Below are 72,089 nucleotides of genomic sequence, written 5' to 3'. Positions count from 1 at the left end.
ACACATAGCCTGTGTCTACATCCTCACTACACATAGCCTGTGCCTACATCCTCACTACACATAGCCTGTGTCTACATCCTTTCCTGCACATAGCCTGTGTCTACATCCTCACTACACGTAGCCTGTGTCTACATCCTCACTACACATAGCCTGTGTCTACATCCTCCCCTGCACATAGCCTGTGTCTACATCCTCACTACACATAGCCTGTGTCTACATCCTCCCCTACACATAGCCTGTGTCTACATCCTCCCCTACACATAGCCTGTGTCTACATCCTCACTACACATAGCCTGTGTCTACATCCTCCCCTACACATAGCCTGTGTCTACATCCCCCCCTACACATAGCCTGTGTCTACATCCTCCCCTGCACATAGCCTGTGTCTACATCCTCCCCTACACATAGCCTGTGTCTACATCCCCCCCCTGCACATAGCCTGTGTCTACATCCTCCCCTACACATAGCCTGTGTCTACATCCTCACTACACATAGCCTGTGTCTACATCCTCCTCTGCACATAGCCTGTGTCTACATCCTCCCCTACATATAGCCTGTGTCTACATCCCCCCCTACACATAGCCTGTGTCTACATCCTCACTACACATAGCCTGTGCCTACATCCTCCCCTACACATAGCCTGTGTCTACATCCTCCCCTGCACATAGCCTGTGTCTACATCCCCCCCTGCACATAGCCTGTGCCTACATCCTCCCCTACACATAGCCTGTGTCTACATCCTCTCCTACACATAGCCTGTGTCTACATCCTCACTACACATAGCCTGTGTCTACATCCTCCCCTACACATAGCCTGTGTCTACATCCTCCCCTACACATAGCCTGTGTCTACATCCTCCCCTACACATAGCCTGTGTCTACATCCTCACTACACATAGCCTGTGTCTACATCCTCCCCTACACATAGCCTTGTCTACATCCCCCCCTGCACATAGCCTGTGTCTACATCCTCCCCTACACATAGCCTGTGTCTACATCCTCACTACACATAGCCTGTGTCTACATCCTCTTCTGCACATAGCCTGTGTCTACATCCTCCCCTACATATAGCCTGTGTCTACATCCCCCCCTGCACATAGCCTGTGTCTACATCCCCCCCTGCACATAGCCTGTGCCTACATCCTCCCCTACACATAGCCTGTGTCTACATCCTCCCCTACACATAGCCTGTGTCTACATCCTCACTACACATAGCCTGTGTCTACATCCTCCCCTACACATAGCCTGTGCCTACATCCTCCCCTACATATAGCCTGTGTCTACATCCTCACTACACATAGCCTGTGTCTACATCCCCCCCTACACATAGCCTGTGTCTACATCCTCCCCTACATATAGCCTGTGTCTACATCCTCACTACACATAGCCTGTGTCTACATCCCCCCCTACACATAGCCTGTGTCTACATCCTCCCCTACATATAGCCTGTGTCTACATCCTCCCCTGCACATAGCCTGTGTCTACATCCTCACTACACATAGCCTGTGTCTACATCCTCACTACACATAGCCTGTGTCTACACCCTCACTACACATAGCCTGTGTCTACATCCTCCCCTACATATAGCCTGTGTCTACATCCTCACTACACATAGCCTGTGTCTACATCCTCCCCTACACATAGCCTGTGTCTACATTTTCCCCTACACATAGCCTGTGTCTACATCCTCCCCTGCACAAAGCCTGTGTCTACATCCTCACTACACATAGCCTGTGTCTACATCCTCACTACACATAGCCTGTGTCTACATCCTCACTACACATAGCCTGTGCCTACATCCTCCCCTACACATAGCCTGTGTCTACATCCTCCCCTACACATAGCCTGTGTCTACATCCTCCCCTACACATAGCCTGTGTCTACATCCTCACTACACATAGCCTGTGCCTACATCCTCCCCTACACATAGCCTGTGTCTACATCCTCACTACACATAGCCTGTGCCTACATCCTCCCCTACACATAGCCTGTGTCTACATCCTCCCCTACACATAGCCTGTGTCTACATCCTCCCCTACACATAGCCTGTGTCTACATCCTCCCCTGCACATAGCCTGTGTCTACATCCTCCCCTACACATAGCCTGTGTCTACATCCTCACTACACATAGCCTGTGCCTACATCCTCCCCTACACATAGCCTGTGTCTACATCCTCCCCTACACATAGCCTGTGTCTACATCCTCCCCTGCACAAAGCCTGTGTCTACATCCTCACTACACATAGCCTGTGCCTACATCCTCCCCTACACATAGCCTGTGTCTACATCCTCCCCTACACATAGCCTGTGTCTACATCCTCCCCTACACATAGCCTGTGTCTACATCCTCCCCTACACATAGCCTGTGTCTACATCCTCCCCTACACATAGCCTGTGCCTACATCCTCACTACACATAGCCTGTGTCTACATCCTCACTACACATAGCCTGTGTCTACATCCTCACTACACATAGCCTGTGTCTACATCCTCCCCTACACATAGCCTGTGCCTACATCCTCACTACACATAGCCTGTGTCTACATCCTCACTACACATAGCCTGTGCCTACATCCTCCCCTACACATAGCCTGTGTCTACATCCTCACTACACATAGCCTGTGTCTACATCCCCCCCTACACATAGCCTGTGTCTACATCCTCCCCTACATATAGCCTGTGTCTACATCCTCCCCTACACATAGCCTGTGCCTACATCCTCACTACACATAGCCTGTGTCTACATCCTCCCCTACACATAGCCTGTGTCTACATCCTCCCCTACACATAGCCTGTGTCTACATCCTCACTACACATAGCCTGTGTCTACATCCTCCCCTACACATAGCCTGTGCCTACATCCTCACTACACATAGCCTGTGTCTACATCCTCACTACACATAGCCTGTGTCTACATCCTCACTACACATAGCCTGTGTCTACATCCTCCCCTACACATAGCCTGTGCCTACATCCTCACTACACATAGCCTGTGTCTACATCCTCACTACACATAGCCTGTGCCTACATCCTTCCCTACACATAGCCTGTGTCTACATCCTCACTACACATAGCCTGTGTCTACATCCCCCCCTACACATAGCCTGTGTCTACATCCTCCCCTACATATAGCCTGTGTCTACATCCTCCCCTACACATAGCCTGTGCCTACATCCTCACTACACATAGCCTGTGTCTACATCCTCCCCTACACATAGCCTGTGTCTACATCCTCCCCTACACATAGCCTGTGTCTACATCCTCACTACACATAGCCTGTGTCTACATCCTCACTACACATAGCCTGTGTCTACATCCTCCCCTACACATAGCCTGTGTCTACATCCTCCCCTACACATAGCCTGTGCCTACATCCTCCCCTACACATAGCCTGTGTCTACATCCTCCCCTGCACAAAGCCTGTGTCTACATCCTCACTACACATAGCCTGTGTCTACATCCTCACTACACATAGCCTGTGTCTACATCCTCCCCTACACATAGCCTGTGTCTACATCCTCACTACACATAGCCTGTGTCTACATCCTCCCCTACACATAGCCTGTGTCTACATCCTCCCCTGCACAAAGCCTGTGTCTACATCCTCACTACACATAGCCTGTGTCTACATCCTCCCCTACACATAGCCTGTGTCTACATCCTCACTACACATAGCCTGTGTCTACATCCTCACTACACATAGCCTGTGTCTACATCCTCCCCTACACATAGCCTGTGTCTACTTCCTCACTACACATAGCCTGTGCCTACATCCTCACTACACATAGCCTGTGTCTACATCCTCCCCTACACATAGCCTGTGTCTACATCCTCACTACACATAGCCTGTGCCTACATCCTCCCCTACACATAGCCTGTGTCTACATCCTCCCCTGCACATAGCCTGTGTCTACATGCTCACCTGCACATAGCCTGTGTCTACATCCCCCTCTACACATAGCCTGTGTCTACATCCTCCCCTACACATAGCCTGTGTCTACATCCTCCCCTGCACAAAGCCTGTGGCTACATTCTCACCTGCATGTAACCAGCTGGATATTTATGGGTAAAATTTAAAAGCAACCTGACCAGCCTCCCTCCTTCCCTAATAGACCCTTGAGAAAGTGAACAACTTCTTATTTTCAGGGTCTACTCCAGTCGTCTGATGCACCCCCCCCACCACACTCCCTCCCAGCGTCCCACACCCTGTTTCCTCTCAAATAGTTGTTGGCTCTTAGATTGTGACTTCCCTTCTAAGTGTGGGAATGCTATGGGCTCTATCAATTACCAGTGTTACACTTATCTTTGATTTATTTACTCACTATGATCTCTCTCTTGTTCCAATTATTAACAGTGTTCTAAAGATATGGAATGAAAAAAATGCAAGAAGCCAGCAATCGTTGCTGTGAGACTTTCCTATCTATCCCGTCCCACATGTGTGGAAACCCCAGTGCTCTGCTCTGTTCTGCCCAGCACTTGAGTCACACCCTTCTGCAGTGTTTCCACACTGTGCTCACCATACACTTCCTAGTCACTGAGACCTTGTCGGTATCTGCGTGCTCATGTGACAGTATTTAGCTTTTAGTTATTTTAGGGTACTGAAGTGAATCATGATCCTGTCTTATTACCAGTCACCGATTTCTTCCCGTGCTGCCCTCATGAATTAAACTTTGCCAAGGGAATACATATTGGGAAAGGCACAGTGTCTGTGGGATTCGGTACACTAGCTGTGGTTTCCATCTGCTAAGGAGCCATCAGAACTAGAACAAACAGAACATAGCATGTGAATTCTAACCAGGCATGGACTCAGCACACTTCACTGTGCTCTCACATTCTAATTCAGAGCACTTACTTGTTAACTGTGAGGCATGGCAGTCTCTTCAAATCTCCCAGCAGCTCCTCTAAGAGCTTCCAAACATCAGGAAATAAGAATCAAGGATGCCACCTTCCAAGCCTGGCTACCTGAGTTCAAAACCAGGATGCACATGATGTAAGGAGAAAATGGACTCCAACCAGTTGTCCTGTTGGAGCACACATGACCATGTGCACACAAACACACTCATGTTCCTGCCTGCAATAGGCAGGACAGCTCTTCAGGGCTCAAATACTCAGGCCTTTGTCACCAGCAATCAATATAATTCATATCATTGTTTAAGCTTTGAAGAAATCAGGAAGGACCCTCATCTGGCTTTGCTCTGTCACGGTTATTTCTGACATGGTCCTATGGTGATTACTGGCCAGCAGAGTGTTCATTCCGAGGCAGCAGGCTCCTCCCTAGCTTGTTGACTGATCAGGTAGGTCAGTGCCTCCCCAACTTCCTCAGCAGCTGCATACTGCCCACTACTCTAGGCTTCCTGCCCAGATCTGAGTGCATAGAAGGCCTCAGCTCCTACAGGAAATGTGCTATTGTCAAGGATAAGGCTTATTCTGTTCCCTGCTGGTCATTATCATGCTCTTCCTTTTCTGACCTCTCTGAGGCATTCATCAGTACTCCTGTTTCGTTTTCAGTTGCTCTGTTCCCTCTTAATCCCTCCCTTCGTGTTGATTTTCCTTCCGTGGCTTCTGTCTAGTTCTGGTGATAGTTGTTGACTGTAGAGTCTTAAGCACCAAGAGGCTGAATGGAAAGGCTGAGATCAAGGTCGATCATATAGCTAGTTGAGCAAACCTGGCTGTTTCTTGGAGGCCTGCATAATGGCTTATGTGAGCATTTCCTTTGGCTTCAGAGAGGAATCCTGCTGACTCTTTCCTAGGGGATCATTATGTCAGACAGAAATAAGGGCACTCGCTTCAAAAGGGGTGGGTTGATAGTGATGGATTAGTAGGTGGCACCTGTAACACCTGTACTTCGGAGGCTATGGCAGGAGCCATCTTCTTATTGGTTATCACTGACTGTTAGCTCTGAGGTCAACCAGTGGCCTCATGCATATTAGAACAAAGCACTTCGTGGGGTCACATCCCAGCCTTTCAGTTCTGCTCTGGTTGTCAAAGTGCTGAGTTCCCAGTTCATCCTCTCTAAGCTGCTCGTCTCCTTCTCACCCTCTGACCATTCAAGTCCAAATGGCTAACTGCCGAGTCTCAGGGCCTCTAGAGAGGATCCAGGAGCTCATCTGCCCCACACGGAGCCTGCACAGTCTCCCCCCTCATGTTCTTCCGTGCAGTGCTTCCTCCCCTGACACCGGTGTCTTCCCTGTAGCAAAGCTCCACTGTGCAGACAGTTGGGCATCAGCTTCCTTATATCCTAAATTTCCATTCTTCTGCTCTCTGTTACAGAATTTAGTGGTTGTTTCTTGTCCATCCTCAGTTTGCCTTTTCATGTACTTGTTGCCTTACACCTAATTGGTTGGGAGGTGGGAAGAAATGCTCACTATATGCTCAGAGCATACTGTGCGTCATTGGCTCAAGTGAAATCTCACTTCAGCCTCCAAAGTATGTGATACTCAAAGCCTGAGCCAATAGTGCCCCTCCCCCATCTTGTGCATTAAAGCGTCTTTTGCTGACACTTCTATTACTTCCTCTTTTGTTATGTGATAAAAAAAAAATACCATAAATGAGGCAACTTAAAATAATCATAAAAGAGTCTATTAAGCTTGAATTCCCAAAAGATGAGCCTGTGTTAGTTAGGGTTTTGCTTGCTGTGGTGAAAAACCAACGAGAGGAGAATAGGGTTTATTTTTACTCTACCTACACGTTTCAGTGCAGCGTCAAGGACAGAAACAGCTAGAGCTCAAGCAGGTCAGGATCTAGTGACAGGAGCTGCTGCTGAGGCTGTGGAAAGGTGTTCTTACCAGATGGCTCCTCAAGACTTTCTCAGTCTGCTTTCTTCGAGCACCCACAATGGGCTGGGCCCTCTCATATCAATCGCTAATAAAGAAAAGTCCCCATCCCGTGGACAGAACAACTTGGCTGCCATCTGAACTCAGATCTAGTGCCTCAAGTTGACCTACCCCAATATCTGCTCCATCTCTGAGCTGCTGAAGCATATGGGGGAGCCATCAAGGATGAAAAACCTGGAGCATGGCCGGGATGGAAGCCAGCACTCTGCTATGAGACTGTGGTGAGGCTCCGAGGAGCCTGAGAAAAAACCCACGGAGCCTCCAAGGGCTAACAAGAAGAGGCAGGAAGTACTGGAGGAGTCTGTGGAGCCTGAAATATCCCCAGATAAATGAAGGGAAACATCCACTCACCACAACTCGGATTACACCCAGACCACCCTCTGCCTGCCACGATGAACAAGTAAGCGGTAGAGAGATGAGAAAGAAAGAGACAGAGAGTTGTGTGCACAGTGAGGGGAGGCAGAACTGGAGATGCGAGGGTGGAGAGGGACTGCCTGGTGTGAGTTGCCTGAGCTGCAGCCCATGCTGCCACCAGGAGTAACATCTGGGTCCCTGGCCCTGCAGCAGCGGGGGTCTGTGTTGACTTCTGTGGGCCATGTTACCTCCAAAGGCCATGCGGATATGCCTGGTCTGGGCTACTGCCTGGGACCATGTTTATAGCCAAGGGATACACAGAGCTGGCCTTGCCCGTCAGAAGAGAACAGGCCCCACACCTCACCCAGGCCACACAGTAGGACTGGCCCTGATGCCATGGGTGCAGGAAAGCCAACGCCTCTCCTCACAAGCCATGCAGTGGTGTATACATGCATGGGGTGTCCTTGGCCCTTGCCTAGGAAGCTTGGAAAAACTGGCCCCTAAGACAGAGTGGGAGAGCTGGCCCTGGTGACCTGAGTGCAGGATAGCTGACTGCAATGGCATGAGTGTGTAATAAAGTAAAAGAGTAAGACTCTCAAACAGCTGCCAGAAATAGCTTGTTCAAGGATGGAGGATGCCTGTGTCTATGGCAGAGTAAGGTATTTTTATTCTTAAAACATAAACCAAGTCTTGTGGAGCCTTCACAACACTCTGCACAGGGTATGGGTTGAGTGATGTCCTTCACAGCATAGCTGAAAGACAGGTGTGAGGACCAAAGAGGACTGCCAGAGAACTTGCACCCTCTTCAGATTTAGCCAGCTTTATTCTGTTAGGCTAAGAAGTAGCTACCATGAAAGTATTTCCCAAGAATGCACATGCTTGTGATTGTTATGAAATTGTTGTGGGAAACCTGTGTTCATCCTACCGTGCTGGACATGATAAGACACACACTTTAAAAAAATTGTTTATGTGTTCATTTGAACCATGTGTCTGTGTGGGAGTGTGTGCCTGAGTGTTGGTGCCCCCTGAAGCTCGGAGCATAGGATGACCATGCAGCTGAAGACACAGGCAGCTTCCAGCCACCCAATGGGGCGCCAAGTTTCCAACTCAGGACCTCTGAAAGGGCAGCGAGTGCACTCAACTGCTGAGCCATTTCTCCAGTCCCCAGTGCATTCTTTCTTACTTTAAATTAGTTGGAATCTCTAGAATTATTACTGAACATGGTGGAATTCTCTTTTTGCACTCAATGCTAGAAAGTAAAACATGCCTGGTGGGTTTTTCCTTTTTTTTTTTTTAAATTAAACGTTTTTATTTTTTACATATACATTTACATTACTGTCCATAGCAAGAAGAACCATGACACAAACAGGAATTATGTAAATGTTACCTTTTTAGTGTTTTTGCTATTTGTATTTGACAGCCTTGAAAAAAACATCTTTCCAATCTTGGTGCATCAAAAAAAAAATTCTGAATGTAAATAAATCTCCACCCCTGGAGTTTTCCTCTGGCGTCCACATGCACCCTCACACTTGCATCCCAATACTCAAACACATGCATGCACACACATGCACATGCACCATGCAAACCTATATACACCACACACATATGAGGTGCTTTGGTATGTTGGCAACACATAAAGTGTGTACATTTCAGTTAATTTGAATGGGGTTACTTATAGGAGCTGTGTAAGAGGTAATTCATAAGATCATGGAGAAGCACCTTACCTGTAGCTATACCACTGAGGAACTTGTCTCTTCCTCTCCTAATAGCATTAACTCTCAGTGGATCAGCAGGGAGGGGTGGGCCTTGGGATGGTCACTCTTGTTCATCAACTTGACTACATCTGCTGTAAACTAAAGCCCAGGCAGCTGGATACACCAGTGAGGGCTATTTCTTAATTAAATCATTTGAAGTGGGAAGATTCACCTTTAATCCAGATCTTATGGAGTTGAAAGAGCCACCTTTAATGTGGACCACACCTTCTAGTGGCAGCCTATATAAAGGACTCAGTACAAGGAAGCTTTTGCTCTCTGTCTGCTTGCCCCACCCTCACTGGCCGTGCTGCTCGCTGCTGTGTGCAGCAGCCTAGCTGGCTCTACTCCCCGACCCCAAGCTCCCAGGCTTCTTGCATCACTACTTCCCACCTTGCAGAAGGAACACTTGGATTACAGTTGCTCACTACTGTACCTGCCTTTGCTTGAGTTCTGTGGATTCACAATCAGGGCCCCACTCTAGTGTTAAGCACCTTGCCAACTAAGCCATGTGCCCATTGCTAATATTCCCATTTCAAAGGATAGAATGGGGGCATGGCTAGGAAATAGCAGACCTAAGGGAGACCTAAAAACAGCCATGCAAGCAGCAAGTCCTGCAGCTCTCTGTGCCCCCAGGGCACATCCACCTCTGAAGCCCCTGGACAGCTGGCCCCTCCAGCTCTGAAACTCAGAGCATACACAGGCCCTCTCTTGGACCAGTCCATTCTATGCCTGCATTCTCCAAGAGGCATCATCAACATCTTTGGGCCACCACCAGAATGTAGGCTTCACACTATGGCCTCTCAGGGCTTCTGAGAAGGAACTCTGACCCTAGCAATCCTTGCCTGGGTTAGCTGCTCTCTCACATCATGGTGCAAGATTCATAACCCCTCAATCTTCCTTATTTCCTGCCTCCAGAACCAGTAATTCATGGATACTACTTTATCAGGTCTGGCTACCAGCCTGGGATGTAGGCTGGTCTCTTAGACCACTGTCCTCTTAGACCACAGTTGCACTGGACTCTTAGATCAAAGTTGACTGTCCTCTTGGACCACAGTTGCACTGGCCTCTTAGACCACAGTTACACTGGCCTCTTAGACCACAGTTGCATTGGCCTCTTAGACTATAGTTGCATTGGTGTTCTTTTGCTGGTCCCAGGCAACATTTTCCTGGTCACTTCCTTATGATCAGGAAACAGCTCTAAGTAGCATTTCACTCTCTACTCTCTGCTTTCACATTATTTGAATCCTATCCAGGTAGAGCACACTCCTGCCCTTTGGGCTCTTTCCTGTTGCTCCTGTGAACACTGCAGGTCTCTCTCTATGGATGTTAGTCTTTTAGCAGCTGCAGCTATTTCTTCAGCCGTGTGAAACCTTGAATTTCCTCCTTTCCCTTACAAACTACACATATTTTTTCATAATGTTTTCTTCTGCTTCACTCTGTCTCACTTCTGGACCTGGATAAAATCAGTGACCACAATTCATCCTGAGTGCTATCAAGTCTTGAGATTTCGTCTGTTAAACAAGTTAGTCCATTACTTTAATTTTTATATGGCTTTTAGGTTTTTATTTTATGATATAAGTATTTGAAGGGGAAATCAAGGAAGTAGGTATGAGCCTTGCCATGACTATCTTACAGTAAGAAAGAGACAGTGTGAACTGAAGTGCAGCACAGCAGTTAGACTTCACAGTCCTGAATATACGGAGACAGATCTCCTCTGTGACACTTGGTTTTCCATGGCTCCCTGTGGAGAAAAGAGAGACGTGGGGATCAATGGTTACATCTGTGTCACACACATACTCAACCCTTGAGGAGAGGGAGGGGAACCATGGCACTAATGGAGTTTCACTCCAGGGCCAAGGTCTAGTGTGAAACACAGTCTGCAGATGCAGCCAGAAACGCTACAGACTGATGGAGCCATGTCTACATGGCAGTTTGGTCCACTCCAATCCCACAGGAGAGCACAGCATGCTGCAGGTCAGGGCTGCATCACATGTGTTGTACAGGTCACGGGTCCCTTGTCTGGAGGCCTGACAAGGAAGCAGTCATGGGTGGGAATCTCACAATCTGTGGAAATTCCCTGAAAATTATGATGCAGGGAAAGCCCCCAACTGAACCCACAGTTCTCAGAATGACACTTGGGCCTTAGAGAGACTTATTCCATATATCACCAGAAGCAAAGTTCCAACATACCATACTTTGATGGTCTGTGGATCCCTCACAACCTTCTTTGCACATTTTATGCTCTCAGTGATGTCATCCTGCAGCAGAGCTGAAAGACAAAGATGAGGAATGACAAGGACAGTTATAGAGATATTTTCAGTTCACATCCAGCCAGCTTTCTTCTGTGACACTGAGCAGTGAATTTAAAAAAAAAAATTCGCAAGTGTCCCTGCATCTGTGATTATTGGAGACAGCCATGATTCTGTCTACGTGACATTGTGTCACTCCGTTTCTCATCCATAAAGTCCCTGGAGGCCTGGCGTCCTTGAGCGGTAGGGGTGTTTCCACATGTGCATGTGTTTGTGTTTCTAGGATCCCAGCACTGATGCACAGCAAAGAAGCACTGCAGGAGGGAGGAGTCGCTGAGGGAGTGGGGCTGTCAGCTGTGGTGAGGGAAGCCCCTCTTCATCCTCACACGGGAACACAGAGCAAGCAGAGAACTCTCACCTGGGCCTCTACCTCTGAAAATCCATCCTACAGAAAAACCAGGGGCTGGAGACATGGCTCGGTGGCTCAGGGCACTGGATGCTCTAGCAGAGAATTTGTTTCCCAGCACCACATCCAGCTTTGGAGACCAGGCTGGCTTTGAACTCACAGATATCCACTTGTCTCTACCTCCCAGAGTGCTGGAATGACAGGCTTGTGGCATTCGCCTGGCTAGGTCTTTACTTTTTAATTATAACTTTGACATGTGTGTCTATATGTGTGCTGGTATTTACACCACTGAACCTCACATGTATGTATGTGTATGTAGAAGTCTGAGGTCTGCCCCAGGCGCTGTTCTACAAGAACACTCCACATTTTTTTGAGGCAGAGACTGCCACAGAGAACTAGCATGCAGACCAGGCTGTGCTGGGTGGCCAGTGAGCTTCATGGTCTGCCTGTCATAGACTCCTCAATGCTGTGGTTACAAATAACTGACACCGATGTCAGCTTTATGTGGCTGCTGAGGGTCAAACCTTGGCTTAGGTGACTCTTCTGTCTGAGCTATCTTCCCAGCCTCTGTCTATTTTATTTATTCATTCATTGATTTTTGTCAGCAGGACCAAGCGTCCTCTGATTTGTAGGCAGAGCATTCTATCACCACACTGCATCCTATCCTAATGTCTTGATGTCATTTTGATGTACTTAAGAATGATTTTTTAACAGTAAAGACAGTCTAACCAGGTTCCCAATGATTCCTTCACTGTTATGTCCCTACACAGAACCTTTGCTGTTAACATGAGAGCAGATGGGTTGTTTGCTGTCACTGTGAACCTGCCTTGTCTTACCGCTGCAGGGGATCCCACAGCCGTTCATTGATTTTGGGGTTTTGCCATCATCACACCAGTATCGGCTATTGATCTGAAATATCCCATAGTCTGTGCTTCGATCTCCAGGGTTGTAGTTTGTGGCTTCTGTGTCATAGCCACTTCCATGCCGAGGAAAACACACCCCTAAAAAGAAAAAGAGTATTTATCAATAAGCAGCAACAGCACATGATCTATATTTGATACCACAATCTGTTCTTTGAGCTGTCTTTTAGAAGGGATTTACTTTATGAGCACAATCATATGGTTAAATTGTACACTAAGCTACCACGAGTTCAGCCTGGGTCTGGCTGTGTTGCTCAGGGTGGTCTTCCACGTGATCCTCCTGCCTCTGCCTTTCAAGCAAGTGCAACTGATGTAACTAGTCAGCAAGCAGTTTTCAAGTGCTCCAAAGAGAATCATTTTGAGGACAAACCATTATGTACAAGAGTAAACAACAATAGATACTCAAAAGTTTAAAGTCCTGCACTAAGTACTTCCTTTTCCTTTGTGGAGAGGAGGATCACTTTCTCTCCCAGCATAGCATGTGCCTCTCTCCTCAACAGTATCCTCTGAGGAGGATTCTTCTGGAAAAAGACAAATACCTGTCATCCAGGATTGCCAAATTTGTTCATGGCTCCAGGAGGACAAGATGTTGTGATCTGTTCTCACCGACTTGTGCAAAAACAGCATTCAGCCCTTTGTTGTTATGAATTAGCAGGTCATCAGATCAGTGTCTTGACTGGTATTGGCAGAAACTTGGATAAAATTCCAGAGTTGGAGGTGGTTAGACTATCACTTGACCAGAGACAAATTTGAAAATTTGTGTCAGGCCTACAGACTGGGAAAAGATCTTCACCAACCCTTCATCTGACAAAGGTCTAACATCCAAAATATATAAAGAACTCAAGAAATTAAACTCCACCAAACCAAATAACCCAATAGAGAAATGGGGCGCAGAACTAAACAGAGAATTCTCAACAGAGGAATATCAAATGGCTGAGAAACACTTAAAGAAATGCTCGACCTCCTTAGTCATCAGAGAAATGCAAATCAAAACAACACTGAGATTCCATCTTACACCCATCAGAATGGCTAAGATCAATAACTCAACTGACACCACATGCTGGCGAGGATGTGGGGAGAGAGGAACACTCCTTCATTGCTGGTGGGAATGCAAACTAGTACAACCACTTTGGAAAGCTATCTGGCGCTTTCTCAGAAAAATGGGAATAAGGCTTCCTCAAGACCCAGCTATTCCACTCCTTGGAATATATCCAGAAGATGCTCTACCACACAACAGGGACATATGCTCAACCATGTTCATAGCTGCCTTATTCATAATAGCCAGAACATGGAAACAACCTACGTGTCCCTCAGTAGAAGAATGGATAAAGAAACTGTGGTACATCTACCCTATGGAATACTACTCAGCTACAAAAAACAAGGAATTTCCAAAATTTGTGGACAAATGGATTGAACTAGAAATTGTCATAATGAGTGAGTTCACACAGAAGCAAAAAGAGCTAAATGGTATATACTCACTTATATCGAGACACTAGTCCAAGGTGTACGTCCCCATGAAAAACTGTACCTACCAGGAAAGTGGGTAAGAGGGGAGGACATCCTATTGAGACGTTAGGTGTGAGAAGCCTGGGAGAATGAGGAAATAGAAGGATCCAGCAGGTCTTGGAAAACTACAGGCGAGTCTGGGCCCTGGGGTCCTCCGCAAACTATGGCAACAGCCGAGGAAAATATAGGCAGTAAACCTCGAACCCCTACCCAGACTAGCTGATGGACAGGACATTCTCCACTGTTGAGTGGAGAAGGAGATCTGACTTTCACACAAACTCTGGTGCCCCATATTTGACCATGTCCCTTGGATGGAGACGCCTGGGGGCACTCAGAGGAAGGATAATAGGTCACCAAGGAGAGACTTGATACCCTATGAGCATATACAGGGGGAAGAGGTCCCCCTCAGACACAGACATAGGGGAGAGGAGTAGGGGGGAAGTGGGAGGAAGGGAGGAATGGGAGGATACAAGGGATGGGCTAACAACTGAGATGTAATATGAATAAATTGATAAAAAGAACTGAAAAAAAAAAAAGAAAAGTTGTGTCAGGGAAGCCACGTGTTTACTCCAACAGCAACCGGGACCTTTGGCACCACCCAATGAACACAACCCCAAAGACACATGCCCTCTGTTTGGCCCTGGATGGCTGCCTCAGTCTCCACAGCTTGGGTGAGCTCAAAAGGTTATTGTATTAAGGAAGTCCCTGAACTACCTTTGGTGGTTGGAGATAAGGTTGAACTGTACAAGAAGACCAGGGATGTTGCTTTTCTGTTTAAGAAAGATAAGGCCTGAGATGGCATCAAAAAGTCTATGTCTCTCTGCCAGTGAGGACTGCAGATGGCAAGAAGCTGAAGAAGCCCAGAGAATGGCTGCAGCTACCAGGAAACCAGCAGAGGAAAGAAACTGCCACAGAAGAAAGGAAGCCTGCTGCACACACTATTGACGCCTGCTTCATTCTAGAAAGAACAACTGAGGCAACCTGTTTAATAAAAACACGGTTGAAGATTGAGACCCCAAACAACTGAGCACAGCATGCTGGCACACACCTTTAATCCCAGCCCTTGGAAGGCAGAGGCAGGTAGGTGGAGCTCTGTGAGTTGGAAACCATTGTTCTCTAGGAAAGAGGTTCTAAGCTAAACTGGGGCTACATATTGAAACCCTGACTTTAAAAGTATTAATATAGCTATTCCTTTCAGTGCTTTAACATTTCCCTGCTCTCATCCTTCTATTCAGACTAAAATAAAAAACACTTGTTTAGTAGATTTAATAAGTTAATAGGGAATATATATGAAGATGAAAAGTAATTTATTAAAAATTAACATTTTTTTCTCAGAGTAATGTTCTTATAGCAAGCTGAATTTTCATGCCACATTAAAATTGCTTTTCATTTTTACAAAACATGTCACTAAATATCATATGTTGAATAAGACTGGCAGTCTCTGCCTCAGTTTCCAGCTGTTGAGATTACACATGAATGCATCATAACCGGCTACTTAGAATCTTCTCTATAAGACAAATAGACTAAGACAGGCTATTCTATGATTATATTAATCAATCCATCCATCGGTCTGTCCATCCATCCATCCATCCATCCATCCATCCATCCATCCATCCATCCATATATTCACTTATTCTCTGAAAGTTAGTTACTATTTGGTAGCTGGTGGAAATGCATGTGAAAAGCACCCAGTAACAATTGAAGATTTTCCTCATCCACATGGGCCATTGTCTAAAACAAAAGGCCATCTCAGAGTGAAGAACAGAACTAAATCACGTTATATTCTATTTCAGAGGACTTCCTTTATGCAGCCACTAGAGACAAATAGAACCCCTCTACTCTGTGTAGAAAGTTTTTTAAAAAATTGAAAATTTTTATCTCAAAAGTTTCATACCACGGTAAGAGAAGTGAAGACCAATACTATGTCACCAAGGATCTCAGATCCTACATTTTGACTGACTGAGTCTTCCCATCCTTTCTCAGGCCCTTTCTCATGGGCTATTGAGTCTGAAGCAACTGGGAAACCTAGCAACAGGCCAAGAGCACCTCGGGTCCTATTGGCTTAGCCTGGCCCAGAATCTCCTTTAACATGGCCACACCTAGCACCTCTAATTCAAAAGACAAAAAGTGATGCTTTTAGTCAAATTACTCAAACCCCCAGGAAACATAAGAATGTATTGACTCCAGCTCCCTCCCTTGTCACTCATTGCCTCCCTGTCCTTGTTCTGGAAGCTTCTCTGACTTACAGCTGGCCAGGCTGACTCCATAGTAGTCATCCATCCCATGTGCTTTCAGAATTCTGGCAAGCTCACAGCGTTCATAGACCTTGGCCTGGACAGGGAGAGAAAGCAGCAGGAGTCCCAGGGCGAGGAGAGCCTTCATGCTGACCTGGAGGCTGGATCAGCTGCTGGCTGACTAGAGACAGCAAGCCTCCTATTTAAGCATCCTCTGAGTTTTTCCCTTCTCTGGCAGATTTTGGCCTCCAACTTTTGAGCTTTGCACGAAGCGGGAACTTCCTACAGTTCTACAGACTTCAGAATTTGACCTTTCCTTCCTATGCTTTGATAAGAGCTGTTCTGGCAGTGCAGGAATAAGTGCACAGTGCTTATTTTCAATATCTTAATGACATGGGTCATTAAGTGTGGAGTGGGGAGGCCACAAGCAAAACAGTCCCCAGGCATGTTCCACATAGCCCACACAGGCAGAGCAAACCTGAGATGACCCCCCTGTGAGGTGCCATGCAGGCCTGGACAGGGAGTCCACATCACCAGTGCCTGCACACTCTCCTAAACATAAGCATTGCTTTCATCCGCACCTACACATAACCATTACTCAAGGATAGGATGATATGTGCCTGGTTCCTCCCTTATCCCAGAGTCTGGGCACTGGGCATGCCTTGCTCAGTGGAGCTGATGGTTGAACACTTTTTTTTAATGCACTTTTTAAAAATTTGTCTCCTATGAGAAGATTGTTTTTTTATTTTGTTTTAATTAATTTATTCAGATTACCACTCAATTGTTATCCCATCACTTGTATCCTCCCGTTCCTCCCTCCCTCCCACTTTCACCCTATTCCTATCCCCTACGTCTATGACCAAGGAGGATCTCCTCCCCCACTCTATGGTCATAGGCTATCAAGTCTCATCTTGGTAGTCTGCTTATTCTTTCTTTGAGTAACACCAGGCCTCCCCACCAAGGGGAGGTGGTCAAATATGGGGCACTAGTTAGTCTCTGGGCCTAACTCTGACATGAACTCTGGTTGAACACTTTAGAACCTCTATTTCTATCTATGGATTGGGAGTCGTCTTGTCAATCTAGCCAGGTAAGAGAGCCGAAAAGCTAACTGACTGTGCTTTAAGAATCGGAATCAGTGATCATAATGAGTGAATTAACTCAGAAGCAGAAAGGCTCAAATGGTATATACTCACTTATATCTGCATATTAGCCCAAGGGGCATGTCCCACGAAAGCCTTCACTTACCAGGAAACTGGGTCAGAGGGGAGGACATTCTAGTGGGACTCTAGATGAGAGAAGCATGGGAGAAAGGCAAAGTAGAAGGACCCAGAGGGTCCTAGAAACCTACAAGTAGAACATTATGATAGGCAGATTTGGGCACAGGGGTCCCGCTCAAACTAAGGCACCAGCCAAGGACAATACAGGCGGTAAACCTTAAACCCCTACCCAGATTTAGCCAATGGTCAGAACAGTCTCCACACTTGAGTGGAGAGTGGGATATGACTTTCTCACATACTCTGGTGCCTCACCTTTGACCATGTCCCCTGGAGGGGGAGACCTGGTGGCACTCAGAGGAAGGGCAGCAGGTTACCGAGAAGATACTTGATACCCTATGAGCAAATACAGGGGGAGGTAATCCCCCTCAGGAACAGTCATAGGGGAGGGGAATAAGGGGAAAAGGGGAGGGAGGGAAGAATGGGAGGATACAAGGGATGGGACAACCATTGAGATGTAACAAGAATAAATTAATAATAATAAAAAAAGAATCAGAATCAGACAATAGATGTGATAGTCACGGCACAGTTGGCTTGAAAACCTTTCATGGATTTTCTGGCTTATATCTATGGCTGTTGCTCTAATAAGCATTTTGATTCTTATATCTGTCGGTGTTGCAGAATATTTGATCACACCATGAACCTGGAGATTGTGTACTGGAAAAACCTGTATCTAGCTATGTTGTGGCTGAGCCCTAGCATACACCTTTAATCCAAGCTTTATTTTTTTTAGATTTATTTATTTATTTTGTGTGTATGAGTACTCTGTTTTGATGCACACCAGAAGAGGCAATCAGATCTCACTATAGATAGTTATGAGCCACCCTGTGCTGGCTGGGTATTGAACTTGGGACCTCTGGAAGAGCAGTCAGTGCTCTTAACCACTGAGCCATCTCTCCAGCCCCAAGTTCTAATTTGTTCAGCTGCAACAACAATGAAAAATACATTTTCTTTCTTTCTTTCTTTCTTTCTTTCTTTCTTTCTTTCTTTCTTTCTTTGAGAGGCAGGGTTTCTCTGTTATCTTGGCTGTCCTGAACTTACTTTATACATCAGGCTGGTCTTGAACTCAAAGTGATCTGCCTGCCTCTGCCTCCTGAGTGCTGGGAATAAAAGAAAACACCACCATGCACAGCTTGAATATTCCTTCTTTATCTCTGTGTCTGTACCAGGCATAGCCCTGACGTCATCCACAAACTCCAATTATGGCCTTATTCTGACAGTAAAGCCATATATCCTAAAACATCCACTCCCTTTAAAATCTTGTAAAAATGAGGACTTTGGTTTGTTCCCTGCATCTTTCCTTCTATTGGGTCCTGAGATGGATTCCCCATTTTGCTGGCCTGCATTATCAGAAGAACCTGCTTACCTGAGACAGCCCTCAGCATTGGTCCTTATCAGCCGTTATCCCTACCTAACAGTTCTCACTATGGGCCATGGCTAGGTGCCAGCAAGAGAAAGATGGATACAAGACCCTCGCAGCCTAGAGTAAGAAAAGCAAACAGGGGATGAAAGGAAATAGGAATGGATAGTTCTTCCTGCTGGCCCTTGGGTGAACTGCAGAGCAGCAGTGGGCTTCTCATGCATGAAAGAGGTGCAGCAGAACAAAGGAGTGAGGAAACAGCAGAAGGGCATGCACAGAGAAAGTGGGTGCAGTCATCCTCTGGAACAGAGAATTCTCTCATGTGCCTGGGCAAATGCATACCTGAGCCCCCCGAGACTGCTGTTCCTTGTGCTGGGTCATCAGGGACGCGATTGCAACACTAACATGCTTTGTTGTGCTTTGCTTTTTACTAGAAACTATCACAGTATCAGCAGTGTGCTAGAAATAACACTGTTTACTTGGGCCTCTGGCATAGTTTGAAAAACTATTATTAAGCTGTTTCCTGCTACAAAGGGCAACAGGAGCCAGGGTATAACTCAGATTAAATGTAGGTGATGCCCAGAGATGGGATGGGGTCTGAAGACTGGAAGGAAATTTCCTACATCCCCTAATCTCACTTTCACTAAGTAAGAGTTTCAACTGCAGACACAGTAGTTACCAGAAGGCCAGAAAGTGGTCGTCATCTTCAAATGAGAATGTTCTGGTCTTGTGCTTGGCACACCCACATGTTGTGCTATTTCCCAGCAATCCAGGCACTACAAGGAATTCAAGGCCAGCCTGGTCAACAGAGCAGTTGCAGAACAGCCAGGGCTACACAGAGAAACCCTGTCTGGAAAAGAAAAAAAATTACTCTAGGACAGTCATCCATCACTTTGACTGCACACATCTGTTTATATCAGTTCTTCGAAAATGAAGTGACTCACATTAAGTTTCATTGTAATTAGTCTTGATGGCCCTTGAGTTGGATAAAAATACAAAATACATTTACAAGAGACCGAATGGTCTGAGTCAAAATGGTAGTTGTGTGGGCTCCAAGGCTTTGCGAGTGGGTTCAGCACCCAGACAGAACAGCCACTGTGGTGGGCAAGGTAGGTTTTTAAGAGGACAGAACTCTGAGTCAGTGTCAATTGAGATGGTCTGAACTCAGACATTGTTGTCAGATGTTTGACCTTTCAAAACGGTATGTTCTTGGACATGGCCCATGTACACTGCTTAAGAAGTAAATTCTCGACCCATGTGTCAGTCATTTTAACCCTTGAGATAGCCTTCCTTACCTCTTGCTGATCATGAGGGTTTTAATGAACTATGCTAGTCCTTACCTTCCTTAAGTAGCTTCATGCATATGAATAACTCTGAGGCACATGAGCTTGTAGGAGCCAAAATCAAAGAGGCAAAAGTAAGCTCATTGTGAAAAACTACAAGTCACATTAAATGATTTATTTATTTATTTATTTATTTTTGGTTTTTCAAGATAGGGTTTCTCTGTGTAGCCTTGACTGTCCTGGATTCACTTTGTAGACCAGGCTGGCGTTGAACTCACAGTGATCCTCCTGCCTCTGCCTCCCGAGTGCTGGGATTAAAGGTGTGGGCCACCACCACCTGTTCACATTAAATGATTTTTGATGCACACCTTGTCTTTGTTTCCTCAGAAGTGGTGTCTCTGGGAAAATTGTTTATATATTGAAAAAATCAACAAGGCACTCGGAATTGAGCCTATATCCACACCTACATATAGCGTGAGCCTGTGTCTACATCCTCCCCTGCACATAGCCTGTGTCTACATCCTCCCCTGCACATAGCCTGTGTCTACATCCTCCCCTACACATAGCCTGTGTCTACATCCTCACTACACATAGCCTGTGTCTACATCCTCCCCTGCACATAGCCTGTGTCTACATCCTCCCCTGCACATAGCCTGTGTCTACATCCTCCCCTACACATAGCCTGTGTCTACATCCTCACTACACATAGCCTGTGTCTACATCCTCCCCTGCACATAGCCTGTGTCTACATCCTCCCCTGCACATAGCCTGTGTCTACATCCTCCCCTGCACATAGCCTGTGTCTACATCCTCCCCTGCACATAGCCTGTGTCTACATCCTCACTACACATAGCCTGTGTCTACATCCTCCCCTGCACATAGCCTGTGTCTACATCCTCCCCTACACATAGCCTGTGTCTACATCCTCACTACACATAGCCTGTGTCTACATCCTCCCCTGCACATAGCCTGTGTCTACATCCTCCCCTGCACATAGCCTGTGTCTACATCCTCCCCTGCACATAGCCTGTGTCTACATCCTCCCCTGCACATAGCCTGTGTCTACATCCTCACTACACATAGCCTGTGTCTACATCCTCCCCTGCACATAGCCAGTGTCTACATCCTCCCCTGCACATAGCCTGTGTCTACATCCTCCCCTGCACATAGCCTGTGTCTACATCCTCCCCTGCACATAGCCTGTGTCTACATCCTCCCCTGCACATAGCCTGTGTCTACATCCTCCCCTGCACATAGCCTGTGTCTACATCCTCCCCTGCACATAGCCTGTGTCTACATCCTCACTACACATAGCCTGTGTCTACATCCTCACTACACATAGCCTGTGTCTGCATCCTCCCCTGCACATAGCCTGTGTCTACATCCTCCCCTGCCCATAGCCTGTGTCTACATCCTCACTACACATAGCCTGTGTCTGCATCCTCCCTTGCACATAGCCTGTGTCTACATCCTCCCCTGCACATAGCCTGTGTCTACATCCTCACTACACATAGCCTGTGTCTACATCCTCCCCTACACATAGCCTGTGTCTACATCCTCCCCTACACATAGCCTGTGTCTACATCCTCCCCTGCACATAGCCTGTGTCTACATCCTCACTACACATAGCCTGTGTCTACATCCTCCCCTACACATAGCCTGTGTCTACATCCTCCCCTACACATAGCCTGTGTCTACATCCTCACTACACATAGCCTGTGTCTACATCCTCCCCTACACATAGCCTGTGTCTACATCCTCACTACACATAGCCTGTGTCTACATCCTCCCCTGCACATAGCCTGTGTCTACATCCTCCCCTGCACATAGCCTGTGTCTACATCCTCCCCTACACATAGCCTGTGTCTACATCCTCACTACACATAGCCTGTGCCTACATCCTCACTACACATAGCCTGTGCCTACATCCTCACTACACATAGCCTGTGTCTGCATCCTCCCTTGCACATAGCCTGTGTCTACATCCTCCCCTGCACATAGCCTGTGTCTACATCCTCACTACACATAGCCTGTGTCTACATCCTCCCCTACACATAGCCTGTGTCTACATCCTCCCCTACACATAGCCTGTGTCTACATCCTCCCCTGCACATAGCCTGTGTCTACATCCTCACTACACATAGCCTGTGTCTACATCCTCCCCTACACATAGCCTGTGTCTACATCCTCCCCTACACATAGCCTGTGTCTACATCCTCACTACACATAGCCTGTGTCTACATCCTCCCCTACACATAGCCTGTGTCTACATCCTCACTACACATAGCCTGTGTCTACATCCTCCCCTGCACATAGCCTGTGTCTACATCCTCCCCTGCACATAGCCTGTGTCTACATCCTCCCCTACACATAGCCTGTGTCTACATCCTCACTACACATAGCCTGTGCCTACATCCTCACTACACATAGCCTGTGTCTACATCCTCCCCTATACTTAGCCTGTGTCTACATCCTCCCCTACACATAGCCTGTTTCTACATCCTCACTACACATAGCCTGTGTCTACATCCTCACTACACATAGCCTGTGTCTACATCCTCACTACACATAGCCTGTGTCTACATCCTCCCCTACACATAGCCTGTGTCTACATCCTCCCCTACACATAGCCTGTGTCTACATCCTCACTACACATAGCCTGTGTCTACATCCTCCCCTACACATAGCCTGTGTCTACATCCTCCCCTACACATAGCCTGTGTCTACATCCTCCCCTACACATAGCCTGTGTCTACATCCTCCCCTACACATAGCCTGTGTCTACATCGTCCCCTACACATAGCCTGTGTCTACATCCTCACTACACATAGCCTGTGTCTACATCCTCACTACACATAGCCTGTGTCTACATCCTCACTACACATAGCCTGTGCCTACATCCTCACTACACATAGCCTGTGTCTACATCCTCCCCTGCACATAGCCTGTGTCTGCATCCTCACTACACATAGCCTGTGTCTGCATCCTCCCCTGCACATAGCCTGTGTCTACATCCTCACTACACATAGCCTGTGTCTGCATCCTCCCCTGCACATAGCCTGTGTCTGCATCCTCACTACACATAGCCTGTGTCTACATCCTCACTACACATAGCCTGTGTCTACATCCTCACTACACATAGCCTGTGTCTACATCCTCACTACACATAGCCTGTGTCTACATCCTCCCCTACACATAGCCTGTGTCTACATCCTCACTACACATAGCCTGTGTCTACATCCTCACTACACATAGCCTGTGTCTACATCCTCACTACACATAGCCTGTGTCTACATCCTCCCCTGCACATAGCCTGTGTCTACATCCTCACTACACATAGCCTGTGTCTGCATCCTCACTACACATAGCCTGTGTCTACATCCTCACTACACATAGCCTGTGTCTACATCCTCACTACACATAGCCTGTGTCTACATCCTCCCCTACACATAGCCTGTGTCTACATCCTCACTACACATAGCCTGTGTCTACATCCTCACTACACATAGCCTGTGTCTACATCCTCACTACACATAGCCTGTGTCTACATCCTCCCCTACACATAGCCTGTGTCTACATCCTCACTACACATAGCCTGTGTCTACATCCTCCCCTGCACATAGCCTGTGTCTACATCCTCACTACACATAGCCTGTGTCTACATCCTCACTACACATAGCCTGTGTCTGCATCCTCCCCTACACATAGCCTGTGTCTACATCCTCACTACACATAGCCTGTGTCTACATCCTCCCCTACACATAGCCTGTGTCTACATCCTCCCCTGCACATAGCCTGTGTCTACATCCTCACTACACATAGCCTGTGTCTACATCCTCACTACACATAGCCTGTGTCTGCATCCTCCCCTACACATAGCCTGTATCTACATCCTCACTACACATAGCCTGTGTCTACATCCTCCCCTACACATAGCCTGTGTCTACATCCTCACTACACATAGCCTGTGTCTACATCCTCCCCTACACATAGCCTGTGTCTACATCCTCACTACACATAGCCTGTGTCTACATCCTCACTACACATAGCCTGTGTCTACATCCTCACTACACATAGCCTGTGTCTACATCCTCACTACACATAGCCTGTGTCTACATCCTCACTACACATAGCCTGTGTCTACATCCTCCCCTACACATAGCCTGTGTCTACATCCTCACTACACATAGCCTGTGCCTACATCCTCACTACACATAGCCTGTGTCTACATCCTCACTACACATAGCCTGTGTCTACATCCTCACTACACATAGCCTGTGCCTACATCCTCACTACACATAGCCTGTGTCTACATCCTCACTACACATAGCCTGTGTCTACATCCTCACTACACATAGCCTGTGCCTACATCCTCACTACACATAGCCTGTGTCTACATCCTCCCCTACACATAGCCTGTGTCTACATCCTCACTACACATAGCCTGTGTCTACATCCTCACTACACATAGCCTGTGTCTACATCCTCCCCTACACATAGCCTGTGTCTACATCCTCACTACACATAGCCTGTGTCTACATCCTCACTACCCATAGCCTGTGTCTACATCCTCACTACACATAGCCTGTGTCTACATCCTCCCCTACACATAGCCTGTGTCTACATCCTCACTGCACATAGCCTGTGCCTACATCCTCACTACACATAGCCTGTGCCTACATCCTCACTACACATAGCCTGTGTCTACATCCTCCCCTACACATAGCCTGTGTCTACATCCTCACTACACATAGCCTGTGTCTGCATCCTCACTACAAATAGCCTGTGTCTACATCCTCCCCTACACATAGCCTGTGTCTACATCCTCACTACACATAGCCTGTGCCTACATCCTCACTACACATAGCCTGTGTCTACATCCTCACTACACATAGCCTGTGTCTACATCCTCACTACACATAGCCTGTGCCTACATCCTCACTACACATAGCCTGTGTCTACATCCTCCCCTACACATAGCCTGTGTCTACATCCTCCCCTACACATAGCCTGTGTCTACATCCTCACTACACATAGCCTGTGTCTGCATCCTCACTACAAATAGCCTGTGTCTACATCCTCCCCTACACATAGCCTGTGTCTACATCCTCACTACACATAGCCTGTGTCTACATCCTCACTACACATAGCCTGTGCCTACATCCTCACTACACATAGCCTGTGTCTACATCCTCACTACACATAGCCTGTGTCTACATCCTCACTACACATAGCCTGTGTCTACATCCTCACTACACATAGCCTGTGCCTACATCCTCACTACACATAGCCTGTGCCTACATCCTCACTACACATAGCCTGTGTCTACATCCTCACTACACATAGCCTGTGCCTACATCCTCACTACACATAGCCTGTGTCTACATCCTCCCCTACACATAGCCTGTGTCTACATCCTCACTACACATAGCCTGTGTCTACATCCTCACTACACATAGCCTGTGTCTACATCCTCACTACACATAGCCTGTGCCTACATCCTCACTACACATAGCCTTTGTCTACATCCTCACTACACATAGCCTGTGCCTACATCCTCACTACACATAGCCTGTGCCTACATCCTCACTACACATAGCCTGTGTCTACATCCTCACTACACATAGCCTGTGCCTACATCCTCACTACACAGAGCCTGTGCCTACATCCTCACTACACATAGCCTGTGCCTACATCCTCACTACACATAGCCTGTGTCTACATCCTCACTACACATAGCCTGTGCCTACATCCTCACTACACATAGCCTGTGTCTACATCCTCACTACACATAGCCTGTGCCTACATCCTCACTACACATAGCCTGTGTCTACATCCTCCCCTACACATAGCCTGTGTCTACATCCTCACTACAAATAGCCTGTGTCTACATCCTCCCCTACACATAGCCTGTGTCTACATCCTCACTACACATAGCCTGTGCCTACATCCTCACTACACATAGCCTGTGTCTACATCCTCCCCTACACATAGCCTGTGTCTACATCCTCACTACACATAGCCTGTGTCTACATCCTCACTACACATAGCCTGTGTCTACATCCTCCCCTGCACATAGCCTGTGTCTACATCCTCACTACACATAGCCTGTGCCTACATCCTCACTACACATAGCCTGTGTCTACATCCTCACTACACATAGCCTGTGTCTACATCCTCACTACACATAGCCTGTGCCTACATCCTCACTACACATAGCCTGTGTCTACATCCTCCCCTACACATAGCCTGTGTCTACATCCTCACTACACATAGCCTGTGTCTACATCCTCACTACACATAGCCTGTGTCTACATCCTCCCCTACACATAGCCTGTGTCTGCATCCTCCCCTGCACATAGCCTGTGTCCGCATCCTCCCCTGCACATAGCCTGTGTCTACATCCTCCCCTACACATAGCCTGTGTCTGCATCCTCACTACACATAGCCTGTGTCCGCATCCTCCCCTACACATAGCCTGTGTCTACATCCTCCCCTATACATAGCCTGTGTCTACATCCTCCCCTACACATAGCCTGTGTCTACATCCTCACTACACATAGCCTGTGTCTACATCCTCCCCTGCACATAGCCTGTGTCTACATCTTCCCCTGCACATAGCCTGTGTCTACATCCTCCCCTGCACATAGCCTGTGTCTACATCCTCACTACACATAGCCTGTGTCTACATCCTCCCCTACACATAGCCTGTGCCTACATCCTCCCCTACACATAGCCTGTGTCTACATCCTCCCCTACACATAGCCTGTGTCTACATCCTCCCCTGCACATAGCCTGTGTCTACATCCTCCCCTACACATAGCCTGTGTCTACATCCTCCCCTGCACATAGCCTGTGTCTACATCCTCCCCTGCACATAGCCTGTGTCTACATCCTCACTACACATAGCCTGTGTCTACATCCTCACTACACATAGCCTGTGTCTACATCCTCCCCTGCACATAGCCTGTGTCTACATCCTCACTACACATAGCCTGTGTCTACATCCTCCCCTACACATAGCCTGTGCCTACATCCTCACTACACATAGCCTGTGTCTACATCCTCCCCTACACATAGCCTGTGTCTACATCCTCACTACACATAGCCTGTGTCTACATCCTCACTACACATAGCCTGTGTCTACATCGTCCCCTACACATAGCCTGTGTCTACATCGTCCCCTACACATAGCCTGTGTCTACATCGTCCCCTACACATAGCCTGTGTCTACATCCTCCCCTGCACATAGCCTGTGTCTGCATCCTCACTACACATAGCCTGTGTCTGCATCCTCCCCTGCACATAGCCTGTGTCTACATCCTCACTACACATAGCCTGTGTCTGCATCCTCCCCTGCACATAGCCTGTGTCTGCATCCTCACTACACATAGCCTGTGTCTACATCCTCCCCTACACATAGCCTGTGTCTACATCCTCACTACACATAGCCTGTGTCTGCATCCTCCCCTGCACATAGCCTGTGTCTACATCCTCCCCTGCACATAGCCTGTGTCTACATCCTCCCCTACACATAGCCTGTGTCTGCATCCTCACTACACATAGCCTGTGTCTACATCCTCCCCTACACATAGCCTGTGTCTGCATCCTCCCCTGCACATAGCCTGTGTCTACATCCTCCCCTGCACATAGCCTGTGTCTACATCCTCCCCTACACATAGCCTGTGTCTGCATCCTCACTACACATAGCCTGTGTCTACATCCTACCCTATACATAGCCTGTGTCTACATCCTCACTACACATAGCCTGTGTCTACATCCTCACTACACATAGCCTGTGTCTACATCCTCCCCTACAAATAGCGTGTGTCTACATCCTCCCCTGCACATAGCCTGTGTCTACATCCTCCCCTACACATAGCCTGTGTCTGCATCCTCACTACACATAGCCTGTGTCTACATCCTCCCCTATACATAGCCTGTGTCTACATCCTCCCCTGCACATAGCCTGTGTCTACATCCTCACTACACATAGCCTGTGTCTACATCCTCACTACACATAGCCTGTGTCTGCATCCTCCCGTACACATAGCCTGTGTCTACATCCTCCCCTGCACATAGCCTGTGTCTACATCCTCACTACACATAGCCTGTGTCTACATCCTCCCCTGCACATAGCCTGTGTCTACATCCTCACTACACATAGCCTGTGTCTACATCCTCCCCTGCACATAGCCTGTGTCTACATCCTCCCCTGCACATAGCCTGTGTCTACATCCTCACTACACATAGCCTGTGTCTACATCCTCCCCTGCACATAGCCTGTGTCTACATCCTCACTACACATAGCCTGTGTCTACATCCTCACTACACATAGCCTGTGTCTACATCCTCCCCTGAACATAGCCTGTGTCTACATCCTCCCCTGCACATAGCCTGTGTCTACATCCTCACTACACATAGCCTGTGTCTACATCCTCCCCTGCACATAGCCTGTGTCTACATCCTCCCCTACACATAGCCTGTGTCTGCATCCTCCCCTGCACATAGCCTGTGTCTGTATCCTCCCCTGCACATAGCCTGTGCCTACATCCTCCCCTACACATAGCCTGTGTCTACATCCTCACTACACATAGCCTGTGTCTACATCCTCCCCTGCACATAGCCTGTGCCTACATCCTCCCCTACACATAGCCTGTGTCTACATCCTCCCCTGCACATAGCCTGTGTCTACATCCTCCCCTGCACATAGCCTGTGTCTACATCCTCCCCTGCACATAGCCTGTGTCTACATCCTCCCCTGCACATAGCCTGTGTCTACATCCTCACTACACATAGCCTGTGTCTACATCCTCACTACACATAGCCTGTGTCTACATCCTCCCCTACACATAGCCTGTGTCTACATCCTCACTACACATAGCCTGTGTCTACATCCTCCCCTGCACATAGCCTGTGTCTACATCCTCACTACACATAGCCTGTGTCTACATCCTCCCCTACACATAGCCTGTGTCTACATCCTCCCCTGCACATAGCCTGTGTCTACATCCTCACTACACATAGCCTGTGTCTACATCCTCCCCTGCACATAGCCTGTGTCTACATCCTCCCCTGGACATAGCCTGTGTCTACATCCTCCCCTGCACATAGCCTGTGTCTACATCCTCCCCTGCACATAGCCTGTGTCTACGTCCTGACCTACACATAGCCTGTGTCTACATCCTCCCCTGCACATAGCCTGTGACTGCATCCTCACTACACATAGCCTGTGTCTGCATCCTGACCTACACATAGCCTGTGTCTACATCCTCCCCTATACATAGCCTGTGTCTGCATCCTGACCTACACATAGCCTGTGTCTACATCCTCCCCTACACATAGCCTGTGTCTACATCCTCCCCTACACATAGCCTGTGTCTACATCCTCACTACACATAGCCTGTGTCTACATCCTCACTACACATAGCCTGTGTCTACATCCTCCCCTACACATAGCCTGTGTCTACATCCTCACTACACAAAGCCTGTGTCTACATCCTCCCCTACACATAGCCTGTGTCTACATCCTCACTACACATAGCCTGTGCCTACATCCTCACTACACATAGCCTGTGTCTACATCCTCACTACACATAGCCTGTGTCTACATCCTCACTACACATAGCCTGTGTCTACATCCTCCCCTACACATAGCCTGTGTCTACATCCTCACTACACATAGCCTGTGCCTACATCCTCACTACACATAGCCTGTGTGTACATCCTCCCCTACACATAGCCTGTGTCTACATCCTCCCCTACACATAGCCTGTGTCTACATCCTCACTACACATAGCCTGTGTCTACATCCTCACTACACATAGCCTGTGTCTACATCCTCACTACACATAGCCTGTGTCTACATCCTCACTACACATAGCCTGTGTCTACATCCTCACTACACATAGCCTGTGTCTACATCCTCCCCTACACATAGCCTGTGTCTACATCCTCACTACACATAGCCTGTGCCTACATCCTCACTACACATAGCCTGTGTCTACATCCTCCCCTACACATAGCCTGTGTCTACATCCTCCCCTACACATAGCCTGTGTCTACATCCTCACTACACATAGCCTGTGTCTACATCCTCACTACACATAGCCTGTGTCTACATCCTCCCCTACACATAGCCTGTGTCTACATCCTCACTACACATAGCCTGTGCCTACATCCTCACTACACATAGCCTGTGTCTACATCCTCCCCTACACATAGCCTGTGTCTACATCCTCACTACACAAAGCCTGTGTCTACATCCTCCCCTACACATAGCCTGTGTCTGCATCCTCATTACACATAGCCTGTGTCTACATCCTCACTACACATAGCCTGTGTCTACATCCTCCCCTACACATAGCCTGTGTCTACATCCTCACTAAACATAGCCTGTGTCTACATCCTCCCCTACACATAGCCTGTGTCTACATCCTCCCCTACACATAGCCTGTGCCTACATCCTCACTACACATAGCCTGTGTCTACATCCTCACTACACATAGCCTGTGTCTACATCCTCACTACACATAGCCTGTGTCTACATCCTCCCCTACACATAGCCTGTGTCTACATCCTCACTACACATAGCCTGTGTCTACATCCTCCCCTACACATAGCCTGTGTCTACATCCTCACTACACATAGCCTGTGTCTACATCCTCCCCTGCACATAGCCTGTGTCTACATCCTCACTACACATAGCCTGTGTCTACATCCTCACTACACATAGCCTGTGTCTACATCCTCACTACACATAGCCTGTGTCTACATCCTCACTACACATAGCCTGTGTCTACATCCTCACTACACATAGCCTGTGTCTACATCCTCCTCTACACATAGCCTGTGTCTACATCCTCCCCTACACATAGCCTGTGTCTACATCCTCACTACACATAGCCTGTGCCTACATCCTCACTACACATAGCCTGTGTGTACATCCTCCCCTACACATAGCCTGTGCCTACATCCTCACTACACATAGCCTGTGTCTACATCCTCACTACACATAGCCTGTGTCTACATCCTCACTACACATAGCCTGTGTCTACATCCTCCCCTACACATAGCCTGTGTCTACATCCTCACTACACATAGCCTGTGTCTACATCCTCCCCTACACATAGCCTGTGTCTACATCCTCACTACACATAGCCTGTGTCTACATCCTCCCCTGCACATAGCCTGTGTCTACATCCTCACTACACATAGCCTGTGTCTACATCCTCACTACACATAGCCTGTGTCTACATCCTCACTACACATAGCCTGTGTCTACATCCTCACTACACATAGCCTGTGTCTACATCCTCACTACACATAGCCTGTGTCTACATCCTCACTACACATAGCCTGTGTCTACATCCTCACTACACATAGCCTGTGTCTACATCCTCCCCTACACATAGCCTGTGTCTACATCCTCACTACACATAGCCTGTGCCTACATCCTCACTACACATAGCCTGTGTGTACATCCTCCCCTACATATAGCCTGTGTCTACATCCTCCCCTACACATAGCCTGTGTCTACATCCTCACTACACATAGCCTGTGTCTACATCCTCACTACACATAGCCTGTGTCTATATCCTCACTACACATAGCCTGTGTCTACATCCTCACTACACATAGCCTGTGTCTACATCCTCACTACACATAGCCTGTGTCTACATCCTCCCCTACACATAGCCTGTGTCTACATCCTCACTACACATAGCCTGTGCCTACATCCTCACTACACATAGCCTGTGTCTACATCCTCCCCTACACATAGCCTGTGTCTACATCCTCCCCTACACATAGCCTGTGTCTACATCCTCACTACACATAGCCTGTGTCTACATCCTCACTACACATAGCCTGTGTCTACATCCTCCCCTACACATAGCCTGTGTCTACATCCTCACTACACATAGCCTGTGCCTACATCCTCACTACACATAGCCTGTGTCTACATCCTCCCCTACACATAGCCTGTGTCTACATCCTCACTACACAAAGCCTGTGTCTACATCCTCCCCTACACATAGCCTGTGTCTCCATCCTCATTACACATAGCCTGTGTCTACATCCTCACTACACATAGCCTGTGTCTACATCCTCCCCTACACATAGCCTGTGTCTACATCCTCACTAAACATAGCCTGTGTCTACATCCTCCCCTACACATAGCCTGTGTCTACATCCTCCCCTGCACATAGCCTGTGCCTACATCCTCACTACACATAGCCTGTGTCTACATCCTCACTACACATAGCCTGTGTCTACATCCTCACTACACATAGCCTGTGTCTACATCCTCCCCTACACATAGCCTGTGTCTACATCCTCACTACACATAGCCTGTGTCTCCATCCTCCCCTACACATAGCCTGTGTCTACATCCTCACTACACATAGCCTGTGTCTACATCCTCCCCTGCACATAGCCTGTGTCTACATCCTCACTACACATAGCCTGTGTCTACATCCTCACTACACATAGCCTGTGTCTACATCCTCACTACACATAGCCTGTGTCTACATCCTCCCCTGCACATAGCCTGTGTCTACATCCTCACTACACATAGCCTGTGTCTACATCCTCACTACACATAGCCTGTGTCTACATCCTCCCCTACACATAGCCTGTGTCTACATCCTCACTACACATAGCCTGTGTCTACATCCTCCCCTACACATAGCCTGTGTCTACATCCTCACTACACATAGCCTGTGTCTACATCCTCACTACACATAGCCTGTGTCTACATCCTCACTACACATAGCCTGTGTCTGCATCCTCCCCTGCACATAGCCTGTGTCTACATCCTCCCCTGCCCATAGCCTGTGTCTACATCCTCACTACACATAGCCTGTGTCTACATCCTCCCCTACACATAGCCTGTGTCTACATCCTCCCCTGCACATAGCCTGTGTCTACATCCTCCCCTGCACAGAGCCTGTGTCTACATCCTCCCCTACACATAGCCTGTGTCTACATCCTCCCCTACACATAGCCTGTGTCTACATCCTCACTACACATAGCCTGTGTCTACAACCTCACTACACATAGCCTGTGTCTACATCCTCCCCTACACATAGCCTGTGTCTACGTCCTCACTACACATAGCCTGTGTCTACATCCTCACTACACATAGCCTGTGTCTACATCCTCCCCTACACATAGCCTGTGTCTACATCCTCCCCTACACATAGCCTGTGTCTACATCCTCACTACACATAGCCTGTGTCTACATCCTCACTACACATAGCCTGTGTCTACATCCTCCCCTACACATAGCCTGTGTCTACATCCTCCCCTACACATAGCCTGTGTCTACATCGTCCCCTACACATAGCCTGTGTCTACATCCTCCCCTACACATAGCCTGTGTCTACATCCTCCCCTACACATAGCCTGTGTCTACATCGTCCCCTACACATAGCCTGTGTCTACATCCTCCCCTGCACATAGCCTGTGCCTGCATCCTCACTACACATAGCCTGTGTCTGCATCCTCCCCGGCACATAGCCTGTGTCTACATCCTCACTACACATAGCCTGTGTCTACATCCTCCTCTACACATAGCCTGTGTCTACATCCTCCCCTACACATAGCCTGTGTCTACATCCTCACTACACATAGCCTGTGCCTACATCCTCACTACACATAGCCTGTGTGTACATCCTCCCCTACACATAGCCTGTGCCTACATCCTCACTACACATAGCCTGTGTCTACATCCTCACTACACATAGCCTGTTTCTACATCCTCACTACACATAGCCTGTGTCTACATCCTCCCCTACACATAGCCTGTGTCTACAACCTCACTACACATAGCCTGGGTCTACATCCTCCCCTACACATAGCCTGTGTCTACATCCTCACTACACATAGCCTGTGTCTACATCCTCCCCTGCACATAGCCTGTGTCTACATCCTCACTACACATAGCCTGTGTCTACATCCTCACTACACATAGCCTGTGTCTACATCCTCACTACACATAGCCTGTGTCTACATCCTCACTACACATATCCTGTGTCTACATCCTCACTACACATAGCCTGTGTCTACATCCTCACTACACATAGCCTGTGTCTACATCCTCCCCTACACATAGCCTGTGTCTACATCCTCACTACACATAGGTGTGCCTACATCCTCACTACACATAGCCTGTGTGTACATCCTCCCCTACACATAGCCTGTGTCTACATCCTCACTACACATAGCCTGTGTCTACATCCTCACTACACATAGCCTGTGTCTACATCCTCACTACACATAGCCTGTGTCTACATCCTCCCCTACACATAGCCTGTGTCTACATCCTCACTACACATAGCCTGTGCCTACATCCTCACTACACATAGCCTGTGTCTACATCCTCCCCTACACATAGCCTGTGTCTACATCCTCCCCTACACATAGCCTGTGTCTACATCCTCACTACACATAGCCTGTGTCTACATCCTCACTACACATAGCCTGTGTCTACATCCTCCCCTACACATAGCCTGTGTCTACATCCTCACTACACATAGCCTGTGCCTACATCCTCACTACACATAGCCTGTGTCTACATCCTCCCCTACACATAGCCTGTGTCTACATCCTCACTACACAAAGCCTGTGTCTACATCCTCCCCTACACATAGCCTGTGTCTGCATCCTCATTACACATAGCCTGTGTCTACATCCTCACTACACATAGCCTGTGTCTACATCCTCCCCTACACATAGCCTGTGTCTACATCCTCACTAAACATAGCCTGTGTCTACATCCTCCCCTACACATAGCCTGTGTCTACATCCTCCCCTACACATAGCCTGTGTCTACATCCTCCCCTACACATAGCCTGTGTCTACATCCTCCCATACACATAGCCTGTGCCTACATCCTCACTACACATAGCCTGTGTCTACATCCTCCCCTACACATAGCCTGTGTCTACATCCTCACTACACATAGCCTGTGTCTCCATCCTCCCCTACACATAGCCTGTGTCTACATCCTCACTACACATAGCCTGTGTCTCCATCCTCCCCTACACATAGCCTGTGTCTACATCCTCACTACACATAGCCTGTGTCTACATCCTCCCCTGCACATAGCCTGTGTCTACATCCTCACTACACATAGCCTGTGTCTACATCCTCACTACACATAGCCTGTGTCTACATCCTCACTACACATAGCCTGTGTCTACATCCTCCCCTGCACATAGCCTGTGTCTACATCCTCACTACACATAGCCTGTGTCTACATCCTCACTACACATAGCCTGTGTCTACATCCTCCCCTACACATAGCCTGTGTCTACATCCTCACTACACATAGCCTGTGTCTACATCCTCCCCTACACATAGCCTGTGTCTACATCCTCACTACACATAGCCTGTGTCTACATCCTCACTACACATAGCCTGTGTCTACATCCTCACTACACATAGCATGTGTCTGCATCCTCCCCTGCACATAGCCTGTGTCTACACCCTCCCCTGCCCATAGCCTGTGTCTACATCCTCACTACACATAGCCTGTGTCTACATCCTCCCCTACACATAGCCTGTGTCTACATCCTCCCCTGCACATAGCCTGTGTCTACATCCTCCCCTGCACAGAGCCTGTGTCTACATCCTCCCCTACACATAGCCTGTGTCTACATCCTCCCCTACACATAGCCTGTGTCTACATCCTCACTACACATAGCCTGTGTCTACAACCTCACTACACATAGCCTGTGTCTACATCCTCCCCTACACATAGCCTGTGTCTACGTCCTCACTACACATAGCCGGTGTCTACATCCTCACTACACATAGCCAGTGTCTACATCCTCCCCTACACATAGCCTGTGTCTACATCCTCCCCTACACATAGCCTGTGTCTACATCCTCACTACACATAGCCTGTGTCTACATCCTCACTACACATAGCCTGTGTCTACATCCTCCCCTACACATAGCCTGTGTCTACATCCTCCCCTACACATAGCCTGTGTCTACATCGTCCCCTACACATAGCCTGTGTCTACATCCTCCCCTACACATAGCCTGTGTCTACATCCTCCCCTACACATAGCCTGTGTCTACATCGTCCCCTACACATAGCCTGTGTCTACATCCTCCCCTGCACATAGCCTGTGCCTGCATCCTCACTACACATAGCCTGTGTCTGCATCCTCCCCGGCACATAGCCTGTGTCTACATCCTCACTACACATAGCCTGTTTCTGCATCCTCCCCTGCACATAGCCTGTGTCTGCATCCTCACTACACATAGCCTGTGTCTACATCCTCCCCTACACATAGCCTGTGTCTACATCCTCCCCTGCACATAGCCTGTGTCTACATCCTCACTACACATAGCCTGTGCCTACATCCTCACTACACATAGCCTGTGTCTACATCCTCCCCTACACATAGCCTGTGTCTGCATCCTCATTACACATAGCCTGTGTCTACATCCTCACTACACATAGCCTGTGTCTACATCCTCCCCTACACATAGCCTGTGTCTACATCCTCACTAAACATAGCCTGTGTCTACATCCTCCCCTACACATAGCCTGTGTCTACATCCTCCCCTACACATAGCCTGTGCCTACATCCTCACTACACATAGCCTGTGTCTACATCCTCACTACACATAGCCTGTGTCTACATCCTCACTACACATAGCCTGTGTCTACATCCTCCCCTACACATAGCCTGTGTCTACATCCTCACTACACATAGCCTGTGTCTACATCCTCCCCTACACATAGCCTGTGTCTACATCCTCACTACACATAGCCTGTGTCTACATCCTCCCCTGCACATAGCCTGTGTCTACATCCTCACTACACATAGCCTGTGTCTACATCCTCACTACACATAGCCTGTGTCTACATCCTCACTACACATAGCCTGTGTCTACATCCTCACTACACATAGCCTGTGTCTACATCCTCCCCTACACATAGCCTGTGTCTACATCCTCACTACACATAGCCTGTGCCTACATCCTCACTACACATAGCCTGTGTGTACATCCTCTTCTACACATAGCCTGTGCCTACATCCTCACTACACATAGCCTGTGTCTACATCCTCACTACACATAGCCTGTGTCTACATCCTCACTACACATAGCCTGTGTCTACATCCTCCCCTACACATAGCCTGTGTCTACATCCTCACTACACATAGCCTGTGTCTACATCCTCCCCTACACATAGCCTGTGTCTACATCCTCACTACACATAGCCTGTGTCTACATCCTCCCCTGCACATAGCCTGTGTCTACATCCTCACTACACATAGCCTGTGTCTACATCCTCCCCTACACATAGCCTGTGTCTACATCCTCACTATACATAGCCTGTGTCTACATCCTCCCCTGCACATAGCCTGTGTCTACATCCTCACTACACATAGCCTGTGTCTACATCCTCACTACACATAGCCTGTGTCTACATCCTCACTACACATAGCCTGTGTCTACATCCTCACTACACATAGCCTGTGTCTACATCCTCACTACACATAGCCTGTGTCTACATCCTCCCCTACACATAGCCTGTGTCTACATCCTCACTACACATAGCCTGTGCCTACATCCTCACTACACATAGCCTGTGTGTACATCCTCCCCTACACATAGCCTGTGTCTACATCCTCCCCTACACATAGCCTGTGTCTACATCCTCACTACACATAGCCTGTGTCTACATCCTCACTACACATAGCCTGTGTCTACATCCTCACTACACATAGCCTGTGTCTACATCCTCCCCTACACATAGCCTGTGTCTACATCCTCACTACACATAGCCTGTGCCTACATCCTCACTACACATAGCCTGTGTCTACATCCTCCCCTACACATAGCCTGTGTCTACATCCTCCCCTACACATAGCCTGTGTATACATCCTCACTACACATAGCCTGTGTCTACATCCTCACTACACATAGCCTGTGTCTACATCCTCCCCTACACATAGCCTGTGCCTACATCCTCACTACACATAGCCTGTGCCTACATCCTCACTACACATAGCCTGTGTCTACATCCTCCCCTACACATAGCCTGTGTCTACATCCTCACTACACAAAGCCTGTGTCTACATCCTCCCCTACACATAGCCTGTGTCTGCATCCTCATTACACATAGCCTGTGTCTACATCCTCACTACACATAGCCTGTGTCTACATCCTCCCCTACACATAGCCTGTGTCTACATCCTCACTAAACATAGCCTGTGTCTACATCCTCCCCTACACATAGCCTGTGTCTACATCCTCCCCTACACATAGCCTGTGTCTACATCCTCACTACACATAGCCTGTGTCTACATCCTCACTACACATAGCCTGTGTCTACATCCTCACTACACATAGCCTGTGTCTACATCCTCCCCTACACATAGCCTGTGTCTACATCCTCACTACACATAGCCTGTGTCTACATCCTCCCCTACACATAGCCTGTGTCTACATCCTCACTACACATAGCCTGTGTCTACATCCTCCCCTGCACATAGCCTGTGTCTACATCCTCACTACACATAGCCTGTGTCTACATCCTCACTACACATAGCCTGTGTCTACATCCTCACTACACATAGCCTGTGTCTACATCCTCCCCTGCACATAGCCTGTGTCTACATCCTCACTACACATAGCCTGTGTCTACATCCTCACTACACATAGCCTGTGTCTACATCCTCCCCTACACATAGCCTGTGTCTACATCCTCTCTACACATAGCCTGCGTCTACATCCTCACTACACATAGCCTGTGTCTACATCCTCACTACACATAGCCTGTGTCTGCATCCTCCCCTGCACATAGCCTGTGTCTACATCCTCCCCTGCCCATAGCCTATGTCTACATCCTCACTACACATAGCCTGTGTCTACATCCTCCCCTACACATAGCCTGTGTCTACATCCTCCCCTGCACATAGCCTGTGTCTACATCCTCCCCTGCACAGAGCCTGTGTCTACATCCTCCCCTACACATAGCCTGTGTCTACATCCTCCCCTACACATAGCCTGTGTCTACATCCTCACTACACATAGCCTGTGTCTACAACCTCACTACACATAGCCTGTGTCTACATCCTCCCCTACACATAGCCTGTGTCTACGTCCTCACTACACATAGCCTGTGTCTACATCCTCACTACACATAGCCTGTGTCTACATCCTCCCCTACACATAGCCTGTGTCTACATCCTCCCCTACACATAGCCTGTGTCTACATCCTCCCCTACACATAGCCTGTGTCTACATCCTCACTACACATAGCCTGTGTCTACATCCTCACTACACATAGCCTGTGTCTACATCCTCCCCTACACATAGCCTGTGTCTACATCCTCCCCTACACATAGCCTGTGTCTACATCGTCCCCTACACATAGCCAGTGTCTACATCCTCCCCTACACATAGCCTGTGTCTACATCCTCCCCTACACATAGCCTGTGTCTACATCGTCCCCTACACATAGCCTGTGTCTACATCCTCCCCTGCACATAGCCTGTGTCTGCATCCTCACTACACATAGCCTGTGTCTGCATCCTCACTACACATAGCCTGTGTCTACATCCTCCCCTACACATAGCCTGTGTCTACATCCTCCCCTGCACATAGCCTGTGCCTACATCCTCCCCTACACATAGCCTGTGTCTGCATCCTCCCCTGCACATAGCCTGTGTCTACATCCTCCCCTACACATAGCCTGTGTCTACATCCTCACTACACATAGCCTGTGTCTACATCCTCACTACACATAGCCTGTGTCTACATCCTCACTACACATAGCCTGTGTCTACATCCTCCCCTACACATAGCCTGTGTCTACATCCTCACTACACATAGCCTGTGCCTACATCCTCACTACACATAGCCTGTGTCTACATCCTCCCCTACACATAGCCTGTGTCTACATCCTCCCCTACACATAGCCTGTGTATACATCCTCACTACACATAGCCTGTGTCTACATCCTCACTACACATAGCCTGTGTCTACATCCTCCCCTACACATAGCCTGTGCCTACATCCTCACTACACATAGCCTGTGCCTACATCCTCACTACACATAGCCTGTGTCTACATCCTCCCCTACACATAGCCTGTGTCTACATCCTCACTACACAAAGCCTGTGTCTACATCCTCCCCTACACATAGCCTGTGTCTGCATCCTCATTACACATAGCCTGTGTCTACATCCTCACTACACATAGCCTGTGTCTACATCCTCCCCTACACATAGCCTGTGTCTACATCCTCACTAAACATAGCCTGTGTCTACATCCTCCCCTACACATAGCCTGTGTCTACATCCTCCCCTACACATAGCCTGTGTCTACATCCTCACTACACATAGCCTGTGTCTACATCCTCACTACACATAGCCTGTGTCTACATCCTCACTACACATAGCCTGTGTCTACATCCTCCCCTACACATAGCCTGTGTCTACATCCTCACTACACATAGCCTGTGTCTACATCCTCCCCTACACATAGCCTGTGTCTACATCCTCACTACACATAGCCTGTGTCTACATCCTCCCCTGCACATAGCCTGTGTCTACATCCTCACTACACATAGCCTGTGTCTACATCCTCACTACACATAGCCTGTGTCTACATCCTCACTACACATAGCCTGTGTCTACATCCTCCCCTGCACATAGCCTGTGTCTACATCCTCACTACACATAGCCTGTGTCTACATCCTCACTACACATAGCCTGTGTCTACATCCTCCCCTACACATAGTGTGTCTACATCCTCTCTACACATAGCCTGTGTCTACATCCTCACTACACATAGCCTGTGTCTACATCCTCACTACACATAGCCTGTGTCTGCATCCTCCCCTGCACATAGCCTGTGTCTACATCCTCCCCTGCCCATAGCCTGTGTCTACATCCTCACTACACATAGCCTGTGTCTACATCCTCCCCTACACATAGCCTGTGTCTACATCCTCCCCTGCACATAGCCTGTGTCTACATCCTCCCCTGCACAGAGCCTGTGTCTACATCCTCCCCTACACATAGCCTGTGTCTACATCCTCCCCTACACATAGCCTGTGTCTACATCCTCACTACACATAGCCTGTGTCTACAACCTCACTACACATAGCCTGTGTCTACATCCTCCCCTACACATAGCCTGTGTCTACGTCCTCACTACACATAGCCTGTGTCTACATCCTCACTACACATAGCCTGTGTCTACATCCTCCCCTACACATAGCCTGTGTCTACATCCTCCCCTACACATAGCCTGTGTCTACATCCTCCCCTACACATAGCCTGTGTCTACATCCTCACTACACATAGCCTGTGTCTACATCCTCACTACACATAGCCTGTGTCTACATCCTCCCCTACACATAGCCTGTGTCTACATCCTCCCCTACACATAGCCTGTGTCTACATCGTCCCCTACACATAGCCAGTGTCTACATCCTCCCCTACACATAGCCTGTGTCTACATCCTCCCCTACACATAGCCTGTGTCTACATCGTCCCCTACACATAGCCTGTGTCTACATCCTCCCCTGCACATAGCCTGTGTCTGCATCCTCACTACACATAGCCTGTGTCTGCATCCTCACTACACATAGCCTGTGTCTACATCCTCCCCTACACATAGCCTGTGTCTACATCCTCCCCTGCACATAGCCTGTGCCTACATCCTCCCCTACACATAGCCTGTGTCTGCATCCTCCCCTGCACATAGCCTGTGTCTGCATCCTCCCCTGCACATAGCCTGTGTCTACATCCTCCCCTACACATAGCCTGTGTCTGCATCCTCACTACACATAGCCTGTGTCTGCATCCTCCCCTACACATAGCCTGTGTCTACATCCTCCCCTATACATAGCCTGTGTCTACATCCTCCCCTACACATAGCCTGTGTCTACATCCTCACTACACATAGCCTGTGTCTACATCCTCCCCTGCACATAGCCTGTGTCTACATCCTCCCCTGCACATAGCCTGTGTCTACATCCTCACTACACATAGCCTGTGTCTACATCCTCCCCAACACATATCCTGTGCCTACATCCTCCCCTGCACATAGCCTGTGTCTACATCCTCCCCTACACATAGCCTGTGTCTACATCCTCCCCTGCACATAGCCTGTGTCTACATCCTCCCCTGCACATAGCCTGTGTCTGCATCCTCACTACACATAGCCTGTGTCTGCATCCTCTCCTACACATAGCCTGTGTCTACATCCTCCCCTATACATAGCCTGTGTCTACATCCTCCCCTACACATAGCCTGTGTCTACATCCTCACTACACATAGCCTGTGTCTACATCCTCCCCTGCACATAGCCTGTGTCTACATCCTCCCCTGCACATAGCCTGTGTCTACATCCTCACTACACATAGCCTGTGTCTACATCCTCCCCAACACATATCCTGTGCCTACATCCTCCCCTGCACATAGCCTGTGTCTACATCCTCCCCTACACATAGCCTGTGTCTACATCCTCCCCTGCACATAGCCTGTGTCTACATCCTCCCCTGCACATAGCCTGTGTCTACATCCTCCACTGCACATAGCCTGTGTCTACATCCTCCCCTGCACATAGCCTGTGTCTACATCCTCCCCTACACATAGCCTGTGTCTACATCCTCACTACACGTAGCCTGTGTCTACATCCTCCCCTACACATAGCCTGTGTCTACATCCTCACTACACATAGCCTGTGTCTACATCCTCACTACACATAGCCTGTGTCTACATCCTCCCCTACACATAGCCTGTGTCTACGTCCTCACTACACATAGCCTGTGTCTACATCCTCCCCTACACATAGCCTGTGTCTACATCCTCACTACACATAGCCTGTGTCTACATCCTCACTACACATAGCCTGTGTCTACATCCTCCCCTACACATAGCCTGTGCCTACATCCTCACTACACATAGCCTGTGTCTACATCCTCACTACACATAGCCTGTGTCTACATCCTCCCCTACACATAGCCTGTGTCTACATCGTCCCCTACACATAGCCTGTGTCTACATCCTCCCCTACACATAGCCTGTGTCTACATCGTCCCCTACACATAGACTGTGTCTACATCCTCCCCTACACATAGCCTGTGTCTACATTGTCCCCTACACATAGCCTGTGTCTACATCCTCCCCTACACATAGCCTGTGTCTATATCGTCCCCTACACATAGACTGTGTCTACATCCTCCCCTACACATAGCCTGTGTCTACATTGTCCCCTACACATAGCCTGTGTCTACATCCTCCCCTGCACATAGCCTGTGTCTGCATCCTCACTACACATAGCCTGTGTCTGCATCCTCCCCTGCACATAGCCTGTGTCTACATCCTCACTACACATAGCCTGTGTCTGCATCCTCCCCTGCACATAGCCTGTGTCTGCATCCTCACTACACATAGCCTGTGTCTACATCCTCCCCTACACATAGCCTGTGTCTACATCCTCACTACACATAGCCTGTGTCTGCATCCTCCCCTGCACATAGCCTGTGTCTACATCCTCCCCTGCACATAGCCTGTGTCTACATCCTCCCCTACACATAGCCTGTGTCTGCATCCTCACTACACATAGCCTGTGTCTACATCCTCCCCTACACATAGCCTGTGTCTACATCCTCCCCTACACATAGCCTGTGTCTGCATCCTCCCCTGCACATAGCCTGTGTCTACATCCTCCCCTGCACATAGCCTGTGTCTACATCCTCCCCTACACATAGCCTGTGTCTGCATCCTCACTACACATAGCCTGTGTCTACATCCTCCCCTATACTTAGCCTGTGTCTACATCCTCACTACACATAGCCTGTGTCTACATCCTCACTGCACATAGCCTGTTTCTACATCCTCCCCTACACATAGCCTGTGTCTACATCCTCCCCTGCACATAGCCTGTGTCTACATCCTCCCCTACACATAGCCTGTGTCTACATCCTCCCCTGCACATAGCCTGTGTCTACATCCTCCCCTACACATAGCCTGTGTCTGCATCCTCCCCTGCACATAGCCTGTGTCTGCATCCTCACTACACATAGCCTGTGTCTACATCCTCCCCTGCACATAGCCTGTGCCTACATCCTCCCCTACACATAGCCTGTGTCTACATCCTCCCCTGCACGTAGCCTGTGTCTACATCCTCCCCTGCACATAGCCTGTGTCTACATCCTCCCCTGCACATAGCCTGTGTCTACATCCTCCCCTGCACATAGCCTGTGTCTACATCCTCACTACACATAGCCTGTGTCTACATCCTCACTACACATAGCCTGTGTCTGCATCCTCCCCTACACATAGCCTGTGTCTACAACCCCCCCGCACATAGCCTGTGTCTACATCCTCACTACACATAGCTGGTGTCTACATCCTCCCCTGCACATAGCCTGTGTCTACATCCTCCCCTACACATAGCCTGTGTCTACATCCTCACTACACATAGCCTGTGTCTACATCCTCACTACACATAGCCTGTGTCTACATCCTCACTACACATAGCCTGTGTCTACATCCTCACTACACATAGCCTGTGTCTACATCCTCCCCTACACATAGCCTGTGTCTACATCCTCACTACACATAGCCTGTGTCTACATCCTCACTACACATAGCCTGTGTCTACATCCTCACTACACATAGCCTGTGTCTACATCCTCCCCTGCACATAGCCTGTGTCTACATCCTCACTACACATAGCCTGTGTCTACATCCTCACTACACATAGCCTGTGTCTACATCCTCACTACACATAGCCTGTGTCTACATCCTCCCCTGCACATAGCCTGTGTCTACATCCTCACTACACATAGCCTGTGTCTACATCCTCCCCTGAACATAGCCTGTGTCTACATCCTCCCCTGCACATAGCCTGTGTCTACATCCTCACTACACATAGCCTGTGTCTACATCCTCCCCTACACATAGCCTGTGTCTACATCCTCACTACACATAGCCTGTGTCTACATCCTCCCCTGCACATAGCCTGTGTCTACATCCTGACCTACACATAGCCTGTGTCTACATCGTCCCCTACACATAGACTGTGTCTACATCCTCCCCTACACATAGCCTGTGTCTACATTGTCCCCTACACATAGCCTGTGTCTACATCCTCCCCTACACATAGCCTGTGTCTATATCGTCCCCTACACATAGACTGTGTCTACATCCTCCCCTACACATAGCCTGTGTCTACATTGTCCCCTACACATAGCCTGTGTCTACATCCTCCCCTGCACATAGCCTGTGTCTGCATCCTCACTACACATAGCCTGTGTCTGCATCCTCCCCTGCACATAGCCTGTGTCTACATCCTCACTACACATAGCCTGTGTCTGCATCCTCCCCTGCACATAGCCTGTGTCTGCATCCTCACTACACATAGCCTGTGTCTACATCCTCCCCTACACATAGCCTGTGTCTACATCCTCACTACACATAGCCTGTGTCTGCATCCTCCCCTGCACATAGCCTGTGTCTACATCCTCCCCTGCACATAGCCTGTGTCTACATCCTCCCCTACACATAGCCTGTGTCTGCATCCTCACTACACATAGCCTGTGTCTACATCCTCCCCTACACATAGCCTGTGTCTACATCCTCCCCTACACATAGCCTGTGTCTGCATCCTCCCCTGCACATAGCCTGTGTCTACATCCTCCCCTGCACATAGCCTGTGTCTACATCCTCCCCTACACATAGCCTGTGTCTGCATCCTCACTACACATAGCCTGTGTCTACATCCTCCCCTATACTTAGCCTGTGTCTACATCCTCACTACACATAGCCTGTGTCTACATCCTCACTACACATAGCCTGTTTCTACATCCTCCCCTACACATAGCCTGTGTCTACATCCTCCCCTGCACATAGCCTGTGTCTACATCCTCCCCTACACATAGCCTGTGCCTACATCCTCCCCTGCACATAGCCTGTGTCTACATCCTCCCCTACACATAGCCTGTGTCTGCATCCTCCCCTGCACATAGCCTGTGTCTGCATCCTCACTACACATAGCCTGTGTCTACATCCTCCCCTGCACATAGCCTGTGCCTACATCCTCCCCTACACATAGCCTGTGTCTACATCCTCCCCTGCACGTAGCCTGTGTCTACATCCTCCCCTGCACATAGCCTGTGTCTACATCCTCCCCTGCACATAGCCTGTGTCTACATCCTCCCCTGCACATAGCCTGTGTCTACATCCTCACTACACATAGCCTGTGTCTACATCCTCACTACACATAGCCTGTGTCTGCATCCTCCCCTACACATAGCCTGTGTCTACACCCCCCCCGCACATAGCCTGTGTCTACATCCTCACTACACATAGCTGGTGTCTACATCCTCCCCTGCACATAGCCTGTGTCTACATCCTCCCCTACACATAGCCTGTGTCTACATCCTCACTACACATAGCCTGTGTCTACATCCTCACTACACATAGCCTGTGTCTACATCCTCACTACACATAGCCTGTGTCTACATCCTCACTACACATAGCCTGTGTCTACATCCTCCCCTACACATAGCCTGTGTCTACATCCTCACTACACATAGCCTGTGTCTACATCCTCACTACACATAGCCTGTGTCTACATCCTCACTACACATAGCCTGTGTCTACATCCTCCCCTGCACATAGCCTGTGTCTACATCCTCACTACACATAGCCTGTGTCTACATCCTCACTACACATAGCCTGTGTCTACATCCTCACTACACATAGCCTGTGTCTACATCCTCCCCTGCACATAGCCTGTGTCTACATCCTCACTACACATAGCCTGTGTCTACATCCTCCCCTGAACATAGCCTGTGTCTACATCCTCCCCTGCACATAGCCTGTGTCTACATCCTCACTACACATAGCCTGTGTCTACATCCTCCCCTACACATAGCCTGTGTCTACATCCTCACTACACATAGCCTGTGTCTACATCCTCCCCTGCACATAGCCTGTGTCTACATCCTGACCTACACATAGCCTGTGTCTACATCCTCCCCTGCACATAGCCTGTGTCTGCATCCTCACTACACATAGCCTGTGTCTGCATCCTGACCTACACATAGCCTGTGTCTACATCCTCCCCTACACATAGCCTGTGTCTGCATCCTCCCCTACACATAGCCTGTGTCTACATCCTCCCCTACACATAGCCTGTGTCTACATCCTCACTACACATAGCCTGTGTCTACATCCTCACTACACATAGCCTGTGTCTACATCTTCCCCTACACATAGCCTGTGTCTACATCCTCACTACACATAGCCTGTGTCTACATCCTCCCCTACACATAGCCTGTGTCTACATCCTCACTACACATAGCCTGTGCCTACATCCTCACTACACATAGCCTGTGTCTACATCCTCACTACACATAGCCTGTGCCTACATCCTCACTACACATAGCCTGTGTCTACATCCTCACTACACATAGCCTGTGTCTACATCCTCCCGTACACATAGCCTGTGTCTACATCCTCACTACACATAGCCTGTGTCTACATCCTCCCCTACACATAGCCTGTGTCTACCTCCTCCCCTACACATAGCCTGTGCCTACATCCTCACTACACATAGCCTGTGTCTACATCCTCACTAAACATAGCCTGTGTCTACATCCTCCCCTACACATAGCCTGTGTCTACCTCCTCCCCTACACATAGCCTGTGCCTACATCCTCACTACACATAGCCTGTGTCTACATCCTCACTACACATAGCCTGTGTCTACATCCTCACTACACATAGCCTGTGTCTACATCCTCCCCTACACATAGCCTGTGTCTACATCCTCACTACACATAGCCTGTGTCTACATCCTCCCCTGCACATAGCCTGTGTCTACATCCTCACTACACATAGCCTGTGTCTACATCCTCCCCTGCACATAGCCTGTGTCTACATCCTCACTACACATAGCCTGTGTCTACATCCTCACTACACATAGCCTGTGTCTACATCCTCACTACACATAGCCTGTGTCTACATCCTCCCCTGCACATAGCCTGTGTCTACATCCTCCCCTGCACATAGCCTGTGTCTATATCCTCCCCTACACATAGCCTGTGTCTACATCCTCACTACACATAGCCTGTGTCTACATCCTCACTACACATAGTCTGTGTCTACATCCTCCCCTGCACATAGCCTGTGTCTACATCCTTCCCTGCACATAGCCTGTGTCTACATCCTCACTACACATAGCCTGTGTCTACATCCTCCCCTGCATATAGCCTGTGTCTACATCCTCACTACACATAGCCTGTGTCTACATCCTCCCCTGCACATAGCCTGTGTCTACATCCTCACTACACATAGCCTGTGTCTACATCCTCCCCTGCACATAGCCTGTGTCTACATCCTTCCCTGCACATAGCCTGTGTCTACATCCTCACTACACATAGCCTGTGTCTACATCCTCCCCTGCACATAGCCTGTGTCTACATCCTCACTACACATAGCCTGTGTCTACATCCTCCCCTGCACATAGCCTGTGTCTACATCCTCACTACACATAGCCTGTGTCTACATCCTCACTACACATAGCCTGTGTCTACATCCTCACTACACATAGCCTGTGTCTACATCCTCCCCTGCACATAGCCTGTGTCTACATCCTCCCCTGCACATAGCCTGTGTCTATATCCTCCCCTACACATAGCCTGTGTCTACATCCTCACTACACATAGCCTGTGTCTACATCCTCACTACACATAGCCTGTGTCTACATCCTCCCCTGCACATAGCCTGTGTCTACATCCTTCCCTGCACATAGCCTGTGTCTACATCCTCACTACACATAGCCTGTGTCTACATCCTCCCCTACACATAGCCTGTGTCTGCATCCTCCCCTGCACATAGCCTGTGTCTCCATCCTCATTACACATAGCCTGTGTCTACATCCTCCCCTGCACATAGCCTGTGTCTACATCCTCCCCTGCACATAGCCTGTGTCTACATCCTCCCCTACACATAGCCTGTGTCTACATCCTCACTACACATAGCCTGTGTCTACATCCTCCCCTACACATAGCCTGTGTCTACATCCTCCCCTACACATAGCCTGTGTCTGCATCCTCCCCTGCACATAGCCTGTGTCTACATCCTCACTACACATAGCCTGTGTCTGCATCCTCCCCTGCACATAGCCTGTGTCTGCATCCTCCCCTGCACATAGCCTGTGTCTACATCCTCCCCTGCACATAGCCTGTGTCTACATCCTCACTACACATAGCCTGTGTCTACATCCTCACTACACATAGCCTGTGTCTACATCCTCCCCTACACATAGCCTGTGTCTACATCCTCCCCTGCACATAGCCTGTGTCTACATCCTCCCCTGCACATAGCCTGTGTCTATATCCTCCCCTACACATAGCCTGTGTCTACATCCTCACTACACATAGCCTGTGTCTACATCCTCACTACACATAGCCTGTGTCTACATCCTCCCCTGCACATAGCCTGTGTCTACATCCTTCCCTGCACATAGCCTGTGTCTACATCCTCACTACACATAGCCTGTGTCTACATCCTCCCCTGCACATAGCCTGTGTCTACATCCTCACTACACATAGCCTGTGTCTACATCCTCCCCTGCACATAGCCTGTGTCTACATCCTCACTACACATAGCCTGTGTCTACATCCTCCCCTGCACATAGCCTGTGTCTACATCCTTCCCTGCACATAGCCTGTGTCTACATCCTCACTACACATAGCCTGTGTCTACATCCTCCCCTGCACATAGCCTGTGTCTACATCCTCACTACACATAGCCTGTGTCTACATCCTCCCCTGCACATAGCCTGTGTCTACATCCTCACTACACATAGCCTGTGTCTACATCCTCACTACACATAGCCTGTGTCTACATCCTCACTACACATAGCCTGTGTCTACATCCTCCCCTGCACATAGCCTGTGTCTACATCCTCCCCTGCACATAGCCTGTGTCTATATCCTCCCCTACACATAGCCTGTGTCTACATCCTCACTACACATAGCCTGTGTCTACATCCTCACTACACATAGCCTGTGTCTACATCCTCCCCTGCACATAGCCTGTGTCTACATCCTTCCCTGCACATAGCCTGTGTCTACATCCTCACTACACATAGCCTGTGTCTACATCCTCCCCTACACATAGCCTGTGTCTGCATCCTCCCCTGCACATAGCCTGTGTCTCCATCCTCATTACACATAGCCTGTGTCTACATCCTCCCCTGCACATAGCCTGTGTCTACATCCTCCCCTGCACATAGCCTGTGTCTACATCCTCCCCTACACATAGCCTGTGTCTACATCCTCACTACACATAGCCTGTGTCTACATCCTCCCCTACACATAGCCTGTGTCTACATCCTCCCCTACACATAGCCTGTGTCTGCATCCTCCCCTGCACATAGCCTGTGTCTACATCCTCACTACACATAGCCTGTGTCTGCATCCTCCCCTGCACATAGCCTGTGTCTGCATCCTCCCCTGCACATAGCCTGTGTCTACATCCTCCCCTATACATAACCTGTGTCTACATCCTCATATGCACATAGCCTGTGTCTACATCCTCACTACACATAGCCTGTGTCTGCATCCTCCCCTGCACATAGCCTGTGTCTGCATCCTCCCCTGCACATAGCCTGTGTCTACATCCTCACTACACATAGCCTGTGTCTACATCCTCACTACACATAGCCTGTGTCTACATCCTCCCCTGCACATAGCCTGTGTCTACATCCTCCCCTACACATAGCCTGTGTCTACATCCTCACTACACATAGCCTGTGTCTACATCCTCCCCTGCACATAGCCTGTGTCTACATCCTCACTACACATAGCCTGTGTCTACATCCTCCCCTTCACATAGCCTGTGTCTACATGCTCACCTGCACATAGCCTGTGTCTACATCCTCCCCTACACATAGCCTGTGCCTACATCCTCCCCTTCACATAGCCTGTGTCTACATCCTCCCCTACACATAGCCTGTGTCTACATCCTCACTACACATAGCCTGTGTCTACATCCTCACTACACATAGCCTGTGGCTACATCCTCACTACACATAGCCTGTGTCTACATCCTCCCCTACACATAGCCTGTGTCTACATCCTCACTACACATAGCCTGTGTCTACATTCTCCCCTACACATAGCCTGTGTCTACACCCTCCCCTACACATAGCCTGTGTCTACATCCTCCCCTACACATAGCCTGTGTCTACACCCTCCCCTACACATAGCCTGTGTCTACATCCTCCCCTACACATAGCCTGTGTCTACATGCTCACCTGCACATAGCCTGTGTCTACATCCTCACCTGCACATAGCCTGTGTCTACATCCTCCCCTGCACATAGCCTGTGTCTACATTCTCACCTGCAAGTAACCAGCTGGATATTTCTAGGTAAAATTTAGAAGCAACCTGACCAGCCTCCTTCCTTCCTTAATAGGCCCTTGACAAAGTGTAGAACTTCTTAAATTAAGGGTTGACTCTAGGCCTTCTGCCACTCCACCACCACCACATTCCCTACCGGAAAGAGGGAACATTTAGCAAGAAAAAGAACCTATAATATCCAACTGTAGGCTATATTCTTAATTAGTGACTGATGGTAGAGGGTGCCATTCCTGGGCTGGTGGCCCTGGATTCTATAAGAAATCAAGCTGAGAGAAGCCAGGTGGAGCAAGTCAGTAAGCGCCACCCTCCATGGCCTCTACCTGAGCTCCTGCCTCCAGCTTCCTGCCCTGTTTGTGTTCCTACCCTTACCATCTTTGATGATAACCGTTATATGGAACTGTGAGTGAAATACAGTCTTGTGTCCTCAAGTGGTTTTGGTCATGGAGTTTCATCATGGAAATAGTAACCTAAACTAAGATACCAGGTACTATAACTTACTGCTTGGGGACCCTGTTCTAAAATTAAGAATTTCATTGCAGGCCAGACCTAAATAATTATTGCCACTCTAAAACAAACTTAAGGGACGGGTCCAATGAATATATATTCTAATGGAGGAGACGGTATTAGTTCCCTGAATTACATTCTCTGTAGCAGGAGATAGGGGAAAAATGGATGCTTCCATTTTACTGTTTCTCTTGGAAAACTAGAGTGAGATGATTAAATATTTTAAAATGTAAATAGCAAGTACACTTGATCTAGAGATAAAAGTTTGTTCTCACAATAATTCTCTCAATATTGCAGATATTATTTAGCATACTATATGGCTTTTTGTCTTCTTAGGAGAAGTGAAAATATTCCCCATAATGTAGCCCAATCATATTCACTCCCCAGTCGTCCCAGGTCCATCCCTACCGTTGTACCTCCCCCAAAACAAAAGAAGAAAAAAAATACCATGACCAAGTGGTGGTCATACACTAACTGAAGCATGGTCAGACTCTCAGTGGCCAGCGCCATAAAGAACTGAATATTTCCTCCACGCCCACCTCTGCCTGAAGCCATCAGCTGGGAAGAGCTACACTTCAGCATCTGTATCACAATTTTAAAGAGTTCTCTTCAATGGCTTCCTGTCCAGAATGTTTCTTTTGTGGGGGAGTGGGGAAGAGGTTCGGGTTAGGGGAGATGTTGTCACGGAAGCCTTCTATGTCTCTCACTCTCACCTGGGCGTCTGCAGTCATCAATTCTATGGCAAAAGAAGCTTCCTTGTATAGTCAGAGGCAGCAAGGATCATGGACATCCACATGGATTCAGGTGCAGCACAGACTACGGGCAACAACATGATGTCTAGAAGCAACAAAGTCCATGGGCATCAACATGGCCTTAGGCAACAGCACTGACCGTGCACATCAACATGGTCTTGAGTGGTAATGCAGACTATGGACACCAATGTGGCCCCTGAGTGCAGCAGGGTCATGGACAATAACACGGCCCACAGCAGCAGCGCAGGTCATGGGCATCCTCACATCCTCTGGTCCTAAAATGTACCACAGACATCAACACAACCTGCAGTGGCAACATAAGCCACAGACATCTACCTGTTGGGGGGCCATGCAGGGGAGAAGCAAAACAACTCTAGAACTCATGCTAACCCTCATCGGTTAGCATACCCACGATGGGTATCTCAGAGAGGCATGACCTAGGACTACGAGTCCTGAAGACACTGTGCTGATATGGAGCACAGCTCTGCATGTTGCCCTTGTGGTCACCACATCTGTCATAATATTTGAGTTGTATGAGTACTCAAGGCGCCTCCTAGCTCCTCCCTGGGCAGTATCACTGGCACTCACAACAATAATGCTTGATCTCTTTCAGGCATTGCTGCTGGAGCAGATTAATGATTCAGACACCACGCTGGAAAAGAACCTCAGATGTACACTGCTGGCAATGACCTCTACCCTTAGGAAGAATTGGGAAAACTACATTGTTTACCAAGGTTAGGTAAAGATATTTTTGCTAGTGGCTCTTGTATAGACAATTTTAAGGAAAAAGAGATTGTTTAGCAAATTTAGGTATAGATGATTCAGCTACTGAATCTCATGCAGAAAATCTTGGGGACAATCTGAAGTTAGAAAAAGTACACTCTTAATAGCAAAGCTAGGGACTTTTGGAGGTTGGCCTGCAAGAACAATGGCTCATAGCAGCACTGGCTGATGTGACTATTTCAAGCTGGGCTGGTGACAGAGATGATGATTAATTTCCTTACCCTGTTTCTCACCCTCAGCTTCCTGATATGATTTTACAACAAGTATTAATGAGTAGATGCACACCTTGATGATTTAAAGTAGCAATGGCTGACTGCCTTTATATGTAAAATTTTAGGTTTGTGATTCTTTTAAGATTTCTACAAGATTGCTTTTGATGGTAATTGATTTTTCTTTGGATGCACAAATAGTAGCCTGCACATAAAGAAAAGCTGGCTGAGAGGTTCTTAATATAAAACAAATTACTTAGTTACAAATGTATATGGGTTCTTGGGAATAACTTGTTCATATTTGTTTCTCACCCATAATATATAAACATTTGGACTTGTGAACGTATTAGGGAACATGTTTTTCTTATGTATACACATTTTAATTGTTCATTTACATAAAAATAGACCATAACTTCATTGTGATTTTTGTATTGCTTGAAAGATTTTCCTGGGGGTTATAAAGTGAGGGAGAAAAAATAAAGTTAGAAGAATAAAAATCAAAAGGAGAATTATCCAGGATTGAACTATTCAGGATCCTCTAGAGGAACAGAACAGATAAGATAAATTTATAGAATATTATAGATAGGTAGATAGATAGATAGATAGATAAATAGATAGATAGATAGATAGATAGACAGATGCTCACAGAACATGGTCCAGCTAGTGTAACAATGGTGTCAAAGTAAAATGATCCAGCAGTTGTTCAGTCACGAGCTGGATGTCTCACCTGGTCTTCAGTACACATAGGGATCCTGAAGAAGCAGGCTCTACTGCCAGTGAAGGAATGGACTTGCCAGTGAGGGTGGGGCAAGCAGACAGAGAGCAACAGCTTCCTTCTACCGTGTCCTTTATATAGGCTGCCACCAGAAGGTGTGGTCCACATTAAAGGTGGCTCTTTCAACTCCATAAGATCTGGATTAAAGGTGAGTCTTCCCATTTCAAACGACTTAATTAAGAAACAGCCCTCACTGGTGTATCCAGCTGCCTGGGCTTTAGTTTACTGCAGATGTAGTCAAGTTGATGAACAAGAATGACCATCCCAAGGCCCACCCCTCCCTGCTGATCCACTGAGAGTTAATAGCTATTAGGAGAGGGAGAGACAAGTTTTTCAGTGGTATAGCTACAGGTAAGGTGCTTCTCCATGATCTTATAAATTACCTCTTATACAGCTCCTATAAGTAACCCCATTTAAATTAACTGAAATGTACATACTTTATGTGTTGCCAACGTACCAAGGCACCTCATATGTGTGTGGTGTTTAGGGGTTTGCATGGTGCATGTGCATGTGTGTGCATGCATGTGTTTGAGTATTGGGATGCAAGTGTGAGGGTGCATGCGGAGGCCAGAGGACAACCCCAGGGATTGGCCGTTACCTACTGTGTTTGAGACCAATCGGCAGTGCTGCTCACTGCTGTGTGCAGCAGCCTAGCTGGCTCTACTCCCAGACCCCAAGCTCCCAGGCTTCTTGCATCACTACCTCCCACCTTGCAGAAGGAACACTTGGATTACAGTTGCTCACTACTGTGCCTGCCTTTACTTGAGTTCTGTGGATTCACACTCAGGGCCCCACTCTAGTGTTAAACACCTTGCCAACTAAGCCATGGCCCCATTGCTAATATTCCTATTTCAAAGGGTAGAATGGGGGCATGGCCAGGAAATAGCAGACCTAAGGGAAACCTAAAAACAGCCTTGCAAGCAGCAAGTCCTGCAGCTCTCTGTGCCCCCAGGGCACACCCACCTCTGAAGTCCCTGGACAGCTGGCCCCTCCAGCTCTGAAACTCAGAGCATACACAGGCCCTCTCTTGGACCAGTCCATTCTATGCCTGCATCCTCCAAGAGGCATCATCAATATCTTTGGGCCACCACCAGAATGTAGGCTTCACACTATGGCCTCTCAGGGCTTCTGAGAAGGAACTCTGACCCTAGCAATCCTTGCCTGGGTTAGTTGCTCTCTCACATCATGGTGCAAGATTCATAACCCCTCAGTCTTCCTTATTTCCTGCCTATAGAACCAGTAATTCAAGGACACTACTGTATCAGGTCCGGCTACCAGCCTGGGATGTAGGCCGGCCTCTCAGAGCACAGTTGCATTGGCTTCTTAGAGCACAGTTGCATTGTTTTTCCTTTGCTGGCCCCAGGGAACATTTTCCTGGTCACTTCCCTATGATCAGGAAACAGCTCTACTAGCATTTCACTCTCTGCTCTCTGCTTTCACATTATTTGAATCCTACCCAGGTACAACACACTCCTGCCCTCTGGGCTCTTTCCTGTTGCTCCTGTGAACACTGCAGGTCTCCCTCTGAGGATGTTAGTCTCTTGGCAGCTGTTTCCTCAGCTATGTGCAACCTTGGACTTCCTCCTTTCCCTGACAACTACACACATTTTTTAAAATACCGTTTTCTTCTGCTTCACTCTGTCTCACTCTGGACCTGGATAAAAGCAGTGACCACGATTCATCCTGAGTGCTGTCAAGTCTTGAGATTTCCTCTGTTAAACAAGATAGTCTAGTCCTTTATATTTTTACATGGTTTTGACTGTTTTATTTTATGATCTAAGTGTTTGAAGGGGAAAGCAAGGAAGTAAGTATGAACTTTCACATGACTGTACTACAGTGAGAAAGAGACAGCATTAGCTGAAGGGAAGCACAGTGGTTAGACTCCACAGCCCTGAATATACTGAGATAGATCTCTGCTGTGACAATTGGTTCTCCAATACACCCTGTGGAGGAAAGTGAGACATGGGGATCAATGGTTACATCTGTGTCACACACATACTCAACTCTTGAGGAGAGGGAGGGGAACCATGGCACTAAAGGAGTTTCACTCCAGGGCCAAGGTCTAGTGTGAAACACAGTCTGCAGATGCAGCCAGAAACGCTACAGACTGATGGAGCCATGTCTACATGGCAGTTTGGTCCACTCCAATCCCACAGGAGAGCACAGCATGCTGCAGGTCAGGGCTGCATCACATGTGTTGTACGGGTCACGGGTCCCTTGTCTGGAGGCCTGACAAGGAAGCAGTCATGGGTGGGATCTCACAATCTGCAGAAATTCCCTGAAAATGATGATGTAGGGAAAGCCCCCAACAGAACCTACAGTTCTCAGAATGACACTTGGGCCTTAGAGAGACTTATTCCATATATCACCAGAAGCAAAGTTCCAACATACCAAGCTCGAATGCCCTGTGGATCCTTCACAACCTGCTTTACACATTTTATGGTCTCAGTGATGTCATCCTGCAGCAGAGCTGAAAGACAAAGATGAGGAATGACAAGGACAGTTATAGAGCTATTTTCAGTTCACATCCAGCCAGCTTTCTTCTGTGACACTGAGTAGTGAATTAAAAAAAAATTTCGCAAGTGTCCATGCATGTGTGATTATTGGAGACAGCCATTGATTCTGTCTATGTGACATTGTGTCACTCCGTTTCTCATCCATAAAGTCCCTGGAGGCCTGGGTGTCCTTGAGCGGTAGGGGTGTTTTCCGCATGTGCATGTGTTTGTGTTTCTAGGATCGCAGCACTGATGCACAGCAAAGAAGCACTGCAGGAGGGAGGAGTCGCTGAGGGAGTGGGGCTGTCAGCTGTGGTGAGGGAAGGCCCTCTTCATCCTCACACGGGAACACAGAGCAAGCAGAGAACTCTCACCTGGGCCTCTACCACTGAAAATTCATCCTACAGAAAAACCAGGGGCTGGAGACATAGCTCGGTGGCTAAGGGCACTGGATGCTCTTGCAGAGAGTTTGTTTCACAGCACCACATCCAGCCTTGGAGATCAGGCTGGCTTTGAACTCACAGATATCCACTTGTCTCTACCTCCCAGAGTGCTGGAATGACAGGCTTGTGGCACCCTGCCTGGCTAGGTCTTTACTTTTTAATTATAACTTTAACATGTGTGTCTATATGTGTGCTGGTATTTACACCACTGAACCTCACATGTATGTATGTGTATGTAGAAGTCTGAGGTCTGCCCCAGGCGCTGTTCTACAAGAACACTCCACATTTTTTTGAGGCAGAGACTTCCACTGAGAACTAGCATGCAGACCAGGCTGTGCTGGGTGGCCAGTGAGCTTCATGGTCTGCCTGTCATAGACTCCTCAATGCTGTGGTTACAAATAACTGACACCGATGTCAGCTTTATGTGGCTGCTGAGGGTCAAACCTTGGCTTAGGTGACTCTTCTGTCTGAGCTATCTTCCCAGCCTCTGTCTATTTTATTTATTCATTCATCGATTTTTGTCAGCAGCACCAAGTGTCCTCTGATTTGTAGGCAGAGCATTCTATCACCACACTGCCCCCTATCTTAATGTCTTGGTGTCATTTTGATGTACTTCAGAATGATTTTTTAACAGTAAAACAGTCTCCCCTGGTTCCTGATGGTTCCTTCACTGTTATGTCCCTACACAGAACCTTTGCTGTTAACATGAGAGTAGATGGGTTGCTTGCTGTCACTGTGAACCTGTCTTGTCTTACCGCTGCAGGGAATCCCACAGCCGTTCATTGATTTGGGAGTTTTGCCATCATCACACCAGTATCGGCTATTGATCTGAAATATCCCATAGTCTGTGCTTTGATCTCCAGGGTTGGACTTTGTGGCTTGTGTGTTATAGCCGCTCCTATGCTGAGCTAAACATAACCCTAAAAAGAAAAAGAGTATTCATCAATAAGCAGAAACAGCAAATGATCTATATTTGATACCACAATCTGTTCTTTGAGCTGTCTTTTAGAAGGGATTTACTTTTTGAGCACAATCATATGGTTAAATTGTACACTAAGCTACCACGAGTTCAGCCTGGGTCTGGCTGTGTTGCTCAGGGTGGTCTTCCACGTGATCCTCCTGCCTCTGCCTTTCAAGCAGGTGCAGCTAATGTAACCAGTCAGCAAGCAGTTTTCAAGTGCTCCAAAGAGAATCATTTTGAGGACAAACCATTATGTACAAGAGTAAACAACAATAGAAACTCAAAAGTTTAAAGTCCTGCACTAAGTACTTCCTTTTTCTTTGTGGAGAGGAGGGCCACCTTCTCTCCCAGCATAGCATGTGCCTCTCTCCTCAACAGTATCCTCTGAGGAGGATTCTTCTGGAAAAGACAAATACCTGTCACCCAGGATTGCCAGATATGTTCATGGCTCCCAAAGGACCATATATTGTGAATTCTGTTCACACCAACTTGTGCAAAAACAGCATTCAGTCCTTTGCTGTTATGAATTGGCAGGTCATCAGATCAATGCCCTTTGCTGTTATGAATTGGCAGGTCATCAGATCAATGCCCTATGCTGTTATGAATTGGCAGGTCATCAGATCAATGCCCTATGCTGTTATGAATTGGCAGGTCATGAGATCAATGCCCTATGCTGTTATGAATTGGCAGAGTCATCAGATCAATGCCTCCACTGTTGTTGGTAGAGACTTGGATAAAATCCCAGAGTTGGAAATGGTTAGACTATCACTTGGCCAGAGATAAATTTGAAAATTTGTGTCAGGAAAACCACCTGTTTGCTCCAACAGCAACCGGGACCTTTGGCATCACCCAATGAACACAACCCCCAAAGACACACGCCCTCTGTTTGGCCCTGGATGGCTGCCTCAGTCTCCACAGCTTGGGTGAGCTCTAAAGGTCATTGTATTAAGGAAGTCCCTGAACTACCTTTGGTGGTTGGAGATAAGGTTGAACTGTACAAGAAGACCAGGGATGTTGCTTTTCTGTTTAAGAAAGATAAGGCCTGAGATGGCATAAAAAAGTCTATGTCTCTCTGCCAGTGAGGACTGCAGATGGCAAGAAGCTAAAGAAGCCCAGAGAATGGCTGCAGCTACCAGGAAACCAGCAGAGGAAAGAAACTGCCACAGAAGAAAGGAAGCCTGCTGCACACACTGTTGACACCTGCTTCATTCTAGAAAGAACAACTGGGGCAGCCTGTTTAATAAAAACATGGTTGAAGATTGAGACAATCAAACCCCAAACAACTGAGCACAGCATGCTGGCACACACCTTTAATCCCAGCCCTTGGAAGGCAGAGGCTTGAAGGTGGAGTTCTGTGAGTTGGAAACCATTGTTCTCTAGGAAAGAGGTTCCAAGCTAACTAGGGCTACATATTGAAACCCTGACTTTAAAAATATTATTATAGCTACTTCTTTCAGTGCTTTAACATTTTCCTAATCTCATCTTTTTATTCATACTAAAATAAAAAACACTTGTTTAGTAGATTTAATAAGTTAATAGAGAATATATATGAAGATGAAAAGTAATTTATTAAAAATTAACATTTTTTTCTCAGAGTAATGTTCTTATAGCAAGCTGAATTTTCATGCCACATTAAAATAACTTTTCATTTTTATAAAACATGTCACTAAATATCATATGTTGAATAAGACTGGCAGTCTCTGCCTCAGTTTCCAGCTGTTGAGATTACACATAAATGCATCATAACTAGCTACTTAGAATCTTCTCTATAAGACAAATAGACTAAGAAAGGCTAGTCTATGATTATATTAATCAATCCATCCATCGGTCTGTCCATCCATAGTCCATCCATATATTCACTTATTCCCTAACCCTAACCCTAACCCTAAATGCACCCAGTAACACTTGAAGATTTTCCTCATCCACATGGGCCATTGTGTAAAACAAAAGGCCATCTCAGAGTGAAGAACAGAACTAAATCACTTTATATTCTATTTCAGAGGGCTTCCTTTATGCAGCCACTAGAGACAAATAGGACCCCTCTACTCTGTGTAGAAAGTTTTAAAAAATTGAAAATTTTTATCTCAAAAGTTTCATACCATGGTAAGAGAAGTGAAGACCAATATTATGTCACCCAGGATCTCAGATCCTACATTTTGACTGACTGAGTCTTCCCATCCTTTCTCAGGCCCTTTCTCATGGGCTATTGAGTCTGAAGCAACTGGGAAACCTAGCGACAGGCCAAGAGCACCTCGGGTCCTATTGCCTTAGCCTGCCCCAGAATCTCCTATCGCATGGCCACACCTAGCACCTCTAATTCAAAAGACAAAAAGTGATTACTCAAACTCCCAGGGAATACAAAAACTTATTCACTCCAGCTTCCTCCCTTGTCACTCATTGCTTCCCTGTCCCTGTTCTGGAAGCTTCTCTGACTTACAGCTTGCCAGGCCGACTCCATAGTAGTCATCCATCCCATGTGCTTTCAGAATTCTGGCGAGCTCACAGCGTTCATAGACCGTGGCCTGGACAGCGAGAGAAAGCAGCAGGAGTCCCAGGGCAAGGAAAGCCTTCATGTTGACCTGGAGGCTGGATCAGCTACTGGCTGACTAGAGACAGCAAGCCTCCTATTTAAGCATCCTCTGAGTTTTTCCCTTCTCTGGCAGATTTTGACTTCCAACTTTTGAGCTGTGTGCAAAGCAGGAACTTCCTACAGTTCTACAGACTTCACAATTTGACCTTTCTTTCCTAGGCTTTGATAAAAAGATGTTCTGGCATTCCAGGAATAAGTGCACAGTACTCACTTTCAGTATCTTAATGATGTGGGTCATTAAGAATGAGTCACAAGTTATCTAAACAGGTAGCTGCATCACTGTAAATTCCCACCCCATCATGACTACATCCCCTTTCGGCTAACCTACACTGCACTCAAGTGTCTCCCGAGACCACTATCAGTTGGGAAAGAGCAGAAGGAAGTAACGTGTGGAATCCATGATGAGGCCCCGGGACTCTCCTTTCCTCTGCCCGCTAAGTATTGACAATCCTATTATCAGTAGTGCCTGGCTACTCTGTGCTGGTCTACTCTGCCCATAGCCAAGGCTCCCGGGTGTACTCTTTACACCAAGATGGTAATCATTTACTCCCTGGAGGAGAAAGCCACAGGACAGCAGCTTGGGATCCGCATGTGCCAGAGTGCACTGTACCGCTGAGCCACATCCAAGCCCCTCAGCTGTGCCCGAGTCTCGAATTCAGAGTGCGCAGTTCACTCTCTCTCTCTCAAAAAAAAAAAGAGGGGTTGTCCCATTCTTCCTTTGGCCTCAGAAGGGGCAACACGCTCTTCTCCCTCATGGAAAAGAAGACTGAGGGGTTTAAACGACTTCACAAACAGACTTGTAACCTGTCCCAGTGTCCATGGCTGCCCTACATGCTGTCTCCAGGTTCTCTTCTGTCTTCCACGTGGTAGGGAAGATGTAGGCTGCTCTCCCCTGATTTCTCTTTTCTCTCATCTTATATCCCAGTTCTTTCTCTATGGGTTATATCTCTTCTGCCTTTTTCATCTGTAACTGCTTTTCTCAAGTCATTTCAGGTGACTGGGAAAGGTCGGAGCCCTGTGTCCAGGGCAGTTCGTCTAACCCAGGCTCCAAGTGTATTCTATGGACTATCATAAACTGTGTGAAAACTTCGACCTTGAAAGTTGGTTTCCACTGTGGGGGCACAGCTCAATTTCTGACAGATCCACGGCCAACTCCCAATTTCCTACGCTAATGCCCACAAGGTGCATCATAATGAACCTTTTTATTTTTGGAAATAAAATACATTATTAATTATGAACGCATCGCACATTCTTTTTTTTTATTGTAATACAACAGAATTACCCGCAATCTATAAACAAACCTACAGTGCGACAAATGCGTATATTCTATAAAAGAAGACTGAAATCTCTGCTCCAAACTGTGTGTGCTTGCTGTTTTATTTTTACAGTGCCTCTTCAATTTTTCCAATGAAGCAAAAACTGTACTTGAATGACTTCACTGCCTCTAGCTCCTGCACCTGAAGAAATAACTTGTGAGATAGAAACCCACCCCCGCCCCTTGCCTTTGAAATAGTCCCTCCGAATGGCCGAGAGCTTTTCTTGGCTCTGGCTGCTAAGTAGACGTTGCTTATTGCACCTACAAGAAAGCACAGGTTTATAACTGTTCAAATGCTTGTAATGAAAGATTAGTTTGTTTGGGTTTTTTTTTTTTGTTGTTGTTGTTGTTGTTTTTCAAGACAGGGTTTCTCTGTGTAGCCTTGGCTGTCCTGGACTTGCTTTGGTAGACCGAGCTGGCCTCAAACTCACAGCAATCCGCCTGCCTCTGCCTCTCGAATGCTGGGATTAAAGGCGTGCGCAGCCACACCTGGCTGAAAAATTAGTTTTTTAAACAGAATGAACAAAGTTGTACAGATAACAATCTTGAGCACTCGGTTAGGAAGGACACAAAGGAGACTAGCTGGTGACATTTATCTGGTTTCTGCCGGTTTGAATCCCTCAAATCCATATCAGTACTTATTACTAGAGAATCAAAATTAATCGGAAAAAAAAGTGGCATTGATCTTGATTTTGAGTAGGATGCACAAACAATGACTTGGAGCCAAAATTAGTACTAGGGCCAAGCAGAGAGGAACGCCCATTGCTACGAAGTAGAGTTGACTATAGAGTTGTCACTTTTTATGTTCAGGAGCTTCCTTCCTATGCAGATCCAAGCCATGCTTCTTTGGGGGTTCTGGGGGTGTTGTTAAAGAAGGTGCATAGCTCCCTGAGGTGACGGCTTTGACTTTTAATTTAAATGGGACATTACTTTTTGAAGTCCCATTGCTTCATAGTGACCTTTTATGCTCTAATAGGGAAATGGGCGTGGGTATAGGGGACAAGATCCTGTGTTGAAGATATTAGGAAGGTTGTGCACATGACCTTTTTTAATCCTTAAAAAATATTGATTTATGGGTCCAGGTCCAAAATGCTGGTGGCAGTACCTGGGTTTCTTGAATGGTAGGTGGGTCTCGAACAACAAGAACACGAACAACAACAGCAACAGCAACAGCAAGAAGGCCTCAGTTCTGCTATGGAAGGCTCTCACTTATTTCCTCACACTGCCCTGAGGAGAGAGCATGCTGACAGTTTTCCTGAAGCGACACCATTGAGAACAGAAGCGATCCAAGTTCATCACTATTTCCATCTCTGCATCAGGACCAAGCTCTGTCCCTGGGGGAGATGATAACTATACTCTCTCCCTGTCTCATAACTTTCATGTACTCAGCTTCATCCAGCTATGCAGATGAATAAAGGAAATCCTCACGTGGCCCACAGCATTGGTTCGCACTATTACTCTTGGCGTCAGCCAGAAAGCATGCAGGGCTTTATTCTTTCCTTTTCTTATATCAAATGATGGCCAGTGTAGGGGTCTTCTGCTCCTTTGCTTATGATGGAAGATGACATAAATAAGCAACTTACAGGAAAAGAAAAAAAGGAAGCCTGGCTGCTGGGCATGGTGGCACGTGTGTAATGCCATCCCTCAGGAGGCAGAAGAGTTCAAGGGCGTCCCCAGTCTACACAGCAATTCCAGACCAGCCAGAGTTGCACAGTGAGACCTTGTCTTGGGGGGAGGGGAACCCCGCTAGTCACAACCATTTAAAATGCATAATAATAGTATCAAGAAAGTCTAGAAAAGGAACCTGAGTAAACGAAGTTATATCGCAGTAAATATTAAAAGATTCATTTTGTGGGGAGGCCTATGCAAGATAGTACTAAGTGGAAAAACATGATTACAAAATGGTAAGTGCACGGAAAACAATTGAACTCTAAGAGACTATTGACTTATAATAACGCTTTATTTTAAGCAGTCAAGCTTAACCACTTTGTTTCTCCTTATAATGCTCATGGTCAAGATAAAATAGAAGAACCTTCCTGTTTTGGAACAGGGCTGCCTCCAGTTCCTTGTGAGCCAAGTTCTTCACACAGTGTCATTTCCTCCTTTTCTAGAGACCAGAATATCTCTGTTCAGACAGTCGGGGGAAACAATGCTTTTGAAGTCTGTGGATCGCTAAGAACTTCCTGCTTTGCATGAAGCTTGTTAGGCAGTGTCCCCAAACTGGTAGAGGGTGAAGGGACTTAAAAGATGCTTAAATTCTGGGGCGTGGTTGCTCTGGGCAGCTGCTGAGGTGATTCCCAGGCTACTTGAAGGCTCTCCTTACTCTGAGGTACTCTGCTGCTCTCTGTCACCGTCCAGGGCAAGGTCTGTGACCGACGTGAATTGGCCAGAATGCTGAAGGACACTGAACTAGACGGTTTAGGAGGGATCAGCCTGGCAAACTGGGCGGGTCCTCGGCTTCATACCCTCAGAGAAATAGCACTACAGAGCATGTGTGGGGAGGAGTGGGTGATCAGAAAGGGCGGCTGAGTATAAAAGCAACAGAAGTGCCTTTTTGGTAATTTCAGAAGCACCTTATCTTGCTTAATATCACAAAAGTACTAACACTATAAAAAAAAAAACATTCTCCCAGGGCCCCGTTAAAGCTAAGGCTTTGAACCACAAACGGTGTCTCAGCTACTCAAGAGGCTGTGGTGGAAAGCTTGCTGGGGCCCAGGAAACTAGCCTGGGAAACACAGTGAGCAAAGGAGAGAGATGGTTCAGATGATAAACACACTTGCTACAGAAGACTGGTGGCCTGAGTATGAACACACACACACACACACACACACACACACACACGCACGCACACACGCACACACGCACACACGCACACACGCACACACACACACACACACACACACACACACACACACACACACACAAACCCCTAGCAAAAGATATATCATTATACTTATAAAGCAAGTTATGAATAACAGTATAATCGGCTACCACCAGGGTGGACAGTGTAAAGCATTGAAGTAAATTCTTTTCAGGGATGTGTTTGGCCAAGTGGGAGAGTGGTTATAACACACGAGCTATAAAGGAAAACCCTGGAGACCAAAGCATGAGCTATGGGATGTTTCAGATCAATAGCCGGTACTGACTGGTGTGATGATGGCCGTACTGACTGGTGTGATGATGGCCGGTACTGACTGGTGTGATGATGGCCGTACTGACTGGTGTGATGATGGCCGTACTGACTGACTGGTGTGATGATGGCCGTACTGACTGGTGTGATGATGGCCGTACTGACTGACTGGTGTGATGATGGCCGTACTGACTGGTGTGATGATGGCCGTACTGACTGGTGTGATGATGGCAGTACTGACTGGTGTGATGATGGCTGGTACTGACTGGTGTGATGATGGCCATACTGACTGGTGTGATGATGGCTGGTACTGACTGGTGTGATGATGGCCGGTACTGACTGGTGTGATGATGGCCGTACTGACTGGTGTGATGATGGCTGGTACTGACTGGTGTGATGATGGCCGGTACTGACTGGTGTGATGATGGCCGTACTGACTGACTGGTGTGATGATGGCCGTACTGACTGGTGTGATGATGGCTGGTACTGACTGGTGTGATGATGGCCGTACTCCACCAACAGAGAGTCCTTACGGATACCCTGCAGGGGTCAGACAAGAGAATGCTGGAGGATATCACCAGACCCTCCAGGAACACTCACAACACAGACATTCAGCACCAACGGCATAACTTTGGCTTCATCACAGACCTAGAAGCATCCCATCTTAACCTCTGAGTAGTGACTCTTGTCTCCCCAACTAAGAACTGAGGGCCCAGTGACACTCATGTGGAGCCTCTGCTTGTATCCATGAAATCCTGGGTTCTGTCTCCAGTCAAGGAAAAAAAATGAGCAAGAATAGGTATCATAAAAAGATGGTGCTTCAACAGAGAAAGGTTTCTCTATTGCTGTACAAATGTCTCTAAAATGGCCTGGTGTTACTTGTTTCAGATAATGCATTCCTCCTCTTTCTTAGGGGGAGCTCAGCGATAATTTGATTCTATGTCCTTTTATTATAAAATGCTCTTAAAACACAGAAAATTTTATATTAGAATAATAAACATCTATGTGACTATATGTTTAGTATTTAAATAATGTTTATATATGAACATTAGGGTTGCATATATATGCATTCAAACACATGCAAACAGATCATAAAGTTTTGAATTCACTTTAAATATATTGTCAATGCTTACGTACATATTTTACTAAGTTTAAAGTGAATTTAAAACATTATGATATTTTATTTCCAAATTTTATAGTTTGTATTTCAAAAAATAAATACTCTCCTTAAGAATGACTGTGACTCCTGGAAAATTAGACTGTAGCTTTATGGATTGGAAAAACTGACTTTTTTAAAAATGAAAACAATGTGCTACAGTCCAGTACTATTAATCCTGATGCATATTAGAAAGAAAGAACATGGCCGTTAGCTCATGAAATACACATCAACTCTGATACTGTCATATATTTTAAATATTAAAATTAAACAATTATTAAATTGTTAAATATTAAAACTACTAGAAGAGAATGTTAATTTTTAAATTTTGTTTATTTTTTAATACACTTAGCATTGTATAATAATCTATGACGACATGATAAAGCTTTGAAAATACAAGTAAGAAAATGTAGCAGCTACAGTGTAAGTTTCCAGTGACTTACAAACATTACTGACTTTCTGTATGTATGCTTCTAGAATGCATACCAACCATATATATAGAAACAAAATTATATAACCAGCTGGATCAGACTTGACAGGAATCATTCCCCCCAGCACAATGGACACTGATATCCTGCATCCTCCTAGATCCAGCCCTGGATGATTCTGTTCCTTTTACTCAACAGAGTTGGACAGCTTCCTGAACAACATTGTAGAAAACTTCTGATCCAATTAGGACCACCATTGCAATCTCCTACTAAGCCGGGAATATCTCAACATTTAGAAACTGAACCACAAATGCAATCACTAGATTGCTTAACCATTCTCTCCAGTTTTGGGGGGCCACTCCAAAGTATTATGTGCCCCAATTGAACCTGAAGAAACCTTAAGAGAACGATGCCCCATTCTCTCAAAGGGGAGGGGGGTGGTTATATAGGTTGCTGTATGTTTGCCTGATCTAAAAATGCTTATTCTCATCAGGAGGTGGTCATAAGTCATTATTGGTCCTATACAGAGGAAAAATTAGGGGAAACACAGGAATGTCTCTCTTTGCCTTTATCTTGCATACGTAGGCAAGGAGATGGGAGCTGAAAAGAAAGAAAGGGAGATTTAGGAACATAGAGGGAGGATAGAACAAAAGCTAGATGATTGAACCTTCTCCTTAACTCAAGGCCTTAACTGCTACTTATAATGAAGGTTACGTCTAAGTCATTGCTATAGAATTTAATATATTGATACAAAACATGGGCATGTCAAATAACTGGCAGATTTTAACACAAGAATATATATCCTAAGTCTAACAGATAAATATGACTCTATCGATATATGAGGTAAAATAGTTGAATAAGGTCTTCAAAAGCCTCAGAGACACACAGAATATGGCATTTAAAGTTGTTCTCACAATCCTAAATTTCTTTGACAACAAGACAAGTTAACTCCTGACGACACCCAGCCAACCTCAAAGAAGATGATGAGCATCAAAGAGCCTCCTTATGGACATGGCTTCAAAGGTGGCAAAATAACCACTGGGCAAAATGTCCTCGTCCTGCCACTAACAGAATCTGCCTAAAAATGGGCAACTTAGATGCAGGCAGAGTCGACGGCCGCACTCTGCCAAGTCAGGGTAAGCAAGTCCTCAGTAGTTCCTGCCCTGCGAACAAGTCTGGCAGAAATATTAGGCCAGAAAGCTGAAGATGAGGCTCCAATGTTATAAAGTGTATTGAGTGACTGGTCAGGCAGTAAACTGTCCTAAGTCAATTTGTACATTTTGGAAACTGCTAATCCACACTGCTGGTTCACTCAGGAATTTAAGTTTTATTCCTTCTCAAGTCTCTGAGGGGCATTGAAGACAAGATAGTATAGTTTTACAACCAAGCTTAGTTGGTTAGGGGACAAGATCATTTTAGATAAAGATAAAGAAGTTAAGCTATTAGAGTTGAAATAGGATAGATAGTGAATCTCATTCGGAAATCTAGACCCAACAAGACAGGAAAAACACTTACTTCAAAGGAGACGAATGCAGATGGCCAAGTCACTATGAATGTAACATATATAGAACATAATGAGAATCATTATTCTCATGATTGTCACATGGTTCTCCCTGCTGTATGTAGTTTGTTTTATACATGTGTAATAAAAGTATAAAAAAAAACAAAAAAAGAAACAAAATTATATCATACCCATACAAATGCTTAATGTGTGCTTGACAAAGTTCAATTCATATATATATATATATATATATATATATATATATATGTATATATATATCACCACTCAAAATTAGTGCCATATCAACTAATGCAAAATTATTGTGTGTTTAAGGTGTGACTAAAATTCCACTATGTTCGCTCTGTCATTCACTAATTCAAATGTTGCAGTTAAGCACTTAGGTTGTTTCCATTTTCCCTTTTATAAATTGCTATGGACCGATTCCTGCATGTGTATTTAGGCATTTTTCATATTATTTCTTTTTTTAAGCCTAGGGTTTTTGTTTTTTGCGTGTGTAAATGTTTTCCCTGCCCATATGTGTGTGCACTGCATGCGTGCCTAGTGTTCAAGGAAGGCAGGAGAGGGCTACAGGTCCCCTGAGACTGGAGCTATAGACGGCTACAGGTTGTGAGCCACCACGTGGGTGCTTGTACGCAAGCCCAGTCCCCTGCAAGAGCAACAGGCGCGCTTAATGGCTGCACCATCTCTCTAGTCCCCTATTAGGTCTCTAGGGCAAATTTTTCATTGCAGAAATTCTGAGTCAAAAACCGTAAGCATGTTTTACTTCAGGGTGAAGTAGAAAGAGAAGTTCAATCATGTTGGTTAGTAACTCCAGAACTTCCAGGTGACTTCTTTAAGTGACAAAGAGTCCTTTGTGCCATGATAAAAGAGACAGAATAAAGAGCAGCGTGCCTCCAACAGCCACAGATGTATGGACTATGGAAAAAATGGCTTGGCATGCCTATTGAACATAACAGAACAAAACTTTCTAAATCTAAACTGAAGATGCATTTGCTGTGCTGCCTCTTTCCTGCCTCACCCTTTTTTCCTCTAGAGTTGCTGCGGGCTGACGTCGGAAACGAAGCAGCTAGTATTTAAAAAAACAAACCTGTGAAGCATTCACAAAGTATTAATGTATAGTATGTTTACATCATTAAAGCAGGAAACTGTGTGGGGCGGTGGTGGCGCACACCTTTAATCCCAGCACTCAGGGAGGCAGAGGCAGGCAGATCTCTGTGAGTTCAAGGCCAGCCTGGTTTACAGAGTGAGTTCCAGGGTAGCCAAGGCTACACAGGGCAGCCTGTCTGAGCTGGAGGATGGGGTGGCACAGACCTCTTCAAGCTCCCCTCCTATTGCCCTCTGCTGAGGGCAGACATTGGAAGGCCAGTGTCAATCTGAAAGCTAAAAACTGGCAGTTCTTGGCTTCAGCGAAACAAGGTACTACTTTCACCTTGCAAAAAACCATCCTGTAATAAACTCAGAATCTCACACTTGTGTTGCTAGACTTATTTTAGGATACTTTGAGATGTCTCACATTTAAGAGCTGAGGCGATTTCCCAGTAAACATGTCTGTTACATAAGCATAAAAACCTGAGATTGCTTTCCAAAAGCCATGTGAAACAGCCAGGAACGAGTAAAGTTTTGCAGTCCCAGGGAGGTGCTATCCTATCTGACAGGATGAGTTCCAGACCCAGCAAGAGCCTCTGTCTCAAAAAACAAAACAAAACAAAAGCAACAAACCCCAAACCAACCAACCAACCACAACAACAACAACAAAAAACCTTGGCGTTCTCCTCAGGTTAAAGCAACAATTACACTAAAGTCCAATTTGGCAAAGTAATGAATTTACTGGGGCTAGTCACAAGAGTATGAGAGAGGGGTCACTCAAAGGCAGCTGCACCACTGAAAAGCCCAGGCTAGAATGGGCGATGGCTCACAACATCTACAACCTTGAATTTGCTGGGTGAGTCTCAAGCAGCTCAGTAGGATACAGACACTCCTGCAGTCAATTCCACAGGATGCACGTGGGCTTTCTCCAGGGACCTCTGCTTCCTCTTTTCCTGGAATCACCATTTACTGCTTCTTTAACCTGGGAGGGGCCTTGTGAACTTTGTTTCAGAACTTCTTGAACCGGTGAGTTGTTTACTTCCTGGATCTCAGGGACCTCCTGTCTCCTTCCTGGACAGAATGTTTCAGTTTAGAACATCTAAGGATATCAGGATATCCTGTGGTATAAGGAACATGAACAGTGATCAAGCCAGGGGAATGGCATTTGCATAACAGTTAAGATACAGATTGGACATACCAAAGAACTGTCAGGACTGGCCCAAAATGCAGGACAACTATAGAAACAGCCAAGATTACCAAATATGGGGGGGGGGGGAGGGCTGGCAAAATTAAAGGCACTTGCTATCAAGCCTGATGACTTGAACTGGATTCAAAAAACCCACATTGTAGGAGATGACTTCCACAAGGTGCACCCTGAAGTCCACTGATGCTATGTGCACACACACACAAATAAAGTAAAAAAAAAATATTAAAAGGCTAGCAAAAATGGACTGACCATGCTGTCAAATTTCCTTCTCAATCTCATGGTTATTCCCATAGAGTGGTATGCCCAGCCTTCATCAGAGAAGTTTACCTCAATGAGTAGTGGTTAATGCAGAAACTCATAACTAGCCAAAATGCCCGGGGATGAGAGATGGCAGGGTGCGCAACACTAAATGGGGGCAGTTGTATCACTCTTTCCAGGGTTCAAGGAATATTGCGAAAGAAGGGGCATAAAGAATGTAAGAGACAGAGAGAGGAGACACGGAGCAAAAACAGCACCTTCTGGCCGTGACATGGCTATTGCAGCCATGCACTTACTGAAGCTGTGGTTATCTGCATAAGATCTGAGATTGGCATGTTAACATTTCATCATGGATATGAGAGTCTATAGGTCTCACTCTTCCTTAAGGGATTGACTATTGGCAGTCAATGGCTGTTAGGGGAAAAGGGTGACTGTTTTGTTTTGTTTTGTTTTTTTTCAAAGTAAGGTAGACACAGATGAGTTACTCTTGCTCCAGGAGGCCAAGAAATGCAAATTAAACCCAGTAGGTCATGAACTAAGAGGGGGCATTCAAGCAGGAGGTGGGGGAAAGGGGAGCTTGGTGGAAAGAAGGGTTCTTAAGTGGGGAAGTGGGATGAAAGAGAATAGTGAGTGAAAATATGGACATGGCCACTCCTAAGTACGGTTGGTTTAGGAGGCTTTTGTTGTAGGTATGAGGCAGAGAACAGCCTGAGGCATCTGAAAGAGTTCAGACTGAGCATGGCTGGCAGAACAGATTGAGCCATGAGGAGGGGGTGGAGGACAGGAGTCATTTCTCTAGTTCCACCATATTGGTCCTGGGGGGTCTGCGGGCTTGGCAGTAATCTCCTCACCTCCCCATGCCCCCCCACCCCCCC

At 47.2% G+C, this 72,089-nt stretch overlaps 1 protein-coding gene and 1 long non-coding RNA gene across 2 annotated transcripts; both read right to left on the bottom strand.

The window, feature by feature from the left end:
- Positions 1-10,598: 10,598 nt before the first annotated feature.
- Positions 10,599-16,419, bottom strand: LOC311584204 (lysozyme C-1-like). Its single transcript, XM_084758305.1, has 4 exons — positions 16,267-16,419; positions 12,431-12,595; positions 11,130-11,208; positions 10,599-10,680 (listed from the first exon to the last, which is right to left on the bottom strand). The coding sequence occupies exons 1-4, from the start codon at positions 16,400-16,402 to the stop codon at positions 10,614-10,616; spliced, it is 447 nt and encodes a 148-aa protein (XP_084614431.1). The 5' UTR covers positions 16,403-16,419; the 3' UTR covers positions 10,599-10,613.
- A 40,003-nt stretch (positions 16,420-56,422) lies between these two features.
- On the bottom strand, positions 56,423-58,441 carry LOC311584286. Its single transcript, XR_014774816.1, has 3 exons — positions 58,317-58,441; positions 57,015-57,093; positions 56,423-56,566 (listed from the first exon to the last, which is right to left on the bottom strand). It is a non-coding gene; the product is annotated as an uncharacterized lncRNA (long non-coding RNA).
- Positions 58,442-72,089: the final 13,648 nt, after the last annotated feature.

This window comes from Acomys minous (genome assembly GCF_964271855.1).
Source record: "Acomys minous genome assembly, chromosome: 15".
Taxonomy (NCBI): domain Eukaryota; kingdom Metazoa; phylum Chordata; class Mammalia; order Rodentia; family Muridae; genus Acomys; species Acomys minous.
The sequence above is the reverse complement of the archived record's forward strand: the minus strand, read 5'-3'. Positions and strand labels throughout refer to the sequence as shown.

Bases quoted from the DNA above. Each gene is read 5' to 3' on its own strand.
- LOC311584204 (XM_084758305.1), bottom strand. From the start codon at position 16,402: ATGAAGGCTCTCCTCGCCCTGGGACTCCTGCTGCTTTCTCTCCCTGTC. The intron at 11,209-12,430 runs GTAAGACAAGGC...TTTGTCTTTCAG, and splicing joins CTGTGGGATCCCCTGCAGCG to CTCTGCTGCAGGATGACATC. The intron at 10,681-11,129 runs GTATGTTGGAAC...TTTTCTCCACAG, and splicing joins CCACAGACCATCAAAGTATG to GGAGCCATGGAAAACCAAGT.